This window comes from Sciurus vulgaris (genome assembly GCF_902686455.1).
Source record: "Sciurus vulgaris genome assembly, chromosome: 11".
NCBI classification, from domain to species: domain Eukaryota; kingdom Metazoa; phylum Chordata; class Mammalia; order Rodentia; family Sciuridae; genus Sciurus; species Sciurus vulgaris.
The window spans coordinates 7,554,145-7,609,762 of record NC_136472.1 but is presented as its reverse complement, the minus strand read 5'-3'; the positions used below and the strand labels follow the sequence as shown (position 1 = coordinate 7,609,762).

The 55,618-nt window shown below is 56.1% G+C and overlaps 6 protein-coding genes across 12 annotated transcripts; 4 read left to right on the top strand and 2 right to left on the bottom strand.

Moving 5' to 3' along the window:
* The first annotated feature begins 4,548 nt into the window (after window positions 1–4,548).
* On the top strand, window positions 4,549–16,960 carry KLC2 (kinesin light chain 2). 4 transcript variants are annotated; one of them, XM_079103312.1, is made up of 19 exons: window positions 4,549–4,681; window positions 5,412–5,650; window positions 7,987–8,217; window positions 8,320–8,389; window positions 9,041–9,263; window positions 9,768–9,855; window positions 9,965–10,066; window positions 10,154–10,327; window positions 10,442–10,541; window positions 11,163–11,212; window positions 11,309–11,376; window positions 11,823–11,931; window positions 12,024–12,182; window positions 12,257–12,381; window positions 12,597–12,654; window positions 13,067–14,987; window positions 15,335–15,434; window positions 16,570–16,642; window positions 16,909–16,960. In XM_079103312.1, exons 2-16 carry the CDS (start codon window positions 5,423–5,425, stop codon window positions 13,148–13,150), a joined length of 1,869 nt encoding a protein of 622 aa, XP_078959438.1. In that variant the 5' UTR covers window positions 4,549–4,681; window positions 5,412–5,422; the 3' UTR covers window positions 13,151–14,987; window positions 15,335–15,434; window positions 16,570–16,642; window positions 16,909–16,960. The 4 variants fall into 4 exon arrangements, with proteins under 4 accessions (XP_078959438.1, XP_078959437.1, XP_078959440.1 ...); XM_079103311.1 differs by having other exon boundaries at window positions 4,569–4,713; XM_079103314.1 differs by lacking the exon at window positions 12,597–12,654 and having other exon boundaries at window positions 4,569–4,713.
* RAB1B (RAB1B, member RAS oncogene family) lies at window positions 14,810–22,158 on the top strand. Its single transcript, XM_079103322.1, has 6 exons — window positions 14,810–14,942; window positions 16,570–16,642; window positions 16,909–17,004; window positions 17,100–17,195; window positions 20,504–20,635; window positions 20,728–22,158. The coding sequence occupies exons 1-6, from the start codon at window positions 14,929–14,931 to the stop codon at window positions 20,920–20,922; spliced, it is 606 nt and encodes a 201-aa protein (XP_078959448.1). The 5' UTR covers window positions 14,810–14,928; the 3' UTR covers window positions 20,923–22,158.
* A 105-nt stretch (window positions 22,159–22,263) lies between these two features.
* CNIH2 (cornichon family AMPA receptor auxiliary protein 2) lies at window positions 22,264–28,829 on the top strand. 3 transcript variants are annotated; one of them, XM_079103327.1, is made up of 6 exons: window positions 22,264–23,245; window positions 26,684–26,778; window positions 27,170–27,217; window positions 27,461–27,573; window positions 27,665–27,808; window positions 27,981–28,829. In XM_079103327.1, exons 2-6 carry the CDS (start codon window positions 26,764–26,766, stop codon window positions 28,006–28,008), a joined length of 348 nt encoding a protein of 115 aa, XP_078959453.1. In that variant the 5' UTR covers window positions 22,264–23,245; window positions 26,684–26,763; the 3' UTR covers window positions 28,009–28,829. The 3 variants fall into 3 exon arrangements, with proteins under 3 accessions (XP_078959453.1, XP_078959451.1, XP_078959452.1); XM_079103325.1 differs by having other exon boundaries at window positions 22,268–23,249; window positions 26,684–26,752; XM_079103326.1 differs by having other exon boundaries at window positions 23,221–23,249.
* Window positions 28,830–28,977: 148 nt separating this feature from the next.
* YIF1A (Yip1 interacting factor homolog A, membrane trafficking protein) lies at window positions 28,978–33,410 on the bottom strand. Of its 2 annotated transcripts, XM_079103320.1 has the most exons (8): window positions 33,157–33,405; window positions 32,296–32,507; window positions 32,038–32,142; window positions 31,828–31,906; window positions 30,117–30,174; window positions 29,802–29,957; window positions 29,276–29,369; window positions 28,978–29,180 (listed from the first exon to the last, which is right to left on the bottom strand). In XM_079103320.1, the coding sequence occupies exons 1-8, from the start codon at window positions 33,185–33,187 to the stop codon at window positions 29,034–29,036; spliced, it is 882 nt and encodes a 293-aa protein (XP_078959446.1). In that variant the 5' UTR covers window positions 33,188–33,405; the 3' UTR covers window positions 28,978–29,033. The 2 variants fall into 2 exon arrangements, with proteins under 2 accessions (XP_078959446.1, XP_078959447.1); XM_079103321.1 differs by lacking the exon at window positions 29,276–29,369 and having other exon boundaries at window positions 33,157–33,410.
* Window positions 33,411–35,509: 2,099 nt separating this feature from the next.
* TMEM151A (transmembrane protein 151A) lies at window positions 35,510–42,468 on the top strand. The gene is made up of 2 exons (XM_079105659.1): window positions 35,510–35,730; window positions 37,895–42,468. Exons 1-2 carry the CDS (start codon window positions 35,656–35,658, stop codon window positions 39,224–39,226), a joined length of 1,407 nt encoding a protein of 468 aa, XP_078961785.1. The 5' UTR covers window positions 35,510–35,655; the 3' UTR covers window positions 39,227–42,468.
* Window positions 42,469–52,640: 10,172 nt separating this feature from the next.
* On the bottom strand, window positions 52,641–55,215 carry CD248 (CD248 molecule). The gene has a single exon (XM_079104169.1). It carries the CDS (start codon window positions 55,175–55,177, stop codon window positions 52,859–52,861), a length of 2,319 nt encoding a protein of 772 aa, XP_078960295.1. The 5' UTR covers window positions 55,178–55,215; the 3' UTR covers window positions 52,641–52,858.
* Window positions 55,216–55,618: the final 403 nt, after the last annotated feature.

Genomic DNA, 55,618 nt, shown 5'->3' with positions numbered 1-55,618 from the left:
CTTGATACAGGGTCTGTCGAATAGTAAGCTTGGTGGGGGGTGGGAATAAATAACTACAAGAAATAGTGTCTGTTATGTACAAGGCTTTGTGCAAAACCTTTGTGCCTTTTTTTATTTTTTCATCTAACAAGTGGAGAAACACAGTTTTGATCTTGGCTGAGCCTGACCCCCGTATGGCCGCCCACTAAGCAGAGCAGGGACCTTTCTATCCTGGCTGGGAGGGGACTGATTTGCTGTATGGCTGCTGGGACAGGAACCAGGGACTGACTCTAAGGAAACCCATGGGCAGACTTGATCTTGGCTCAGTGGTGGAAAGAACCAACAACTCTGGAAGGGGGGAGGCGCCTCAAGAAGAGGGGGACATAGCCGTCTTTACTGAGCAACCAATCTTGAGCACTCATGGGTGAATCCACAAGGGTTTCAAAGAGGATGAGATTCTTGAAGAAACTGCCCTCAGTTGCTCAAAGGACGGGAGGGAAGCTACCAGAGGAAAAAAGCAAGAAAGAAAATTTCAGTCGGATGTGTGCTTCTGCAGATCTGAAGGGACAAGGTAGAAGCAGTGGGAATGATCTTCAGGGAGAGCACTGAATATCAAAAGTAGCAGGAGTGTCCCAGGCATGGACAGGGGCAGGGGGCTGCTGAATACTGCAGAAAATGGCAGAAGGAGCTGAATCACCATCAGGCACTGGTTCCCTCCTCCTATTCTCCATTTACTGAGCACCCAGCAGCAACCTGGCAGGAGACCAGCAGCTGCAGAAATGCAGGACTGAGCAGGGTGAACTAACAGTCCTTCCCTCTGCAGATGCACAGTGTAATCCTCAGAACCAGATGAAAAGCAAGTGACTGAAAATGTCGAACACATACAAGGTTAAGTGCTGAAAGAAGATAAGGGCATGAGAACTGGCAGGGGAAGGCCCAGCCCAGGGATGCTAAGGAGAGGCACAGCAGATCCACAGAAAGCTAGCCGTCAAGGGAGACTGGAAATGGCTCTACCTACCCGAGAAAAGGTGATAAAAGGAATGTGCTTCATCAATAGGCAGAAAGAAAGCACAGGTAAGGAGGCCGAGGTAGCAGTGTGCATACCCAGAGTGCCAAGCAGCACATGGGCCTGTAGACGCAGGCCAAGTGCCCATGGGCACCGAGTGCCTCTGCCCCCAGGTGAAAATGCCTCAGGCTGTGTGGAGGTGTGCACCTGTATTTCTGCATGGGTGTGAACATGCAATTTGGTCCCAGTTCTCTTGATCTCCACTCTGTGTTCAGTCTCCCTTACACACTCTGGGACAAAACTATCTGCACTCTAGATTTGAGAGGGTTATAATAGTCATTGAGAACAGCAGGATAAAAAATCAGCCCCTGCTCTCTCACTTGGAGCAGATGTTTCCCCTCCCTGGGCCTCAGTTTCCTCACCAGTAGAACAAAAGCATTCAGACAGCAGCTTTCAACCCAGGGAGCACATCACAGGAACCAACGAAAGGTTTTAAAGAAGTTACCTGGGGACCATCAAATCTCAGTCTCAGAGACAAAGTTCCAACAAAGTTCCTTCCCAAGGGCTTCTGAACCCCAGGCTTGCTAAGGAAAATAAAGGTGCCCTGGCTCCACATTCTCCTCTCCCTGTGAACTGGATATGCTGGCAAGTTTGGGGCACAGTCATGAATGGAGTGCACAAATGGGCTTCTCAAACTACAGCCAGGGCACCCCTTGAAGACAGGGCCAATGTAGGGGCTGAAGGACAACAGTCCCCAGGTTCCTCAGGGACTCTGCAGGAAAACGGACCAGCTGAAATCGGCAGGGACAAATGAGCTGAGCCCTGATGCAAGTAGCATAATCAATGGAAATAGTAAACTTGTAACAGAGGTTCTTCTCTGGAGTGGGCTCTTGATGACCGAGAACTGCATTTCCCGGCAACTTGTGTGTATGCCTTTTGAATGCTACATCATGTGATGTGAAAGTATAAACTAGCTGGGAAGAAAAATCATTGGCAGAAGTACAAGACTGAGAACAAGCTCAATGTGATGGGGTGGATATATCAAGGGTCTTAGCCAACCACAAGCTTCACCTGTGATGGCTGTCATTGTTAGCCTGAATTTCAGTTTCATGGGTAGAAAGGTGGCATGGTGTTTTATGTTTTGTTTTGTGGTGCTAGAGATCAAATCCAGGACCTCACACATGCTAGGTAAGTGCTCTGTCACTGAGTTACAACCCCAGCCCCAGGGGTGGCATGCTTTTTCAAAGGAGGACTGTCTCTCTGTAGTCAGTACAATTCATTCCTTGTCTGAATCATTGGACCCTGGATACAGCACCACTATTTTAGCAAGGTCTGGATTGATAGAAAGGAGAAATGAGGATGGGGAAGGATTGGGAGACCACAGTAGGGCTGGGGGAAGGGAAAGATTCCAGCCCAGTCAGAGAAAAGACTGGGTGAGACAGCATCCTGACTCCAAGTCTCTTCATTGGCTAGAGGAAGAAGACAAGCTGTGGGCACTACAGGAAGGCACTTTGGGGGTTAAGGAAAAACTTTCTAACAGAAGACCACTCCTCTGTCAAAGATTGTGCCATTGGAATTCCAACACCCCCACAATGCTGAACCTAACAAACTCTAGGAAGGGAACACTCCTAATTCATAGGAATACCCCAGATCTCCTTTACGCACCAGGCCTCATTGTAAAGCTTTTGTCCCTTGGGGAGGTCATCCTGCTATCACCTCCTAGTGCTCTCCACCTAGAAGTGGTGGGGACAGTGCTGGGTGGGGAGGGAAAGCTAATAAACCAGGTTACAGAGAATCAGATCAGAACTTGGGCTTGGAGGGAGTCAGCAAGCCCAGCAGGTATATCCTTCTAACTTTTTTTTTCCCATCCAAGTACTATCCAGGCCCGACTCTGCTTAGCTTCCAAGATCAGATGAGACTGGGGTACCACCTGTAGACCTTCTGACTTTCTAAACCAATTTTTACTGAGCCCTGCTGTGTTTCCACCAGGAGCTGCACTGGAGTGAATAAGAGGGCAGCTTCTGGCCTATATTGTAGTGGGGGAAGCAACCTACAAGAAAAATGTTAGAAAGGTTGATTCTAGACAGTTAGGTGGATGCACTGCAGGGAGTGGGGAAATTGAGGAAGTGACTTCTAATCTAAGACCCAAATTATAACATCACCAACCAAAGATGCTCACTTCATCTTGATCATTGGTCAACAGCATGTGCTATGGAGTTCATCTGAGACAGTCAGGGGACCCCCATGAACAGCAACATCCCTTAAGATTAAGAGAGAAAAACTTTGAGGGGGGGGTTAGACAGTCAGGCTTTTCTCAAAAGGGCAAATGCACTCCACAGCCCTTAACTCATAGTTTGTGAACAAGGAAGACCTCTGCTTTCCCCACCCTCTCACTCTCAGTCTTATCCACCAAGAAATACAGGCACATAGTTAAGGTCGGGACACTCTCACCATGACAAGGACAGATGACATAAGGATAAAACTGATGAGTCAAGGAAACAGCAAATTCCTAGGACCCTCAATTTGTTACTTCACCATGTATGCCCCACCCATGTGTCTCTCAATGGTCACAGCTACTCATCCTTATCAGAGGCAAAGACGTTCATGCAGGACGCAGCATCATATGATATATGAGATGTGACATTTGGTGCCAGGACGGCTGGCTGACTACCCCTCCCACAAAATTGAAGTGTTCCGCTCAGAAAAAGAAAAAAACACCTTTTGAAATGCACTATTAACATTCCTAACTCCAGCCCACCCCTACCACCCTTTCACATGAATAACACTAGCTCTGTGTTCTGAGAGCCACTTCTAGGTTGACACTCTTGATCAGCGCTGCGTCTCCCTTCTGCTGAAGCAAGACGTCCCAATAGTCTCGCTCCACTTGCAGCTGTGCCTTTACCCACCCACCAGGCCGGTAACACACCCAAAGGGGCACCGACGCCCGCCAGTCCCTTACCACACACACCTGTCTCCCTTAGGGCAAGAAGCGGACCTTCCGTTACCTATAGGGCCATGTCCAGTTCCCCTGTGGGGATCGGGGCACATCTCTAGGTATAAATGATCATCTCAGACCTGTGAGATGTGGATCACAGCAGCACCCGCTACAACGGGTCTTTATGAACGTCAGGGTCATGCACTTAAGGTACCGCCGCGCCCAAGAAGTGGCAACTGCTTCAGTAAATGTGGACTGTCTCGCTTTGGACTCCTAGGGGTCCGGGTCTTCTCCCTGTGCCTCAGTTTCTCCCTCAGTCTCTCAGGCCGCCGTGATGAGTGCGTCCGGGTTCACAATTTCCCGAGTCCCTCACCCGAGCACCCCCGCGTCCTCGGGCGTTTCACAGCCTCGCAGCGACGGAACCTCAGGCTAGGGCAGCAGCTGCCAACCTGCGCGGCAAGCGAGCCCCGCCCCGCCCCGCCCCGCCCCGCCCCGCCCCCGGGCGGCCGAGCTCCGGGAGCCCGCCCGGCCCGCATGCTCCTTTAAGGCAACTCGCCCGCGGAGGAGTGTGTTTCGCCCCCTCCGACCGCGGCGAGGTAGCTGCTTCACCTTTAAGGCAGCGCGAGGACTGCTGGGAAGGCCGGCGGGATGGAGGCAACGGGACCGGCTCACGGCCGCGGATCCCGGTGAAGCGGAGCGGGAGCCGGAGCCGGAGCCGGAGCGGGAGCCGGAGCCGGAGCCGGGCGGAGCCGGAGACGCAGGTCGGCGCGGGCCGATCGAGCCAGGAAACCGGGTCAGGCCCTAAAGGGGAGGGGCTGCGGACGGCCTAGGGGAGGGGTCGTCGTGGGCGCGGCCTCCTGGAGGACCAGGCCAGCCCGCGGGGAGGGGCGCGGTCCTGGGGCCCGGGGGCGGGAGCTGGGCCTTTCCTCCGGAGGGTCTGCAGGGCGTCGCGCCAGCCTATGGGAGGGGTCGTCGTGGGCGCGGCCTGGAGGAGCCGGTCCGAAACCTGAGGTCTCGCTACCCGGAGGGTCGCAGTGGGAACCGCCTGCCCTGGGGGAGGGGCTCTGCAGTTCGGCCTGCCTGTGGGGGAGGGGGCGTCGCAGGGGCTGGGGCCGGATCTCTCGCAGGGGCCGGGGTCCCCCGCACCCGGGTGAACCCCTACGGTCTGCGAGCGGCCCCCTGATCCGTGTCTTGATTGGAGAAGTTCCGGGAATGCCCCGAGACAGGGCGGCCTAAGCCAGCCAGAGCTGGTGGTCTGAGTCGGAATCAGGGTCCAGCCTCACCGGCCGCACCGCATTGCGTCTCCCTGGACGAGACAAGCCTGGCGCGCCCCCTGTAGGCCGAGCGCGGGCACGGTGCAGGCGGCCGGCCCGGGGACCCCGACACCCCAGGGACCCAGGCGTCCGGGGACCGCCGGTGTTTACCGAATCTGGGGTGGACGGCGGTGTGGCCGTAGGCCCAGTGTCCTCCTGCCCACCCTCGCCTTCACAGGCGGCACAACCATGGCCACGATGGTGCTTCCGCGAGAGGAGAAGCTGAGCCAGGATGAGATCGTGCTGGGCACCAAAGCTGTCATCCAGGGACTAGAGACCCTGCGTGGGGAGCATCGTGCCCTGCTCGCTCCCCTGGCTTCTCATGAGGCCAACGAGGCCGAGCCAGGCTCTCAGGAGCGCTGCCTCCTCCTTCGCCGCTCCCTGGAGGCCATAGAGCTGGGACTCGGGGAGGCCCAGGTAGGTCATTCTGGGATGCTGAGGTGGGAGGTCATGGGAGGGACTGAGCTTTCCAGAGGAATTCCGGTAATGTAGGAACACAATATGAGCAAGAAACCGAACCACCTGTCCCCTTGAGCCCCGTGTTAGGACTGCAGTAAGTATTTTTTGAAGACACGAAGTTCAGTTTGGAGACCTCAGCCTGCCCCAGGAGACCTTGAGCACCTTCACTCCCACCCAGAGTCCTATTCCTGGTACTCCTCTACCTAACAGAGACTGGGTAGGAGAACAGAAAAGAAATCCTTAAGAAAATACCAACCCCCCCCCCCCCCCCCCTCCGCCACCGCCGCCGCCGCCATTCATTCTTCCATTAATTCTCTGATTTACTATGTGCAAGGCAACAAGTCAGTGCCAGGGATACAGGGTTCAACAAGGCAGACAAGATTCCTACCCTAGTCTAGTAGAAAAAGAGAAACAGATAATGGTAACAATTGTGATAAATTCTCTAAAGAATTGAAAGCAAGATCTTGTGATAGCTTATAGTCAATGGTCTCGTCTAATGGTCAGGCAAAATTCCTCTGAGGAAAGGACATTTAAACCAAGACCCGAAGGAAGAAAAGAACCAACCTCCAGAAATAGGAGTTGGGGGAGAAGTTGCATGCATAAAGGTCCTAAGGTAGGAAAGATCTTGTGAGGGAAGTGAGAAATGAACTGTGTGACCAGAGCTTCATGGGAAAAGAGAAAGGGAGACGGCAGGAGACAGTCATGGTCATGTTAGTTTGGGTTTTATTCTCAGGAAATCAGGAAACGTTTGGAGGGCTCTAAGCAAGCTGGAAACATATCTTAGGTTTTAAAAACTCCCTCTGATATGGAGAACAAACCTTGTGGGGTCAAGTAGCATGTTGCTAGGAAGCCACTGCTAGAATTCAAAAGAGGGAAGACACTTGGACTTAAGGGATGGCCATTAGGGTGGAGAGAACAAGCCTGGTTCTAGATGCTCTAGAGGTAGGTTCAGCAGGATGTGGGGATGAAGTAAGGCAGAAAGAAGAGGGGGCAGCATAACTCAGATTTGTGGTAGAAGCAAGTTCAGGGACAAGAGAGCCTGGGTGGGTCAGGAGTTCTCTTTTTTCCCTTGTAAATTGGGCTGCCAAGACCATTTGCAGACAGAGTTACAGGAGGCATTGAGACTCACAAGGAGTTAGACTCTCTGGGAAGGCCCCACTCCTGTACTGGGGATTGAACCCAGGGTGCTTTACCACTGAGCTACATCCCAAGCCCTTAGTTATTTTTTTATTTTGAGACAGGGTATTGCTAAGTTTTGCCAAGGTTAGTCTTAAACTTGAAGTTCTTTTGCCTCAGCCTCTCAAGTTGTTGGGATTTACAGGTGTGCACCATCATACCTGGCTCTGGAAAAGGTTTTGTTTCCCTCAGATATTGACCAAGCCACTGCCTAGCTGTGTGAATCCTGGGCAGATTGAATCATCTTGTTTTCTGGACTTTAAAATACAGATCATGGCCTCTGCTGTATGTACTTCCAGGCTATTTAGGGAATTTTTTAAAAGCTAGTGGTTATGAAAACACCTGTCACTTAAACATTCACTAACCTACTAGAAAGAGCAGGATCTCACACTGCCTGGCCTTCTGCAAGGGCAACATATCACCTCCTTAGTTGACTGTTAGGTGCAGAGATGGCCATACGGGTCCACGCCCAGTGGCTTATAAGCCTCACACAGATGGGGAACAGGAGGGCACAGCAGTGAGGCCACGTGTGGAGCTGAGGCAGAAGGGAAAGTGGTACCAGGAAGAGGCACACCATGGGTAGAGAAAGGAGGATGGAGCCCATGCTAGGTCCCAAGGCAAGAAGAGCCTGGAAGCTCAGGAATGAAATAGAGATTGGGGAGAGGGTTAGGGAGTAGGGCTAAGGTTTCTGGATTTCCTTACCTGCCCCTGTGGTTCCCCAGACTCTCTGGGGTGTGAGGGATCCTCAGCAGAACTTGGGATGAGGCCTTTCCGTCACCTTTCAGCCACGTGTCTGGGTTCTTTGGGCAGGCACCAGTCCTGGGGCCGGAAGCAGTGGGACAGTGGCTGTGTTTGCAGAGGGTGAAGTACAATCCTCACTAGAGACAAAGGAGAGTCTGGTATCTCAGGGATTCCCAAAGGAATCATTCAGAGACCCCCTCCTGGGTTTAAGCTTTGGACTATGGGACCTAGGGGAGAAACTTCCTTGAGTAGGGGGAGGACTCCCAGTCCCAAGGCCCTGCAGCTCTTCACAGGCAGAACCAGGCCTAGCTCTTCACAAGCCCTGGAGTCCCAGGAGGCCCAGGCTAGTGCTCTGATGCGCATCTGGCTGACCACAGGTGATCCTGGCACTCTCCAGCCACCTGGGTGCCGTGGAGTCAGAGAAGCAGAAGCTTCGGGCTCAGGTGCGACGGCTGGTACAGGAGAACCAATGGCTGCGTGAGGAGCTGGCAGGGACGCAGCAGAAACTGCAGCGAAGCGAGCAGGCAGTGGCCCAGCTGGAGGAGGAAAAGCAACACCTGCTGTTCATGAGCCAGATTCGAAAGCTGGATGAGGATACCTCCCCCAATGTGAGCCCTAACCAGCCAGGAGACTGGGGCAAGTGAGGCAGCTGGGGACATCTGGCTGCCTATGTCTCCCTCCCTGACACTTTGTCCCATTTTCCTTCCCAGGAGGAGAAGGGGGATGTTCCCAAAGACTCTCTGGATGACTTATTCCCCAATGAGGATGAGCAGAACCCAGGTACAGATGGGCAGTTGGCTGTGGGCTGGGGAAAGGAAGGGTTAGGCTAATTCCTGGACCTTGGGACCCAGAAGTCACAGGAAATGGGGAGGGGTGGCAGCTGTGTTCTTTCTTGCTTTATTTTTTTTTAATCACATCCCAGCACATTAGTGCTTTAAATGCAGGTCTTCCCTGTTGCATCTTGTACCCTCTAAGTTCTGCCAGGAGCGGACATCAAAGTTAAGAGCTCTGGAGCCACCAGGCTTGATTTCACCTGCTCTGCCACTAACTCTTCTGAGGCCACGGGAGAGTTCCTTTTCTTCTCAGAGCTTGCTCGGAGGGTTAGAGGAGAGGTGGGAAAGATAGTGCCCAGCCAGAGCTGTGCTTGTCTCTCTCAGGATGTTGAGTACCCAGTGAAGCCTAACTTTGCAGATGCAAAAGTTGAGGCTCAGAGGTTAGGGAACTTGCTCCAGGACACACAGCTTGAAGTGTTGGAACTGGGACTCTACCCACGTCCTCTGGGGTAACTAGGCCTATTCTACATATGGAGAAACTGAGGCAGAGGTGAATGACTTGCCCAGGGCCACATGTTAGGTGAGTCAGTGCACAGCCAGCATGTGCTAACCCAGCCTAAGGGCAGATGGCACATCTGACCTGCCTGTGGCCCTGCAGCCCCTAGCCCTGGAGGAGGGGATGTGGCTGCTCAGCATGGAGGCTATGAAATACCGGCACGACTCCGTACCCTACACAACCTGGTGATCCAGTATGCTGCCCAGGGCCGCTACGAGGTGGCTGTGCCACTCTGCAAGCAGGCGCTGGAGGACTTGGAGAAGACATCAGGCCATGACCACCCTGATGTGGCCACCATGCTGAACATCCTGGCGCTGGTCTATCGGTGAGGGCCCTTTTAGCCAGTCATCCATGGAAGCACCTGCATCCTTCCTGACAGCCCCAGCTCTGGGTCACTAACCCTCAGTGCTTGCTGGGACCAGGACTTGGGCCCCAGGGGCAGCTGGGCAGTTTAGAGAGAAGGTCTTCATGGAGTGGGGCTCTCAGTCTAGTGGAGAAGAGAGGTTTGGGCATAAGCAGGGAGTTGGACCAGCTTAGGTGCCCAGCCTTGAGTAGGGGCTTTGTGAAAAGTGAGTTGGCCCAGAACACAAGAATAGACAGCAGTGTGCACCTGAAGGTTGGGGCCCTGGGCACCAGGCAAGGCCATGGTGAGTTGTGAGTGAATCACCAAAGTACCCAAGTGACTAGAGGGTTGGGGCTGCCCAGGCTTCCCAACGCTTTGAGTCACAATCCCATCACATCACACGTCAGTGACCACAGGGATCATGGGCCCCTGGGGACAGGCCTTGGGCTGGAGAAGAACGCTAAGCATGTTCCTGCTTGCTACCAGGGACCAGAACAAGTACAAGGAGGCTGCCCACCTGCTCAATGACGCCCTGGCCATTAGGGAGAAGACATTGGGGAAGGACCACCCAGCTGTGAGTGAAGGGCACGGGCAGTGGGGAGTGTCCTCTGCTCCCTGCAAGTCCCAGAGTCCTTGCCATGTGGGGCCCTGGGTCAGGTCCCTCCATGTTCCCACCCCCACAGGTGGCTGCAACACTGAACAACCTGGCAGTTCTTTATGGCAAGCGGGGCAAGTACAAGGAGGCCGAGCCACTATGCAAGCGGGCCCTGGAGATCCGGGAAAAGGTGGGAGCCAGCAGGGTTGGGGCTGGGCAGGTAGGAGACTGGCCCAACAGCCCTCAGCCCAGGCACTGGCCCCTTCTCTCATCTCAGGTCCTGGGGAAGTTTCACCCAGATGTAGCCAAGCAGCTCAGCAATCTGGCCTTGCTGTGCCAGAACCAGGGCAAAGCAGAGGAGGTGGAATACTACTACCGGAGGGCACTGGAGATCTATGCCACCCGCCTTGGGCCTGATGACCCCAACGTGGCCAAGACCAAGAACAACCTGGTACTCTGGGGCTGGAGTGTGAGCCTGAGAGATGGAGGGTTGGGGACAAGGTGGAAGAAGAGGGAAAGCCAGGCTCCCTACCTTCTCTCATTCCCTGGGTCCCTGCCTCTCCAGGCTTCCTGTTACCTGAAACAGGGCAAATACCAGGATGCAGAGACTTTGTACAAGGAGATCCTCACCCGTGCTCATGAAAAGGAGTTTGGTTCTGTCAACGGTGAGTCCATGGCCACCATGTGCCTCCAGCTCATCCAGCACATGCACAGTCAACCATGAGCACTTTGGATTCTGCCTCTGCTGGGCAGGCCCTTACACCTGGGGTCTGACTGGTAGCCCAGCCTCACCGGTGGATGGTGCCCACACACCTAGCTGACAGCCACAGCTGTGAATCTTGTGGCAAGCCTGGTGCTGTTGGCTCAGTCTTCCCTTTCTCCAGCAGGCAACTCCTACCCATCTTTAGGGCCTGGCCCAAGTGTTCCCCCTTCTAAGAAATCACCTTCTGGCCCCCAGTCGTCAGTCATTTCCTGCTCCCAGGTCTCTGGAAACCTGGTGCATCTTTTAGGCCTACCACGTGCCTTGGGCTGTGGTCCTAGTTGTATAAAGGTCAGTCCTCTATCCTTGCTTTGTCCCAGTCACAAGCCTCTGGATGCAAGCCTGTGTCCTGCTCATCTCTGTCCAGAGGAGAGTCAGTGATGATTTGGGTCTGATTTTGTTCATTTATTCAACAAAGCCAAACCCTTGTTCTTCCCGGGTACCCGTTTTCCCCAGAACCCCCAGTCCAGCCCCTTCTAGAGAAGCCTGTGCAGCAGGCTGGTGATAATCCCTTTTCTCCCCCCAGGGGACAACAAGCCCATCTGGATGCATGCAGAGGAACGGGAGGAGAGCAAGGTAGCTCTGTGAGCAGGACTGGGGAAGGCCCAAGGCTGGGATATTTGGAGGGGAGGGCCTCCTCCCACCTCCCCAACTGATTGGACTTTCCCCCAGGATAAACGTCGGGACAGCGCCCCCTATGGGGAGTATGGCAGCTGGTACAAGGCCTGTAAGGTTGACAGGTGAGGGCAGGAGTATTAGGCTGGGCTTAGAGCAGGTAGCGGGAAAACTGCATCCAGGGTGGGATGAGGCCCAGGCTCCACACTCTATCCTCTCAACCCCTAGGACACACACCTCCTCTGCCAGCTCACCTTTCAAGTACCAGGTCACAGGCCACCTGTCTCAAGGAGGCTTTCTGCACCAAGACAGTCTAATTGTCTTGTTCCTCCGCCTCCAGCTTTTGGTCTTGGTGGCAACATCCCTTGAAGGCCTTGGACCAGGTTCCCAATCCTGGGGTGATTCTCCCAGGACAGGAGACACCAGTGGACCTAGCACAGGACTGGACACATGGGAGGGGCTACATTCTCATTGACTGTGTGGTTCCTCAGTGCTCAATGTGGGCTAGGTGCCAGAGAGGCCCTGGGTCAGGGGGATCATGGAGTTTGAGACTTCTGTTGTCTGTCCACAGCCCCACAGTCAATACCACCCTGCGTAGCTTGGGGGCCCTGTACCGGCGCCAGGGTAAGCTAGAAGCCGCACACACCCTGGAGGACTGTGCCAGCCGCAGCCGCAAGCAGGTGGGGCTCCATACAGGAGGAGGGCGGATGGGGACCTGTGCGGTCCTGTGTAAGTTCCAACCAGGGCCTTGTGCTCCCTACCCCCTTCTCAGGGCCTGGATCCTGCAAGCCAGACCAAGGTAGTAGAACTGCTGAAAGATGGCAGTGGTGGGCGGGGAGACCGCCGTAGCAGCAGAGATGTGGCTGGAAGTGCTGGACCCCGGTCTGAGTCTGACCTTGAGGAGACTGGGCCTACAGCTGAGTGGAGCGGAGTGAGTGTGGGGACTGGGATGGGCTGGGAGTCTGTGTAGCCATCGCAGCCTAGAGACTGACCTGTCACCCTCAGGATGGTAGTGGCTCATTGCGGCGCAGTGGCTCCTTTGGGAAGCTCCGTGATGCCCTGAGGCGCAGCAGTGAGATGCTGGTGAAGAAGCTGCAAGGGGGCAGCCCTCAGGAGACCCCTAACCCCAGGTGAACCCCCACCCAGGGTGAGCCTCTCCATAACTACCCAACAACCCCAGTTAAGCTCATGATCTGAATGCATCCTGCTGGTCTATGGTGACCTTCCCATCCCTCTCAGGTGCTACCACTACCAAATGTGCTCCCCCTCCCCCTTCCCAGCCCCAACCTGACTTCTCCCCCACCAATCCCACCATGGGCAAATCCCGGTCATCTTTTACCCTCAGAATGAAGCGGGCCAGTTCCCTCAACTTCCTCAACAAGAGCGTGGAAGAGCCAGTCCAGGTAGGGGCAGAGGGTCTTTGGCACTGGGGAGCTGAGGCCCAGGCCCCTGCCCTGGGTCCCAGGTCTGCAAGTGCTCCTGCCCAGCTTCTCTTGAAGCATGTCTCTTGATCAAAAAATGGTTCTGTCCCTGACCCCAGGCCTGCTTTGGACTGGACAGCAGGGAGACAGATGAGAACACAGCCCCTGCCCTAGGGTGGACATGTAGACATGTACAGGGCCAGTACCATCGCAGTAACTGTGGAGGCAACAGGAGTGTCCGGCATTGGGGTGTGGCCTTGGGCCAAACCTGCCTCTCCCCAGCTTGTGGAAACAGGCTGTGTCTGCTATGAAGGACTGGCTGGGTCAGGCCCTTGGGGCCTGGAAGCACAGTCCCAGCAGCATAAGGCTAAGTGACCTACCCCTCTGCCCACAGCCTGGAGGAACAGGTCTCTCTGACAGCCGCACCCTCAGCTCCAGCTCCATGGACCTCTCCCGACGAAGCTCCTTGGTGGGCTAATCCTGAAGGGGGAGCCAGTCATCAGAGCCTCCACCGGGCATAGCCCCTACCCCAAGCCCTGCGCATGGGCCTGCTGCTTGTCCTGCCTGTCTCTCCCAAGAACCCCCGTCTTTTCTGTTCAATCTCAGGGTAATCTCTCCCCTTGTCATCTCAGCCTGAGCCCTGGAGGCCGGGCCTGCCCGTCCCAGCTCTTCCCTTATTTATTCCTTCCAGCAGGGCCCCCTCTTCCATAGGTCCCAGGCCAGCGGGAAGGGCTGGCCGGAGTCTCCAAAATAGACTCGGTGGCCCGCCCTCCCCAGATCCCGTAACCGAGAACACTAAGCACCTGCCAACCCTTCAGCACCCCTGTTCTCCACCTCGACCCCCGACCCTCCAGCCCCCGGCCGTCGCTTCTGTATATAGAGAAATAAGTTATTGGCCGCGCCCCGCCCCCTCAGTCCACGGTAGTCCCTGGGTTTCCCTTCGCCCCGCCCTTCTCCAGTGGTACCGCCCAGGCCTTAATCACCCCCATTCCGCGCGGTGGTATCTCCCATGCTCCGTGTTCTCAGGAGCGGCGCCTCCCCGAAGGGTTGCGTGGACCTCCTCGCGTTTCTGGCCTCCGAGGGATGCGCCCCATCGCGCCTTGCCCGGTGCCCAGGACTGAGGGCTTGAGCCCGAATCCGTCCCCTATCCGCCGGGATCCCGGCCTTATGCACTGCCCCTCCTGCCCGGCCCAGACCAGGCCCCGCCGGTTGAGCCATTCTGCCACGCCTCCTCCCGCGCCCGCAGCTTCTCGGGAGGGCCGGTGACAGCCCCCGGTGGCAGGAGAGACTGCCCCAATTGAGGGGTGAGGCGGTCGCTCTCTATTTTCAGATGTTGCTGTAGAAATAAAGACGGTTTGAATCTGAACCAGGCTTGTTTTAAGGGGGAAGCCCAGAGCCTCACAGCGTATCCAGGTTGTGGGGGGCGGGGCCGGAGAGGCCGCGCGTGAGTGAAGTGTGTTTACGTGTCGCATACCTCCTACGAGGCGGGAGCCCAGATACTCTGCCCCTATCCCGGAGCTGTATGGGGCAGGATTTCTAAAACCTTCACCTCAGGGGTTCTGAAGAGCTCAGGGCTTTGATAAGTTTTGCACCTCAAGACGTTTAGTCTTAAGTGAGTTTTCGAGGACTCGATCTCCTATGTACCGATGCGTGAGTTATGGGGCTGGGGATGTAGCTTAAGGGTAGAGTGCTTGCAGTCAGGCACAAGACCCCGGGTTCCTTCCCCAGCACTGCATGAAAGAAATGGTGGTGACATCCTGCTGGGCCTCGGTACGGCTAGCAATGCACAGCACACGAAGAACCCTGGAAAAATAAAATTTTACTGCTCCTCTGCAAACACGCGCCTTCTCATTTAATGCTCACATCCTGCAAGATAGGAGGGTGAGGAGGGCTGCCTCCCTCATTACGTGAAAAGTGCAAAATTGAGTTTGCACCAGCGAGTCGCCGCCGGGCGCGGAACTTGCTTCTCCCGCAAGGTCCGTACAGGGAGCGGACTACCAGCCCCAGAAGGCAGTGCGCCGGCGGCGACGGGAGCACTCGACCGCTGGGTCGCTCGGGATTAGGCCTGCGCAGCGGCGGTGAGTCGCACACTCGGAGAGACTACAGGTTCCGGGAAGCAGTGCGGCGCGGCCCAAAAAAGAAAAGTTTGCGCCTGCGCGGAGCGGGCGGGGCCTCTGGGGCGGAGCGGCCACCATCTTGGAACGGGAGGCGGAGCAGAGCTGACTGGGAGCGACCGAGCGGGCCGCCGCCGCCGCCATGAACCCCGAATAGTGAGTGAGCCCCGCCCGCGCCGCCCAGCGCAGCCTCGATTCCGAGTACGGGGCTTATACGCTTACCGGATTGTCTGGCCTGGGTCAGGACGGCGCAGCGCCCCCACATCCGGGTCCCTCTTCCGCTGACCCCCCCCCACATCCGGGTCCTGCCCCTCCCCCCGTGGGCCCCAGGACCCCGGCTCCACACCCCGAGTCCTGGCACCTGGAACCTAGGGGCGGCGGCACCGAGGGGCAGCACCTGGGGCCGGGGGCTCCGGTCCTACCGGGCCTTTTCCGTCAGGTGACTTCCGCAGCTCCAGTCTCCCCAGGCCTCAGTTTCCCCACCTGCTGCTTGACTACAGTCCCGGTGGTTTGCAGCCGGTCAAAATAATTCCAGATCCCTGGTTCAGACTAGGGTGCTGTAGGTCCGGCCGTGAATCCTTCTGCCCTTCGTTTTCTCCTGGAGTCGGGCTCCCCGGGCTGAGCTGACGCGGGAGGCCCGGAGCGCCGGTTGGTTCGCGTCCCCTAGAGGTGCTCCCCTCCGGGGCTGCCGCCTTGCCCTTGCCTGGGTCCCACTGTCCTGTTGCTCCTGGCAGTTCGTCCTTTCCTGCCCTCTCACCTTTGCTCAGCCCTCCAGCGCCACCGTCACACCTTTTCCTCCGTTGTCAGACTATGGAGAAGTTTAGGGGAATGTGGAATTTGTTTTTCCCTTTGCAGTGGGATTCTGTAGTCCTTAGACTAACTGCTCACTTCTTGGTCACCTCCCCTACGGATGGGTGGACCACATCTCATGCCCTACACTTCTAGTTTTCCCTAAATATCAGTTATTTTCTTCCTCTTTTGCCACTTCCTTTTTCTCCTCCAGCTCCACGCCTCAAATTTCCTTGGGGAAAGGTGAAGCTCTGAGCCGGATTAGGAGGGGGAACAGAGAAGGGAACCTGCAGGCCCTCACAGAGACTGGAGTATGACAGGCCTGGTTTCAAGTCTCAGAGTTGTCAGCTGTGTAATTTAGGGCAAGTCACTTCCCTTCTTCCACCTCTGATTTCCCCATTAGTTGGAAATAAGGACATCACTTCTTGGACTCTCAGGGTTCTAGCAAGAGATGCACTTGAAGTACTGTGCACAGAGCCAGTCACAGCTCAGTAAGTCCTAAGTGCTGTTGTCATTGCCACTTGTTGACCAACTCTTGTCGGTGACTTCAAATCAGGCTCTTTACATTGCTTTTTCGCTTATTTGGTTCTGGGTTAGGCCCTAGCTTTCACTTCTGGGGCCTTCACTGCCTAGCTGGGCACACCACAGGGCACAGTGGGGGTTTCCTTAATAGCTACTAGTGAACAGAACCACAGTTTGTCAGGAATCAGGGTAGGACACCCAGCTTTGTCATCTGATAGCAATTCTTGACAAGTCATGTTCCTCTTTGTCTCAGTTTTCTTTAAAGTGGGATTTCAGACTTAGCAAGCTGAGGATGCTATGGGTTAGCTTATTTTGGGCGGTGGGGTGTTCAAATCCTCAGAACTGGTGAGCACCATAGTATTCCAAATCAAGTCATGCCTTATGGTGTGGGGGGATGCTGTAATAGTGACTTGAGGATGATGGCAGCTGGGCTTCCTGCCTTCCTTCACATCTTCCTGTCTTTTCTCTCCAGTGACTACCTGTTTAAGCTACTTTTGATTGGTGACTCGGGCGTGGGCAAGTCATGCCTGCTCCTGCGGTTTGCTGTGAGTAAGAAGCCTCCCATACCATCTATCTGGGGTCCTGGCTGAGGACTGGGGCAAGGAGAAACAGGGACCCAAGGATGAGGTTGCAGGACCTGCCAGCAGTGCAGTGCATCTGACTGAACAAGAGCACGGGGTTGGCAAGTCGGGGTGCTCAGAATAGGGGCTTGGCAGCTAGGAGCCCAGCCAGGGCAGAGAGCTGGAGGGAGGATCTCCAAATGGGAAAAGGCCCATTCACCAAGGCCTTTTCACTGGCCCCAACCTTCCAGGATGACACATACACAGAGAGCTACATCAGCACCATCGGCGTGGACTTCAAGATTCGAACCATTGAGCTGGATGGCAAAACCATCAAACTTCAGATTGTGAGTGTGACTCCTTCCCAGTCCCTGGGACAGAGGCATGTGTCTTGGAAGGGGAGGACTCAGACTGACCTGCCCCTCTTCCTACTGTGTCGTAGTGGGACACGGCGGGTCAGGAACGATTCCGGACTATCACTTCCAGCTACTATCGGGGGGCTCATGGCATCATCGTGGTGTATGACGTCACCGACCAGGTACTCCTGGACCTACCCTCCCCAGCTTTGCCTCCTTGGCTTTAGATTTGGCAGGGGAGGATGGGGTTGGGGGGAGGTACCAGGGATTGAACTCAGGAGCCCTTAGCCACTGAGCCACATCCCCAGCCCTATTTTGTATTTTATTTAGAGACAGGGTCTCATTGAGTTGCTTAGCGCCTTGCTGTTGCTGAGGCTGGCTTTGAACCCACAGTCCTCATGACTTAGCCTTCAGAGCCACTGGGATTACAGGTGTGCGCCATAGTGCCCAGCTTGGCTTTCGAGTTTGACTCTTGCTTTTTACTCTTCTGCCTTCTCTTTGCTGATGCTTCCTGGAAAGGGGAAGCATTTATATTCAGACTCATTTCACAAAGAGAGAAATGGCTACAAAAATGATTCTCTCGAGGCCCTGCTGCAGGGTCTTGGCAGAACCAAGTCTCACACTTACCTTCCCCGCCGCCTCATTCTAGACCTTCCAGTCACCTGTGTTTTATAGGGGTTTAGTCTGCTGGTTGGCCACTGTGCTGGGCTCATGGCTTCCTGTGTGAAGATGCTGTGGGGGAACAATTGAAGGACCTGAGATGAGGAAGTAAGGGAGCTCTAAGCTCAGGGTCCAGAGTAAACAGAGGACCAATAGCCCTGTGTCTGCTATAGTGACTTCAGTCACTTGTCACTAGCAGTCAGAATCAGTCCTACTATATCTTCTACCTTACAGAATGGGTCACAGCCTTAGAGTTGCTTTTTTTAAAAATTTATTTATTTATTTTGGAGAAGGAGTCTTGCTATGTTACCCAGTCTGGTCTCAAACTCTTGGGTTCAAATGATCCTCCTGCCTCAGCCTTCTGAATAGCTGGAACTATAGACTATAGGAATGCACAACTGTCTGGCTTCAAATTGCCTTTTAATGCAAATAAGAGATCTGTGTCATGTTCCCATCTTACAAATGAGGACCTGGGTTCAGGATGGTGAGGTGACTCACTTAGGGCTCTTCAGCTAGTTCGTGGCAGAAGCAGAAAGCCTGGTCTCTGGATCCCACCTGCTTTATTTTTTCTACCAAACCTTGTTTAATAGGGGCCGGGCCCTGGAGACATGGGAGCGTGCATCAGCTCTGGCCTGGGAGGGTTCCTGCTCTCAGGAGCAGTAGGGCCCCTCAGCTCACCAAGGATTCATGCTCCAGCCCACCACTTATTGTGGACAAAAAACTGGGGGTAAGCTGGATGGACCCAGGCCCTCCTGACTGACTGCCAAACGTAGTGGCCTTGTTTCACTTCTCACCCTCATTGACCTCTTGTGACTTCAGGCTCGATTTTCGTCTCTCTTCTTAGAAAGCGTACTATTGATAGTGTCCCCATCTTTTGCTGAGCACACACTCATACCACTGAATTCCATCTCCAGCCCCTTCAGCATTTTCTGTGGTTTATCCTGTCTTGTCCCCTAATTCCTTTTTTCTGCTTTCTGACTCTGGCCATCACTGCCTCCTTACTGTTCCACAGGGTTCTGGCCAATTCTTTGATTTGACTTCTGTCTTCTGTGGTTTTTACGTCTATTCAGCTTCCACTGTGGATGCCCTCCTTTGTGCCTGTGCTTGTGCTGGCACTTGGTGTCTGTGTTAATTCATATCTTCACAATTTTACCTAGTTAACTGAAGGGTGAGGTCTGTTTCCAGATGAGGAAATGTACTTGGAGAGGTGTTGAATAACTTGACCCCGATCTCCCAGTGAGGAAGGGCAAAGCTAGGGTTGACACCCAGCATTCCTGGCTTTAAGCGTGACCTTTCCTGCCCTTGATACCTCTCCTTAGCCTCTGACATCTGCAGAACTCGTATGTCCAATCTTGGCCTCATCTTCTCTCACTGCATCCTCATCTTTGTAACAGAATCCCTGTCAGAAAACTCTTCCTTCCCCCATCCAGTCAGTCTCAAGGCCCCTCTTCTCTCACCATCATGTCTTTCAAATTTGTCCCCTCATAATAATAGCAGTGATGAGGATAATAGCCTCTCTTGCTAATTAAGCACTTGTTATAAGACAGGCCTGTATTCATTCTTTCATGCAAACAACAGCCCTGCTGCGAGATACTGTTTTATTCAAAAAAAAGAAACTGAGGCTCACAGAGGTCAAGTGACATATCTAAAGTCACCCAGCAAATTTCGAAGCCAGGGCTTCACCCAGGATGGTCTGATGCTAGGCCTCTGTGCTCCCCTGCGGCACTCCACATCTCATCATCTCTGGATTATTGCAACCACCTTCCAGTTGGTCTTCATCTTCTTGCTGATTTTCTGTCCTCCACAATCCTCCCTGGACCATTTTTTCCCAGAACTCGGGGGTGATCCTGCTGCTTCTGTGAGAGAACCCCCACTGGCTCCTGGTGTTCCCAGTCTTAGCCAAGAAAAGACCCTTTGAGCTCTGTCCTGCCTGCCCCTCTCCTCCCCCACTTACGGACTGCATCCTGGTAACATCACACTTCTCCCCACTCCCTAAAGACACCATGCCTTCCTGTTCTGTGACTTGGCACATGCTGTCTCCACAGCTGGCATCTGTCCTGCAGACGGCCATTTGGTACCTACAGGCTGAGGTCAGAGACAATCCTGGGGCCCCCCAGCTCCTGCCTTCCATCCTATCTTGCCATTGTGTGTGTCCTGTTCTGTTCCTCTTTTGTCCTCTGAATGCCTTAGGGAAGGCCTAGGGATGAGTTCTCTCTTTGTCCCCAGTGCCCAGCAGGGCCTAGCTTGGAACATGGCAGGAAGTATACAAGAGAGTCCAGTGTGAGAGCATCAAGACTTTGTCCCCTAAGAAGGGAAGCAGTTCTAGCTTAAGCACTTACCTAGAAGTTCTGTCTTTTGTCTGACTGGAGATGGGTCTCAAGCTGCTGGGGGAGTCTGAGGCCCAGTGATGACGATCTTAGTGCCAGAAGTAGGAAAAGAGTTCAGCTCTGCATCCTCAAAGGCCAGGGCTTCCCCTTCAAGGACCTCCACCTTCCACTAGGGTCCAAGCCTTCAAACTGTACAGGGATTTTAAGACTTACCTGCCTTCTCACTCTGACCTGCCTCTGTCCTGCTGCCCTTGGCTCTCACATGTGGTTAGGCCGGGGAGTGGCTCAGAGAGAAAGCTGGGAGAAGCAGAGCTGGCTGGCTGGCAACCAGGCTGTGCTGGGCCTGGCTTTTGGGGCCCCAGATGGAGAAGGGCAGGAGAGGGGGCTTCTTTCTGGATTCCTGAGCCCAGGGCTCCTGTCTTTCCCTGAAAGGATCCTTGTTTACAGGCTTGGGGAGGGGTGGGAGCTGGGAGCTCAATAACTTTGGACCCTGGGCCCTCTAGGAATCCTATGCCAACGTGAAGCAGTGGCTACAGGAGATTGACCGCTACGCCAGTGAGAATGTCAATAAACTCCTTGTGGGCAACAAGAGCGACCTCACCACCAAAAAGGTGGTGGACAACACCACAGCCAAGGTGAGCAGGCCCAGGCCAGGCCGCCCAGGGGTTTGGGGTCTGCTGCCTCTCACCCCTCTCTCCTCTCCTCCTCTTTCCTCTCCCCTTGTCAGGAGTTTGCAGACTCCCTGGGCATCCCCTTCCTGGAGACGAGTGCCAAGAATGCCACCAATGTGGAGCAGGCGTTCATGACCATGGCTGCTGAGATCAAAAAGCGGATGGGGCCAGGCGCAGCCTCAGGGGGTGAAAGGCCCAACCTCAAGATTGACAGCACCCCTGTGAAGCCAGCTGGTGGTGGCTGTTGCTAGGAAGGGCACTTGGGGTGGAACAGGAGGGGGCACCTTCTCCAGATGATGCCCCTGGAGGGAGCAAGAGGCACCTCCCTCTGCCTCTCTGGGGGCACTTGAGTCTGTGGCTTTGGGGTGTCCTGGGCTCCCCATCTCCCTCTGGCCCATCTGCCTGCTGCCCTGAGCCCCAGTTCTGTCAGGGCCCCCAAGGGAGGACATGCAGGACCTGTGGCTTGGGTGGGGGCAGGGGCAGGGGCTGCTCTGCTGCTGCCTCTAGGTACCTTGAAAAGATGCCCCAACCATGCACCTTCCTTTGGAACGAGGGCTCTGTCTGTCTCCCCACCCCCATGTATGCTGCACTGGGTTTCTCTTCTCTTCCTTCTCTCCCCACCTTTACAAGAGCTAAGGGCCCCCCTGGCCTTCGCTGCCCATGGCTGTAGTCAGTGCCTGGGGCCAGGAGTGTCGCCAAGGAATCCAGGACCTGGGATCCAGGGCCCTGGGCTCGACCTCAGGATGAACACTGGGGTCACAGGGGCCAAGCAGCCCACTCTTTCCCTGTCTCCCTCCACCCCTCCCACACTCAGCTCCAGCCGTCTAGCTGCAGTGGGGATACAGCACGGCTAGGGCAGGTGGGCGGGTGGCTGCGCTGGGCCTATGTCTTGAGCCCATAGGGAGCCTGCTCCTGCCTCCCTCTGCCCTGCCAGAGGCAGGCCCGTGTGCTGCCTGCCCACCGTGCCCCTTTGTCCCTGTGGCAGGCGGAGGCGGAAGGCCCACCGAGCCCAAGGCCAGGCACCAGCCTTAACCCTCACTCTGCCAGCACCTCTTCCCTATCCCTGAGGCAGCACATCAGGCTTATTCTCCCATCCTCAGAGCCTAACAGGGCAGAGCCTCATCCTGTGTTGCTACTTCTCTGGGAAATATGGGTGCAACCCAGAGTTGGGGGTCTCTCTGTTCACCCCCTCCAAACCCAGGATCCTGATCCCCCTGCCCTCTGGCACAGCTTCTTCCTGCAGAAAACAAATCTGGTCTCTTCCTGAGAAGCCATGTCCCTTGTGCTGTCTCTTGCCTGTCCCACCCACGCTGTGCCCTCCCCTCCACTCCAGCTTGTATTTAAATCCCTGGGCTGCCCCTTGGGTGGGGAGGCCCTCTCCCAGGTTCCCCTCTGGTGTCATGTCAGGCATTTTGCAAGGAAAAGCCACTTGGGGAAAGATGGAAAAGGACAAAAAAAAAAAAAAAAAAAAAAAAAAAACCAATAAATTTCCACTGGCCCTCAGGTGAGCTGAGGGTTTTTGCAAGGAAGTTGTGGTGACTGTGTGTGGTCTGTGGTGGGAGACGTCTTGGGGTAGGAAGTGGAACTGGATCTCTGGTGGGGTTCACAGGGGTCTTGGCTTGAATTCTTTGTCCTAGGGTTGCTGTCAAAAGACCTTGACCCACATACTGGGGCCAGGAGAGCTGCCTGCTTTTGCTGCTGTGGGCTGTCCCCAAGGGCCCAGCACGGATCTGGGAGGCAGGCAGGCGGCCATCAGCGAATACCTGGTTAGCCACCACCAACACCCACGCGGGCACTCGTCCAAGACGTGGAGTTGGGCAGAGCCAGAGTCAGGGGGGCCTCCGTGAACTCCAGACATACCCTATCGCACCTGACCGGTACCGCTACCAGCCCCGGGGTTCAGCCCCCTTTTGGGTGCCTCTACCCTCTCGGACAGTGTGAGTGCTTCGCACTTTGGACCTCAAGTCTGGCTCCCGCGCTGAGCGAGTGCGCTGTGTAAGGGTAGGGGAGCGTGCTGGCCCGAGTGGACCGAGGGTGGCCGTGGTGGGTTGATTGTGTGACGGTGGCAGTGATGTACGTCCAGGTCTAGGTCTGCGTGTTCCCGGGGGTACGTGGTGGTGGGCTCTTCCGGGCGGGGAAGCGGGCCCGGCGGGCTCGGCGCACAGAGCCGCGGCCCCGCCCGAAGCCGCTGCACGGCGGCCCCGCCCCCGGCTCCGCCCCGCCGGCTTCGCGGGCTGGAGAGCGAGGGAGCCGCGGGCGAGGGATCGCAGGATGAGCGATCGCGGCCCGGGCAGCCGGCAGCGGACGCGCCCCCCGAGCCCACCGGCCCGCGCCCCGCGCCCCCCACGGCCCCGCGGCCCGGGTCCCGGCCGCGCCGCCCTCGTCCTCCAAGCCCCTCGGGCCATGCCCGGTCGGCCCTAAGCGCGGGCCGGGGGGCGTCCCCTTGCGCCCAGACCCCGCGCTGGCGCCCCCCGGGCCACCGCCCGGCGCGGGGGCCATGGCGTTCACCTTCGCCGCGTTCTGCTACATGCTCACCCTGGTGCTGTGCGCCTCCCTCATCTTCTTTGTCATCTGGCACGTAAGGCTGGTCTGGGGCTGGGGGCGGGGTGGGGGGCAGGGGGCACACGGAGCGGGAGGGGGCTGGGGTGGATGGCCTCAGAACCCCGGGGAAACTTGGAGCCTCTTCTACGCTATCCCCCATCCGTCGGCTCCTGTTCGCCCCCATTAACACCCCCCAGCGTCGGCTTCCTTCCCCATGGGGCCCCCTTTCTCCGCCGCCCCCGCCTGTCTGTGGATATGGCAGTCGGTCTCTGACCCCCGCTCCTCTGACCTATCCAGTGGTGGGGTGGGGAACGGAATTCTGGAATTCTTGCTCCTTATCCTCCTGCCCCCTCAATCTAGCCACCCCCGTTTGTCTGTCAGGCAGTTTGTCTGTCTGTTGCTCCCCCCACCCTTTGGGTTTTTCCAGCGGGAGTGATGAAGCCGGTTGCTATGGCAACTGCATCTGTTTACAGGACCCACATATCTCGGAGCCAATTAACCCTTTCCCTTCCCAGCCCCCTCCCTGACCAAGGAGCAAAGGGCTCTAAGTAGATCCAGAAACCTGGTTCCCACCGCAGTTCATTTTGGGTACCCCCCAGTCCAGATTTCCTCTCCACTTCCCAGCTTCCTTCCTGTTTCTGCTCCCACATCCCCTTTGTCTTGTGCTTACCTCCCTGGTCTGCCCCTCACCCTGGCCTAGCTTCACACCTGGTTTTTCAGAATGTCCCTGTCTCCTCTCTCATCCTGCTTTCTGAGAGGGTCCCTCTAGCTTATCCTCTCTGGGGCCCTCTCCTCAAGGGCCTTCTCTTCTGGGCCCCCTTCCCCTCACTTCAGAACTATTGATCAACCTCCAGCTTATTGTTGGTGTCCGGGTCCCCCTTTTCAGCCCTCCCTCCCCTGCCTCCTGAGGTTTCTGTCCCACCAGGATCCCCTCCAGGCCTGTCTGTTGCAGCCATTGGCACCTTCTGCTCTCCTTCAGCACACACAGCCCTGATCTTCATTCCTTTCGGGGGTTCTCTTACCCCTCTCCAAGCCTTCTCCCTGTACCCCTTCCTGTCTTCCTCTCTCCCTCCCCTGCCTCTTTCCTGCTCTTCCTACTTCCTCTCCTTTCTTTTTCTGGGACCTGCTGCCTGCTCCATGGTTCTCCTGTACTCTCCTCCCAGCTCTCCCTTTGCCATCTGCCTTTCTCTTTTACTCGACTCTGCTGAACCCCTACTGTAAGAGGAATGAGCCCCCACAGGCACGTCCAAACCTTGCACCCCCTCTCCAGCGCTCTCTCTCCCTGTACCCCCTCTCCAGTGCTCTCTCGCTTTTGCTCCTCTTTCATTCTCTGGGTCTCCCGGTGGCTATTTCTTTTTTCTCCCTCCTTCCTTCCCTGCAGGGCCATGGACAGTCTTGTGGGATGGTAGGAGGAGGACTTGGGTCGTAAGGAATGGGAGGAATTGGGGACCACAGCCTGGGGAACACAAGGCTAGCCAGCTGCTGGAATTCAAGAAGCCTCCTTTCAACCCCCTGCCCCAAGGGATTCTCAGAGTCCCTTCATCCTACACACCTGTATCAATTCAGGCTCTGGGTGGCTCTGAGGGAATCAAGGATACCTAAGAATGACTTTGCCCTTGTGGAGTGCCCTGGCTGAGAGGAATATCCTGAGTTTTGAAGTAACATCTTTGTTTATTCAAGAAATATTTATAGAGCACCTACTATGTGTGAAGCAGTGTTTGCTCAGCCATTTAACTGGGTGATCTTAGCAAGTCATTCGTCTGGAGTCAGTTTCCTTGCCAGTGAAGTGCTTTAGACATCAGTGCCCAGAGTGAAGTCTGTTAAGGGGTGGAGGGGGCAGGAGGTATGGTCCTTGATCCAAAGCTGGTAAGAACTAGAACCTTTCAGGGCAGGACCCCAGATCCCACCCCAGCCCTTGAACCTAGGTCCCACTGGTTACTAGGCAACCCTGGTGGTGAGTGACGCGTGTCAGCTGTCACCGTGGGGGATTGTTTGTTCCGGGGGGGCTGAGTCAGCGCCAGGCAGCCTGGGGGGTGGGAGGTGCGACACCGGCTGCCTGCTGGTGGTGCCAGCTTGAGGGCAGACAGACGGCACCCTTCCGCTCCCTGCTGGACCCTGTTGCTGTGCCTATCAGGCGGGCTGCTGCCCAGAGTCAACAAGGGGCTGGGGGAGGAGCTCCAGATGGCCCCAGCTCCCTCCAGGAAGCCCATGTTCTTTCCCTCTGAGCTGTCTCAGGTCTGGGATGCTTGGGGGTGGTGGGCCTGCTGCCTAATCCTAGGCCTGGAGCTGAAGGGAAGGGACCCCAGCAGCTCCTCTGTCAACTTCTCCTAGGTCTGGACTATCATCCTCTCAAACACCTGCTCCCCTCAGGAATTTCCCACCAATGAGGACATTGCCATCAGCCAGACACCCCAACAGAAGACACCTTGGGCCCCTCTGTCTTACTTCCCCCCTGTGTGCGCTCTTTAGAGTCTGGCTTCTGGAGAGCTCTAGAATCTGTCTGCACCTCTCCATCTTCACTGCCACTCTCCTCAGACCAGCAAGAACCCCTCCTCAGACACTCAACAGTCCCTACACTGGTCTGGCCTGAGTATGACAAAGTGATCCAGACTTATAACTCTAGAGACAGAGTGGCCTTGGACAAGATACTTGACTTCTGTCTTAGCTTCCTCATCTGCAAAACAAATGAAAATAATACTAGCACTTAAGTCATTAAGGTTGTGGCAAACTGTGAGCTAATAAATGAAGGCCAAGGGATGGGAGTCTTGGTTAGCCACCTGTGCCCACCCCCAAGACCTCAGCCTGACCACCCTATTCTGCTGCTTTATAGCCACCAAGGACTCCTCTTACTCTTGTGGTGAAGGCCAAACTCCTGGGTCTGGCCTCAGGGGATCCATGTCCAGCTCTGGCCATCTCTCCAGCCCCATCTCGAACCATTCCCTCCTTTCTTCCCACTCCTCACACTTTCACCCCAGCATCTCAAATGCAGCTTCTTGAATGTTCTTTCAACCCTGTGCCTTTGTACCTGCTATTCCTGCCACTTGGTCTGCTTTCTCCCATTTGTTCACCAAACGCCTACTTAAGAGTTAGCCTGAACCCCCATCACTCCCACATGGGGTCCTCCTGTACCCCAGGGCCTGGATCACTTGCAATGTATTTCAGACTTCTCCCCCCAAGCAGGGGCTGTGTCCCTTGTGCTGAGCACAAGACCTGGAGAAAAGAGGCCATGTCTTGGGATGTCTGGGAAGAGGCCGTAGTGAACTCCACCAAATTGGGCATCAAGACACTAGGATTCCATTCCAGACGGTTGTGTGACCAGGCCCTGCCCCTACCTGGGCCTTAGTCTCTCCATGTTGCGATAACCTCTATCTGGCCCAATCCTCGTGTACAAATTCCAGTCTCAGGGAAGGACTAGTGTGGGAGGCCATCAGTTGCTGCCCTATCCCTGACGGGCACACGCCCCTCCCCCAGATCATAGCCTTTGACGAGCTGCGGACCGACTTCAAGAACCCCATCGACCAGGGGAACCCAGCGCGGGCAGTAAGTGATACATGTGCTGTGCCGAGGTGTGTCCGTCCGTCTGTCTTTCATTTGTCACGGGCGGCTTGCGGGTGGGAGTGGGGGTCGGGAAGGTGGGGGTGTGGTGTGGGGGGCCTGTGGCCATGCCCCTTCCTTGCTGTCTCCGCTCCCAGCAGACACCTGGCGCGGGTTTTGGGCTCGGGTTCCTCCTGGCGGGGCAGCAGTTGCCAGGCTCTGAGCTGTTGCCGTGGCGACGTGGGTGAAGGCCCCTCCATGGTGACGGTCGCCATGGGGACCGCGCGGCCGCTTCCGTGCGGTGCCGAGGATGCAGTAGAGACTGCTCTGCCGCCTCCTGGCGGCCGCGTGCGACACGGGAGGGAAGCGCTCCAGAGCCTGCTCTGCTGCCTTCCCCATGGCGGCCTTTTCCTTCCTCCACAGCGCGAGCGCTTAAAAAACATCGAACGCATCTGCTGCCTCCTGAGGAAGGTCAGTGTCAGGGATGGGGCAGGAGGCTCCCAGCGCAGCACTGCCCCCGCTCTGGCCCGGAGCCAGGCCCTCCTCTTTGGACCTATTTGATTCACTTTACCACCTGAACGGGTGTGGGCGGCCAGAGGCCTCTTATCCTTGAGTTCGTGGTGGGTCGGCACCTCCCAAACCCCAGCCCCCTTCTGCCTTGAAGCTTGGGTCTGTCCTGGCATCAAACTCGACTTTTCACCCTCGCTTCCCCAGCTGGTGGTCCCGGAATACTCCATCCATGGCCTCTTCTGTCTGATGTTTCTGTGTGCAGCAGAGTGGGTGACCCTGGGCCTCAACATCCCCCTCCTCTTCTACCACCTCTGGAGGTGAGGGCAGCAGCTGCCTGGGGGAGACAGAGGGCTGGGTGCAGGAGGCTGGATGGCGGTGGGCAGGCACTCAGGCCTCTCTGGGCCCCAGGTATTTCCACCGTCCTGCGGATGGCTCTGAGGTCATGTATGATGCGGTCTCCATCATGAATGCTGACATCCTCAACTACTGCCAGAAGGAGTCCTGGTGCAAACTCGCCTTCTACCTGCTCTCCTTCTTCTATTACCTGTACAGGTGAGGCCCTGCCCGTGGCAGTCAGAATCCAGGGAAGACATGTTCTAGGCATCATGCTTCCAATCCCAAGATCCTGCCCCTTGAACTAGAGGACTGAGGGCAACCCAGGGTGTGACCGGGTGGGTGGCTGAACTTGCTCAGGATTCAGGCTCACTGCCTCATCTTCCCACAGTATGGTTTATACGCTGGTGAGTTTCTAAGGGGGAAGCCGGCCAGGGAGCGAGCCCAGAATGGACCGGACGCCTGTGCACCCCCAGTCCTGCCTCTCGGCCGCAGAGGCCTCAGTCCTGGGGAGGGAGGGGGCACTGGTGCCCCCAGCCTCTCCAACCCCCAAACTGCTGCTGCGGGGACCCCCGCCTTTAGAGCCCTCCCCCTTGGACTAGGGCCAGGCAGAGCTCTAAACAGGGGCAGGGGCTCCTCTGCCAGCCTGTAGTCAGGCATGGCAGTCAGTCCTGGAAGGGGCGGGACTTCGGCCTTGTCCATTTCAGGGGGGAAAACTTGGGCCCTGCCATCAGGCAGAGCTTGACCCTGGAAATTCTGGGCCGCCCCCCTCTACCCTTACCCTGAGGCTCCCCCTGCAGGTGGGGGCACCCGCACCGGGAATGAGCAGGCTCAGCAGGGGGGCAGCCCCACTCCTAGTCTGCCCTCCCCCAACCCCAGGCTCTCTCTCCAGCCCCATCTCCACTTGCCCTGACCCCAGCCCACCTGTCTCTTGGACCTATTTTCTATGTCGCCTGGAGGAGTCCAGCACCCCCTCCCCGGCCATTTGTGACAAAATATGAATAAACTACTGCAAACACATGGGCCCCAGTCTGCTCCTGAAAGACCTGAAGAAAAGGTGGGGGGCTATGGAGGGGGTGCCTCAGAGCAAATTCCCCAGCACAGCTAATCTTGCCCCACTAGCCCAGGCCCCACTGGCAGCCCAGTCAGGTGGATCAGAGGCCTTCCAGGCCTCCTGGGCAGCTGCCATTTCTGTCCTCACTTTCCCATCTATGTATACTGAAACCCTTCCATCTGCCTTTCACTGCAGTATCAATGCCACAACTTCCAGGAAGCCCTCCTTGGGTCCACCCTCTTCCTAGACAGCCCTAAGTTGGGTCCCCTGGACAGTGCAGAGGCCCAGAGGTTGTAGCTCTCCCTCAGGCCCCAGAAATGAGGATCACACCAAGTCAAGGAAACCAAATTTTCAATGTATGGAAAAATCAGTGCCATCTGGGGCTAGGAGTCATCGGACCAGGTGGAAGGTCAACCAGTATATGATGAGGGGCTGGAAGGCTGCAGCTCCCAGAGTCAGGTAGAGCTGGAGACGCTGCCGAGGGGCTGGGCCCCCCACACTGTCAGGGCCCAGGGCTGCTGTCCGCAAAGAGCGCACCTGGAAGAAAGGAGTGCTGAGATTGGGTCAGGAGGGGAAGCTTGTCCCCAGCTCTGACCCAGGTGAGGAGGCAGGAAGGGCAGCCCCAGACTCACGATGAAGTACATAAGTGCAGATGAGGTCCAGGCCAGAGCCACATAGTAGCCATCACTGCCAAACAGCAGCCCTGTGAGCACACTGAGGATCATCCTGGGGGAGGCAGGCATGCTGGTGACCCCCGGTCCAGGCCTGAGATTGGCCCTGCTAGCCAAGGCCCTGGGTCCAGTCTAGACCCCACCCACCACCATAGCCCTTTACTCCCAAGCTGTCCCCACAGGGACTCAGAATCAAAATGGATTTGCAAGGCCCAAGACCTGGATATGAGACTCCCTCTCTCCTCTGTGCTCCCAAGGTGACTCCCACATATCTCCAACATCTAAAAGGTCACTCACTTCCTGGGATGACTGCTGGGAACAGCAGTCCCTCTAAGAGTGGAGCTAGTGGCTGAGGTAGGGGAAGGACATGTACAGGGTCATTCTTCAGGGCTGTAGCTATACAGACCTAGAACCCAGGGCTGAAGGCCCCTCCTCCATGCCCCCTCCACCCAAACCCCTCCCCACCCTCCAGCCCAAAGATGCTCACCCCACGTATTTGTAGCCGCTGTAGGCCAGTAGGTGGAAAGTGCTCAGTTCACTGCGCACGGTGGCCAGGTAGAGGCCCAGGAGCAGAGCTAGTACCTCCATCACCACCCACACCAGTGCTGTGCTTGCACACAGGCCCAGCACCTCTGGAGAGAACCTGTGGCCATGGGAGGGGACAGGTCACAACAGTCATCCTGTGGCAGGTAAGGGTGAGATGAGCGGCTAGGGCAGCAACGGATGGGCTGGGACATGGCACAAATGCTCTAGGGAGGTGGGGAGATGAGCCAGGAGGGAGGAGAGGGGGGTTGGCACAGACCTTTTCTGAATGCCCAGTGCCATCCCAGCCAGCAGCACGTAGGTGATGAAGGCCATCGCTGCCAAGAGTCAGAGGGAGGTCATCAGCCTGCCTTCCTCATCCAGAGCTTCCTTGTGAGGCATTCAAGGCCACTGACCCTCCAGCTGCCTCCACAGTTTTCCCTGTCTACATATCCCAACAAGGCCCAACCTCCCCTTTTGGCTCCCCAGTACCCTGCCTAGGTTCCCCTTCTCCAACAAGCCCTCTCCTTGAGTAAATGCCACCTGCATCTTCTCCCAGAACCACAAACCCCTCCTTCTCCCCTGCCCCTGTGCTAGGAAGCTTGTCAGAGTTTCCTGCTGTATCTCAGAAACTACATCATGGTCTAGGCACAGTGGTGCACGCCTGTAAATCCCACCTGAGGACCCAAACGCAGGAGGAGCACAAGTTTGAGGCCAGCCTCAGCAACTTAGCAAAACCCTGTCTCAAAATAAAAAGGGCTGGGGCTGTAGCTTGGTGGTAAAGCACCCCTGGGTTCATCCCTAGTACCCACCCCCTAAAACACATCATAAGCCAAGGCCATTGCACAGCCCAGACAGGACCAGCCTAATTTCTTGCAAGACTGAAATACAGGTTCAGTGAGACACCCAGGCTGTCCCTCGAGTCCAGGGCCACAGGGATGACCTCATCTTAGCCACTGGATGAGCTCTGGCCACCCTCACAACCAAGAACTCCAAGTTTAACCTTAAGCAGTTTTCATAAGACCTCAGAGCCAGTGGGAATGGGGTTCAGCACCAATTTAAATTCCTGTCTCCCTTGAGGCAGCAGACTGATGTGCCTCCCCAAAGGCAGTACCTGATGTCAGGAAATCAACTCTGCCACCTATACCATGTGGTCTCAAAGATACTGAAGTCCCTCTGAGTCTTGGCTTCAACATGTAATTTGGGGATGCCAGTGCCAGCTTTAATACAGTGGCCATGAGTGGCACATAGAATGAAGGACAGGAGAACCTTTGTCCTTCCTGGGGCAACTGGGTGGGCTGCCCTCCCTAGCAGCTCCTCTGGGGACTGGCCCCTCTGGAAATATCCTTCCCAGTGTGTCCACTCTGGACCTTGTCCTCTGCAGTTAACAGGACAGAGAAATCAGCAGCAGAGCTGCCCAGCCACAGCACAGTGTATTTGGCCTGAAAAATGTCATGTGAATAGGCAGTTGTAGGGACCCAAAAGGGAACAATTGCTTGCTCAAGGGGTCAAGGCAACCTTACTGGAGGAGGGGATGCTGGAGTAGGCCTTGGAGGACAAGTACTAACAATAATAACAGCTAGCATTTACTGTGGGCTCCTGTGTGCCAGGTGAGATGCTGAGCACACATCTCTGAATCTCTACAACAATCTTTTGAGGTAGGGGCTGCTACCATTCCTGCTTTACTAAAGAGTGCAAGAACCAGGCTAAAGTCCACAGCTGGAAATGGCAGGGCAAAGTGTAAGCCCAGAGCTCCAAGCTAAAGAGGGACATGGTCCAGATTAAGAAGTAGAAAGGTCACAAAAGGGTGCTGTGGGGACACTGAAGGCATATTCAGGAAGTTTCTTACTGGTCATTTCACCCCATCTACCTGGGTTGTAGCAACCACAACACAAAAAAGCACCAAAAACAGACACTGGATCAAGTTAAGCCTCTCTCTTCTTGCTCATGCCTCAAGGTACTGTGTCTCCCTGTCCAGGTCAGAGACTCACTAGGGATGTAGAGGTCAGGGGCGTTGAGGTCTTGCCGTGGAGGCAGAGGCACATCACGACTGTACTTCACTTCCCAGTTCTGGCAATGGTGGCAGTGGCCAGGTCAGAAGGAGAGAGGGAAAGAGAGAAGGGGGTTGAGGTCTGTTCACCAGATTCCTGGGGTGGGGTATGGGGAGGGGGCACTGCCAGCTCACCTGGTAGGAAGCTCACCTGGTGTGTGTAGGGGAAGATGAGCAGCCCTAGTTTCTTGGCCACATAGGCTGTGTCCACAGCGAAAAAATACTTGAGTTTGTTCACAGACACAAAACGGTGTAGCTGGGAGGGAAGAGAGGAAGCTGTGGAGGAGCCACATCCAGAGCCTGAGGGTACTCCTGTGTGCTCCTTCCCTGAGGACCACTATGAGGATCAGGTGGGATCCCAGCCCTACTCGGAAATCCTGCCACCCCTTTCCCTGGGGGCAGACCACACCTCCTTGTGCACTATGTCCTTTCCATGAGATGCGATGGAGCTGCCATAGGCCATAGCCACGTTGGCCATTGGGTCTCCAAGCAAATGGTTGACACTGAAGGCCACTTCGGCTCCTGGGGCTGGGTATCCCCCAGGTTGGCAGGGATAACCACCGCTTGTATCATCAAAGAGGGGAGGGGAATCAGGAGCTGCCCGGGCCCTGTGCTTGGAACCTGCAAATTTGGAAGTACTAGAATGGGTGAAAGGAATACCATACCACAACCCAAAACCCTTCCCTTTCCTCTGGCTGAAGAGCCCCATGTGGGACCTGGGTGCACAAGGCAATCTGAGAGAAAACCACGCTGTGTGAAGGCTAATTCAGAAAGAACTCTGATGAGGAATCCTTTGCGGAAAGTCCTTTACGATACATAGGCAAAGGAAGAGAGCCTGGAAGTAGCTGTCCACCTGGGGTTTCTTAAAGGGCTCTCAATCGAGTGGTGGAGAGTGAGTAGAAGTTGCTGGGTGAAGATAAATGGAAAGACATCCCTGCATGAACAAGGGTAAAAAAAGCGACAGCTGGCTATCCGGAGGGACTGAGCAGTGATCAGGGACCTTGCCAGGGTCATGACAGGGAAAGGAAGTTCTGGAGAACCCCGGGTCTGACGTGGAGATCCCAGCTGTGCTATCACCGCCCCATCTCAGGATTGGCCAAAAGGGCGAAGTCTGGGACGCGTTGAAGTCTTGCAGGGCAGAAACCCAAGTGACATCCCATGCCCTGGGCAGCGGGCACGACCGCCCCTCTCCCTCAGGGTGAGCGGGCCACGCCACTGACTTTCCTCGGGTCGGCCAGGCCGCGCCCCGCCCGTCCCACACCCCACGCACCGTGGGCTCCGTAGCCCGAGTGATAAGCCATTGCTGCGACGCTCGCTCTCCCTGAGGGACGGCTGCGCTGCCTCGTGGGTACGGTTACTAATAGAGCCGCTGCTTCTCTCCCGGGCCACCGACTGAGGTTACCCAGCGGCCAGACACGTCCCGGGGCTGGCCGACTGCGGCCGCCATGTCCGTAGCGTCATCCTCCGCCTCCTGCCATTGGTTCTTAGGGGGCTTCGGTTCTCCTCTCCCTTCTCTCAATTGGCTACTGGCGAGCCTTCGCTAAAGCAGATTCGGCCGTCGCCAACTTCCGGTCGGGGGATAGGCGGAGTGATTGGAGGCGCTCTCGGATTGGATAGTGGGTTTGCTAATTCACTGCGGGAGTAGCCAGTAGGTAGACGGGTGTCGTGAGTTATTTCCGCGTCTGCGCAGTGGAGCACTGGCCACTCGCTCTGCCACGACTGCACCAGGAGGAAGACTCAGCAGCAGACTGGCGGCTGAAGTCAGGCACCGAAGCTTCATTAGTGGGACGTATTCCAGGAGGGAATTGGGTAGTCGGGTTCAGACCAATCCCCGCCCCTGGGGACGCCTGCTCTTCCCTCTCCCTATTCGCTTTCCTCCTTGTCCCTCATCTTTCACCCAATTCTGTAGCGGAGCCCCAGCCGACCAGGCGGTGTTGGTAGGAGGCCGAGAGTCCCAGAATTCTGACTCCTCCTCCCTCCTCCCACTCCTCCTTTCTGTGAGGGTGCTGTCCACCGTCCAGTGCTGAAAATGCTCTCCGGCCTCCTTCGCCATCCTGCGGACCCACAAGAGCCTCTGCTGGGAGGGCTTGGGATTTGGAGCCATACGCTGCGCGCGCATATTAAAAAAGTCCCAGAAGTTGAGTAGTGTAGGTGGTGCAGGATCCTGCACTGGGTCTGTCACATCGACTCTCCAGTGGTCCAGCCGATTTGGGGCAGAGGCATGCTGATCTATTATCTCCTGAAGCTACAGCTGAAACTCCTGAGTCATTGTTGGTCCTGTATTCTCAAAGTGAGCCCCCCAAACCTCGCTGGTCCCGGGGAATTCCTTCTGTTCACTCAGGTTCTGACCACTCCCACCCTCCCTGGAGATAGTCTTCAAGGGCCTCCTTCTCTTCAGGCATTCCTTTCTAGAGAGTATGATCAGATTGAGACCTGCCCCTAATTAGCTATCTAGTGACCAGTTACACTAGATGAATTCCCTGTCCCCAGACTCAACCCACAATAGTCCAACCACTTTGCCTTTGACTAGAGGTCCCCTCCACTTGGGATGCCCTTCCCCCTCATATCCATTTTTCCAAAGCCTTTAGGAGTCAGCCCAGCTCTTGGCTCGGAGAGACAAAGAGAACAGAGGTTTGGAGGCCAAAGCCCGGGATGTAGGTGCCCTCTGGATACTTCCAATTTGCCCTGGATGTAGATGCTGTGAGGACAGAGCCTTCATCACTCTCCACTCCTACCATTGTCTCCCCAGGCCCAGTAGTTTCATATAGAAGACACCCAATAAACATCAGTGCCCCATAAATAAATAAATCATAAATAAATGGATGAAACCCTGGACCAATCCTTTCTCCTCTCTCTGTCTCTTATTCTCTGTTATGTCACCTTTAAATGGGTGGCCCTTTGCTTAAACACCGTCCCCCCCCCCCAAAAAAAAAAAAAAGAACTCACCCAGTATTGCAGCTTCCTATATTCCATGCACTGATCTAAGCTTGGGGACAAGACCCAGCCCGAAGCACAACTGTGAAGCTCTGAGGCCCTTAGGGGTCAAGGAGCAGTACTGGGGCCTCTTGTAGGTGGGAGTTAAACCACCAAGGGCAAATCCCACAGGGCTTGATGAATGCTTGTGAATTGACTCCAACACCTTTCCATCCCCATTTCTGAGATGGAAAAATTGAGTTTGGGGGTGGAGCATGCTACCCCAAGGTCTTGCAACCTAGGGTCCCCTCCTAAGAGGGGCCTAGCGCCACTGCCCAGCGGATGAGGCTCACGATGCCTTTCTGGATAGTAAATGCCCCAACAAGTGAGGCTTCCAGGATGGGTTCTGGGTGGGCTTAGCTCTAGGCTTACCCCTTAAAGATGGGATCCTGTGGGAGCCCGCACACCTTCAAGATTTACCTTCCTGGTTTTACAGCCCTGGGAAACTCAGGCGCCATAGAGCAAGGACTTGCTCAAGGTCGCAAGCGCTAGAGCGACGGGAGGAGAACCCAGGAGTCCGGCAGCCCAGTCGGCTTCTGGGGGGCTGGGGAGCGCCCGCGGTGCCAGGCGCTGCCAGCGGCGCTGCCGGTGCCGCGGGGGCGGGGTCAACGGAGGGCGGGGCGCCGGGCACCGCCAACGCCGCCGCCGCCGCCGCCGCGCTCGGGCTGGGGCTGGGCGCACTCCCTCCGCGGCCGCCGAGCCGAGCGGACGCCCCTCGGGGCCGCGCCGCAGCCCTCCGCGCCCCCCCTATCATGCCCCGGGCCCGGGCCGGGGCCGCCGGAGCAGCCAGAACACCATGCCCGAGGGCGGCTGTGGCGATGGTGGGGAGGTGCCTGCGCTCATCCCTGACGGCGAGCCGCTGCGGGAGGAGGTACCGGCGCTGTGTGGTGGGGACCCGAGCCGGGGCTGGAGCGCGTGAAGGGGACTAGCAGAGGGGGTACCCGCAGGAAGGGGGTTGAGGAGCGAAGTCCTGGGGCCCCTATGGCCAATGACGTCATTGGGGAGCCGGCATTCCGGCTGGGGTCCCAGACCGAAGGGCCGGCGAGGGGTAGAGGTGGGGCGGCTTGGCAGGAAAGAGGGGAGGCGACTCCCGCCCTTGGCGCCCCCTCAACCGTCCTCGCCCGTCCTGTGACGTCAGCGCCTGGCCCCCACGCCTTCCCCTTCCGCAGCACAGCCAGGGATGCTGACTCCCACCCCCAGGGCCACAGGGCCAGGCCCCCAGCCCAGCCAGCCGCTCACGAGGTGCCAGGCGGTGCCTGCAATGCAGCAGCAGTGACAGGGACTGGGAGTGGGGGAGGGAAAAGGGCAAAGAGAAGGGAGGCGGCCTCGGTACCCCTTCTCCTTCCTTCTGGTGGCCTAAGGGCCACCCTGCTGGAATCCCAGGAAGACCCTCCTCTGCCCTAGCCAGGAAGATCTGCAGGGGCCCTGTGCCGCTGGGAGAGGGCTGTGGTGGCCAGTGTCCGTTTGTCTGAGTGAACGTAGCATGCCCATGTGTGGGGTGTGGGAGAACAGTGGCGAGTATGTTCCCTACACCTGGGTGGGTGGGACACGCGTGCCCTGGGGTCAGGTGAGGGTCTGCTGGGTCCCTTGGCTTGGGTCTTTTCCCAGCAGTGTGTGTGCGTGTCCTGTCACTAGCGGGCCTGAGGTGTGGCATGGAATGCCCGTGTGGGTGTCGGGTTACTGCAGAGGTGGGGCATGTGCAGTGTGGTCAGGTGAAGGTCTGGTGTGTCTCTAGGGTTTGGAGAGTATGTGAGGCACAGGTGCATGCGTACGTGCTGTGGTGGTAGTGGTGGTGTGCGTGCACCTTGATGTGGTTGTAGGGATTTGTGCTTTAGGGACAGGGAAGGACCTGGCATTTCTTTGATGACAGGCCACATGTTCCTCCTGGGGATGGGTCCGTGATGAACACTGGTTGGGGGCATGGATGAGTGGTGTGTGTCCTGATTGTGGGGCTGGGTGGTGGTGTGTACCTGTAGTGAAGGAGCAGGCTACCCTGGGTGGTGCTGGGGACAGTGCTTCTGTCCTTAAGGCTCTTTTTCTTAAAGCCCTACATACTTCTGCTTTTTAGCCTTCTCCATGCTCCCCATCCTCTTGTCTCTCCGTTGGCACCAAGGATGAGGTGGCCAGGCTGGCTGCCCTGCCCAGGAGGTGGGCCAAGCCCTAGGGCCAGGGAGTGGCCCTGCTGTCCAGCAGCTGTGTCCCTCCCTCTCCCTCAGCACAGATGGGGAGTGGAGGGCGGCCCTCCATCTACTCCCCACCCCAAGACTCACACCTCCTCCGCTGCCAGCTCTCCCTCTTTCTCACTGTCTTAAAAGCCTCTCCAAGTCTCTTGCTGTCCCTAGTGGAATAAGGACCTGAGGGAGTCTCAGAGTAACAGTAATAACGTTTATTCCCATGGTCAGACTCTATGGTAAGATCTTCACTCTTATGATCTCCTTCAACCCTCACAACCCCAGGTTTCAGGTGAGGATATTGAGGTCCAGAGAGGATGAGGGACTGGCCCAAGTTATACTGTAAGTGGCAGAACCCGCGTCAGATCCTGGGCTGTTAAACTCCAAAGTTCATCCTGCTGAACCCTTGGGCCCCTGTGAGGCTGACCTCCCAGACCACAGGGCCAGGAGTCAAGGCCCAGAGAGGGCAGGGATGTGACCAAGTCCACACAGCAAATCAGGGCAGAGCTGGAGCCACCAGCACTCAATTTTCTCAGTAGCCAACATGGGAGGTTCTTTCCTCCCTGGCAGGAATTGGTCTGTTGTTCCTAGTGCTTGTGATTGAGAGGTAGCAGGGCACAGTAGAGGACAGGCTCAAAGCTGGTGGCCTGGGTCTGGACCCTGTAGCAGCACTGAGCTGGCTAGAAGCAAGGCCTGAAGCAGTTGGCTTAATCCCTTGAAGCCTCAAGTTCTGCTTCTATATATATAGTGGGTCCTGGGCACCACCTCCTTCACCGCCTAAGCAGGGTGGGTTTAAGCAGGGTGACTGGCCCAACCGTGGGCTCCATCCTGACTTCAGCCTCCCCGTCTCTGCCTGCCTTGCAGCAGCGGCCCCTGAAGCAGTCCTTGGGAAGCTCCCTGTGCCGAGAGTCGCACTGGAAGTGCCTGCTCCTCACACTGCTCATCCATGCTTGCGGGGCTGTGGTGGCTTGGTGTCGCCTGGCCACTGTGCCACGTCTGGTCCTGGGGCCCGAGGCAGCCTTGGCACGTGGGGCAGGGGGTCCGCCACCCACCTACCCGGCCAGCCCCTGCTCGGATGGCTACCTGTACATCCCACTGGCCTTTGTCTCCCTCCTCTACCTCCTCTACCTGGCTGAGTGCTGGCACTGTCACGTGCGGTCATGCCAGGCACCTCGCACGGACGCCAACACCGTGCTTGCTCTGATCCACCGGCTGCAGCAGGCACCACCCTGTGTCTGGTGGAAGGCCACCAGCTACCACTACGTGCGACGCACGCGCCAGATCACCCGCTACCGCAACGGCGATGCCTACACCACCACGCAGGTCTACCACGAGAGGGCCGACAGTCGCACTGCGCGCGGTGAGTTTGACTACTCGGCCCACGGTGTCCGCGACGTCTCCAAGGAGCTGGTGGGCCTGGCCGACCACGCGGCCACGCGGCTGCGCTTCACCAAGTGCTTCAGCTTCGGCAGCGCCGAGGCCGAGGCCTCGTACCTCACGCAGCGCGCGCGCTTCTTCAGCGCCAACGAGGGCCTGGACGACTACCTGGAGGCCCGCGAGGGCATGCACCTGAAGGACGTGGACTTCCGCGAGTCCCTCATGGTCTTCGCTGACCCCCGCAGCCCGCCCTGGTATGCGCGCGCCTGGGTCTTCTGGCTGGTGTCAGCGGCCACGCTGTCCTGGCCGCTGCGCGTGGTGGCAGCCTACGGCACGGCCCACGTGCACTACCAGGTGGAGAAGCTGTTTGGCGCCAGCTCGCCCCCTCCAGGGGCCATGCCCAGCGGGCCGCCTCTCTCCCGTGTGGCCACGGTGGACTTCACCGAGCTCGAGTGGCACATCTGCTCCAACCGACAGCTGGTGCCCAGCTACTCAGAGGCTGTGGTCATGGGCGCCAGCTCTGGCGCCTACCTGCGCGGCTGTCAGCGCTGCCGCCGCTCTGTCAGCAGCAACTCGCTGCCCCCTGCCCGGCCCAGTGGGCCCCGCCTGCCCTTCAGCCGCAGCCGTCTTTCCCTGGGCGCAGGAGGCCGGGCCACGCCAGGGGTCTTCCGGAGCCTGAGCGGGGGGCCACTGGGGCGCCGTGGAGAGGACACGGAGCCCCTGGAAAGCCCACCATGCTACGAGGATGCCCTTTACTTCCCAGTGCTCATTGTCCACGGGGACAGTGGCTGCCGGGGGGATGGGCAGGGTGCACTCTGAGAGTCCCAGAGCCACACCCCTCCTCACCATGGGCAGAGAAACCTGAGTAATTGTCCAAAACACGAGGGAGAACAGACCAGCCACACACGAGGGGTGGGATGGGGTGGGGTGGGGGTTCCCTAAACTACAGCAGTGACCTGTGTCATTCAGGGGAAATGGACGCCACCTATGTTGAGTCTATATTCATCCCCAGCATGGTTTCCCTCACTACCACCTTCCACTCCCTGAAATGGCAGATGATCAGGCTTGGGGGTTCCTGGCACATTGGGTAGGGAAGGAAGGTTCCAGAAAGGCTGCAATGGAATGGGGAGCAGTCCTGGAGACAGCAGTAGCCTACAACAAAGGGCTGCCGGCTGGCTCCTTCCTGCCCTGGCTGAGGCCACGCTGGGAGCCCTCCAGCAACACAGAAGCACAAAGTGGTAGTTTGGGGCTATGCCCAGCTGGGTTGGCCTCCCCAAAGACAAAGAGCTGGAGGTGGCAGCACTGTGGCCTTGGCCCCACTGCCCACCCAAGTTCACACCGCCTTCACATGCTAGATCTCTCCCTGCCTGCCCTGTCCCCTCTGCTCAGGGGCAGTTCCTGATCCGACCCTGTAGTGCAGCCTCCTCTGGGAGCCGGTTCTGGGAGCACAGCCTCGCCCACCGCACCCTGCTCTTCTCCCTAGTGTCCACACACCCTTTTCCCACCCAGACCCCTCCCCTGTGACCCGGGGCTCCACTCCTGCCTCCTGAAGTTCATGACTGCCTCTGTTGGCCATGCCCACGCCCCTCCTGTCATCTCTCCCCAGGCTTCTCTCTTCACCTTCCTGATGATCCACCGGACACATGGGGATACGGGGCATCCGAGGGGCCCTGGCCCTGGCCACTGCCTCTTGGACGATGCCCTTGCCTTGCCCTTCGTGGCTCTGCTTTTCCCACAGTGGAGCCTGGCCCAGGGGACATCGTCCCTCCCCTAGGGAGGAGAGAGTAGTCCCTTCCCTTCCAACTGGGGCTTCCACCCCCTCTCAGGGGCTGGTGGGGGAGGGAGGAGGCAGAGAAGGTGCAGATTAAATAAAGATATGAAATGGAAGGGCTTCTGTGCATTCCTGAGTGATGGGTTCAAGGTCACCACTGCAAACATGATGGGTCACCCACCCTGGGTCAGGGTGTGATGTCGGGTTCTGGGAGGGGATCAAGATTTGGACTGTAGCATTCTCAGGGGCAGGATGAAAGGGACCCACACTGCCCAGCCCTGAGGATTCTGAGACTCGGTGATTTCTTGTTTGTTTGTAGTGCTGGGGCTGGAATCCAGGGCCCCTGCTGCTGGGCTCCTGCCCCAGCCCTGAGGATCAGCTTTGAGTTACTCTGAGCAGATGACTCCATACTGCCCTGGGGTCTGGAGTCCCTTCTGCTACTGGGGCACTCTGCCACTGAGATGCACCCTCAGCCCTTAAATTTTTTATTTTAGGATAAGGTCTTGCTAAAATGTCCAGACTGGCCTCGAACTTGTGATCTTCCTGCTTCAGCCTCCCAACTCACTGTAATACAAATGACCGCTGTTCACCCAGCACCTGGATCATTTGTAAGGCACTGTCCAAGGTGGCCCCTCCTCCAGCTCAATGGAAGATTCCATTCTGCTGCTGGGCATGCTGAGGACAACAGGAAGAGCCGTGACCTGTGTCTCTAGTTCAGTTCCCCTGGTGGCTCCTGAAGTTATTACCAGTCTTGGGGATGGGCGCTGAACAGGTTGGAGGACGCCACGCTCGAAGCCGTCAGCCCCAAATTGGGACGGGCCAGCATTCGATCCAAAAAAAGAGAATAAGGGGCAAGGGAAGGGCCTCACTGACTGAGCAAGCTCAGAAAGGAGCTGGAAATGGCATCTTCACATGTACGGCTCTTCGGGGCGTTTCCTGGGCAAGGCCACTGGGCTAAGGGGCAGGCGTGAAGAATCCAACCAAACCAGCATGGCGCTGTCCCTCCTTGAAGAAAGGCACCCTCTTCTAATTTATATAAAAGCACACAAGGGCTGGAATTGGCCCCAGAAGGGCACTGAGAAGGGGTGGGATCTCCCCAAGCAGAGGTAGGGCAGAAGGTGTTCTGGGCCAGGCCAGTGCCTGAACAGAGTCCTGGGAAAGGGCACAAAGCAGCGTGCGCCGAGAAAGTAGTAGAGAGCCTTGGAAGAGTTGGCTGTGGATTCCCTACCAAACCCCAGAACTTGTCTTCAAAGTGGGGCAAACTAGTGGAAGGTAGTTGGGAAAGGGAAGTGATAAGGTCAGGGCTGCATGTTCATGTTTGGGTGTTTAGCCAAAGTCTCGCTGCCTGATGGCCCCGTGAGAGGACGGAGTTAGAAATCCGAGCCTGCCCTGTGCCGGCCCACTCCCTCACTGTGGGTGTGAAACCACCTCTTTGTTCAGAAGTAACTTAGGTGGTGTCCACACACTCAAGAAGGTGTGTTGGGAGCCAGGTGCAGTGTGCACCTCCATAATCCCAGCCATTTGGGAGGTCGGGGAAGGAGATGGCAAGCGTGAGGCTAGCCTGGACAACTTAGCAAGACCCTGCCTCAAAATAAAAAGGGCTGGGGATGAAGCTCAGTGGCAAAGTGCCCTTGGGTTCAATTCCCACTATCAATTAATCAATCAACAAAATATTTTTTTAAAGGTGCAGAGGGCAGGGAAGCAGATGTGCTGGCTCACCTCCTTCCTGCAGGGAAGGTCTCCCTCTTCCATCATTTTGCTCTAACCCCATAATACTGACTGCTTTTTGGCCACTGTCTGTTCTCCTCCCATCCTCAGCAATAGAACCCCAGATTTACTTAAGATGGTGTGACTGTGTGACTTAAATCTAGGATATGAGATAAAAACAGACAGTGTTGGAAGGGATTGCCAACAATGCTCCTTGAATTAGAGACAGTATTGGTGAAAACTATTTTTGTCCTCTCTCCATCTTGCATGAAGTCTGGAATGCATATGTGATAGCTGGAACTCCAGCAACTGTCTTGGATCAGAAGGTAACCTTGAAAATTGTAGCCATGTGCTGAGAATAGCAGAACAAGAAGATAAAAGATCCTGGTTTCTGATGACACCACGGGAGCTTCCATATTTTATCTGGGTTGCTTATTTCAAGATGCCATCGAGAAAGAGAAGTCAAATTTTTGTTTGCTTAAGTCACAGTTGTTTTTTGTCTATAATTACCAGCAGACTTTATTAATTATCTGTGCTGCATAACAAATTATCCTAAGTATAGTGACTTAAAACAGCAGTAATCGTCATGGTCTCCCCTGGTTTCTGTGGGTCAAGAATTCAGACAAGGCACAAGGATTGCTTATCTCTGCTCCCCAATGTCTAGAGCCTCCGCTGGGAGACTGGGGGGTTGGGACTGGGATCATATGAAGGCGTATCCACTCATGTCTGGCAGTTGGGACCAGCTGATGGCTGAGGGCTAACCAGGCTGGACACTGGTCAAGCACACAGGGCCTCCCTATGGGGTTGGCTTCCTCATAAGCATGGTGGCTGAGTTCTCAGGACAAGTACTGAAAGAATGAAACTATTGTTCCTTCTAATCAGAAGCCACACAGCAGATTTTGCCCCTTTCCATTGGTCAGTCATTACAAAGTTCCACCCAGTTTTAAGAGGACAGAACCTATGATCCAACATTTTTTGTTTTTTTTTTTTGGTGGTGGTGGTACTAGAAATTGAACCCAGGGTCTTGTGCTTGCAAGGCAAGCACTATACCAACTGAACTATATCCCCAGCCCCTGATCCAACCTCTTGATGGAGGTTTGTCAATGTCACATTGTAAGAATAGGATGTGGATGGGAGATGTTAGTACCATCTTTAAAAATGCAGGCAGTTGGGCTGGGGTTGTGGCTCAGTGGTAGAGCACTTGCCTAGCATGTGTGAGGCACTGGGTTCAATTCCCAGCACCACATATAAATAAATAAAATAAAAAGGTTCATCAACAGAAGAATGAATTTTAAAAAATGCAGGCAGTCAATTGCCAAGCCAATTGTCGTTCTTAACTGATGGACATCTATACAGTAGTCTGCATTTTAACTTGGTAGTACTGGGCGTTGGACCCAGGGGTACTCTACCACTGAGGTAAATTCTCAGCAATTTTTATTTTCTATTTTGAGATAGCATCTTCCCAAGTCCCCCAGGCTGACCTTGAACTTGTGATCCTCCTGCCTTAGCTACCCAGGTAGCTGGGATTACAGGTGTGTGCCACCACCAACTTCTTCATGATGCTGGTTTGAAGGAGGAAGGCAGTGGCATGTTAGATGTGGGCCAATTGGGGGCAGAGTGACCTGCTCAGGTCATTTACTTGGGCCTTCAGGCCTGCAGTAGGTTTAAGGTGGCCACAAATTCTTTGTAAGTCCAACCTAGCCTCCTGGCAGATTCAAAGCCAGGTGGAGAACTGAGGCCCCCAGCCAAGAGCCACAGAGGCCTGCAGCCTCAGGAGCCGCCCCAAGTGAAAACAACAGATCCCAGCCAAGCTGACCTCCAGAATGGCGAGAAATAAGACATCCCTGTTGTTTTAAATCATTACATTTTGGGATGATTTGTTACTTGCTATAGTCACTGACAGAGGCCCTGGACCCTCATGAGGGAGAGCGTTGGGTCGCACAGTGGGAGAGGGAGAAGGGATCGAAACCTCCCTTGTTTGGAGGACAGCTGCCATCTCAAGTCTCCTGATGTTTCCTGTTCACATTTTGGGCCTCTTTGGGAACCAACCTCAAGCCAGGATGCTCCATTTAAAACTGTTCTCAAGAGCAGGGTGCAGTGGGCAGGACCGTACTGAATTCAGGACTGAATCAGGAGAGTAAGGCAGGAGGATCACAAGTTTGGGGCCAGTCCGGACATCAAGGCAAGACCCTGTCTCAAAATAAAAAATAAAAAGGTCTGGGGTAGCTCAGTGGTAGAGTACCACTGGGCTCAATGTCCAGCACCACACCCGTAAAAATAAACGAACCCATTCTCAAGAGGAAAGCTTCCTCCTGAGCACAGGCGCAGGTCCTGGCTCCCAAATCCCAGAGGCCTGGCCTCTGCTGACTGAGGCTTGGCCTGGGCTGCATGCAGCATGCCCAGAACAGAGCCCTGGGTCCCAACTCCCACCCGTGCCCATGCCACTTCTGTCCTCTGTCTCAGTAAATGGCACCAACCGGTCAGCTGCTTCGACCAGACGCCTGCATGGCAACCATTCCTTCCTCTTCCTCCTCCTGCTTCTTTTTCAGCTGTTTGGTTTGGTTTGGTTTTGAGGTACTAGGGATTGAACCCAGGGGCACTCTTCCACTGAGCTATATACTCAGCCTCAGCCCTTTTTCAAATTTTTGTTTTGAGACAAGGTCTCAAACTGGCCTCAAATTTGCAATCCTCCTGCCTCAGCCTCCTGAGTAGCTGGGATTATGGGCATGCACCCAGTGCTAAGGCCACCACCCACCTGCGACCACTCCAACTTCCCCTTCTCACCGCCACTTGCCTCACAGTCCACTCTCCCAACTCTAACTAGATTATTATTTTTTTAATTTTAATTTTTTTTTTTTTTAATTTTGAGACAGGGTCTCACTAGGTTGCTTACAGCCTTGCTAAGTTGCTGAGACTGGCTTTGAACTTGTGATCCTCCTGCCTCAGCCTCCCGGGGCACTGGAATTACAGATGTGTACCACCATACCCAGCCCAACTAGATTATTTTGAAGATCTAGAAGTTGTCACATTTCAGGCATGATCATCTCCTTCACCACCCCTCATGAAATCAGTCACCCAGGATTCTACCCACAAAACACTGCTGTAGACTCCCACCTCCTGGCCAGCCCAAGTCCCCACCCAGCTTGCTCCAGACCCCTGGGGCCCCTCCCCCATTATTCAGAGTAGTAGTGACTTAGAAATGAAATTCCATCTCCAGGACTCCAAGAGACGGTCTCAAGTGACTGCTGGTTGGTCACCCCCACTGTGTCTTTCACTCAGTTCCTTTCACTTCCTTTCTGCTGCTCACCATAAATTATGATTATTTGGGACTTTTTTGTTTGCTACTAGGGATTGAACCCATGGATGTTTAACCACTGAGCTACATCCCCAGTCCTTTTTATTTTTTATTTCGGGGTGGGGGGTCTCATTAAATTCGTTGAGGCTGGCTTTGAACCTGTGATCCAGCAGCCTCGCTCTCCCAATTTGCTGGGATTACAGGTGTGCACCACCAAGCATGAGGTTTTGTTTTTTTTTTTTAATGTTTCTTTTATGAGAATTAAAGTCATGGGAGGCAAATGGCTACCAGTGGAGATCCTTGAGTTAGAGGGAACCTGACTCTGCCACTACAACCCCTTAGTGACCTGGGCAAGTCACTTATCTTCTTTGTGCCTCAGACTTGTCATCTGCAAAATGGGAGATAACCATAGAATCTACTTCAGAGGGCTGTCACAGGGTTAAATAAGATACTACACCACCATGCTTAAATCAGGGTCTGCACAGGAAATTCATTTACGTTTCATATATACTCTTTACATCTAGCCTGCAGGTAATTTGATAGGTGCAGAATTTTCCACTTGTACATCAGGTGGGCACACAAAAGCTTTGGGTTTTGCAGCATCTTGGAGTTTGGATTATTGGATGAGGAATGCTCAACCTGTAATAGAGAAAAGGCTTTCTCTCTCTCTCTCTCTCTCTCTCTCTCTCTCTCACACACACACACACACACACACACACACACACACACACACACACACCAGCAGCCACAGCACAATCTCTGGCACACAACCGGTGTCCAGTGGGTATGCGTTGAGTGAGTTCTGAGAGCTTCCCTGGGGTTAGCTGGGCTCAGGGGTAGAGTAGTGGAGCTGCTCTTGTCCTGCAGCCCAGACCAGCAGAGGGGGCAGTCCTTGCTCCCCCATCTGAAGGGCAGCGCTTCTGATCTTCAGTTCGTGGGCCTGAGAAGGGCTCCCAGGCGTGAGGTGCCTCCCAAATCCTGCAAACCATGGAGCTCTGTGTTCCTCCCCGGATCCAGGTGCCAGGCCCCCAGATGCTGGGAGCTTCTCTGGGTGGCAGGCCCTGGCAATTTTTACAGATTTCACCTTTCCTCTTAGGTCACACCCCCTGCCTTTCGTTCCCCAGGGCCCATCAGAATGCAGTACTTGCTGAGGGGCTCGGTGTGTCGGGAAAGGGAAGGAGGATTAGAAGGAACCAAGCTAAAAGTGGGCTGTGTCCTGAGGATGGGAAGGAGACTGCCGCCCCTGCTGGGCACAGGCCAAAGCGCCCGGAAGTCAGACTCAACTCAAAGCTGGAAACACAGATGGGATAAGTTGGTAACTGCACATCAAGCGACAGCTCTACTGCATCTGCTCCACGGACCCATTTCTGTCCAGAACATCAGCTGAGACGAAAATCAGCTCATTTTCAGTAGCCAAGGTCACACTTCAAAAGACAGATGTAGTTTTCCTTTCTTTGACTGCTTTTTGTGTGCCTGTGTGTGGGTATGGTACTGAGAATTGATCCCAGAGGAGTTTTACCACTGAGCACATCCCCAATCCTTATTTATTGATTTATTATTTTGAGACAGTGTCTCACTAAACTGCTTAGGGCCTCACTAAGTCACTGACGTTGGCCTCGAACTTGCAATCCTCCTGCTTCACCCTCCCAAATCTCTGCAATTTCGGGTGTGCACCACCACACCCAACCTCTTTGCCTTTAAAAAAATGTTTTTTAAACTGACCAAAACAAAAATACTTCTTTTTTTTTTTTTTTTGGTCAGGCATAGCAAACATACTCACAAGTAGAGAACATTTCACAACAAAACCCTATCGACCACAGGTTCTAACATTATCTATGTCATGCTCATTTTGATTCATTTTCTTTTTAAAAAAAATCCCTGATATTATTTCATGCCTACATTCTTCAGGATGCAGCCTTTAAGAAAGATGAGGGAAAGCCCAGTGCAGTCGTGCACACCTGTAATCCCAGCAACTTAGGAGGCTGAGGCGGAAGGATTGCAAGTTCAAGGCCAGTCTCAGCAACTTAAAAAGACCCTGTCTTGAATGAAAATTTAAAAAGGGGCTGGGGATGTAGCTCAGTGTTAGAGCACTTGGCTACTATGTGTCAGGTTCAATCCCCAATACCAAAACAAAACCAAAAATTTTCAGTACAATAGTTTCAATTTATGTGTTTTGAAAGCACCACATATCATAAGACAATTATGTCTATAAAAATTACAAAAGTATAAAGACTAAATATTTTAATAAAGATCAAATTGAAACCTTTAAAAATTATGAAATGAATACATGATCATTTAGAAACTCAAACATATACAGTCATACATGGACTGCCCTCCTCTACTGCCTGCTTCACTTGGTACTGGGGATTGAACCCAGGGGAGTTTCAACACTGAGCCAAATCCCCAGTCCTTTGTGATATGGTTTGAGTGGGTGACCCCCAAGTTCGTGTGTTAAAGGTTAATCTACAAATTCATATGCTGATGGTATTGGAGGTAGGGCCTTTGGGAAGTAATTAGGGTTGTGGGAAGTCATGAGGTTGGGGGTCCCATGGTGGCTTTATAGGAAAATAAAGAGAGACTCAGGCAAGCAGCTTACTGTCTCCCCATGCGACACCCTCCACCATGTTAAGCTGCAGCAAGAAGGCCCTCCCCTGATGCCGGCACCTTGATTTTGGACTTCCTGTCCTCCAGAACTCTGAGCAGAATGAACTTCTAATGTTCATAAATACCCGAGCTATGGTGTTCTGTAATAGCAACGGAAAGCAGACCAAGAAAGTCTGTTTCCCCAGTCAAGCTGGAAAACCAAGGGTGGGTGTGTTAGGCCTCACTGTTTGAGGTGGCAGTGCTGGTGGTTTCTGGGACTCCTGGCATTGTGCATTTTCAACCTTGACTCTGTTTTGAGCTCCTGATTCAGGTATGGGAGTTTTGGGACAGTCCACCTGGATGACCTCCTACCTATCCCAAACTCTACCTATCCCAAAGCAACTCCCTCAGCCCACCCTCTTGATCCCAGTACCTCCTGCTGGGCCTCACCACCTCTCAACCTCATTACATTAGGAATCAAATTTCAGCGTGAGATTTAGCAGGGACAAAGCACGTCCCAGCCACAGTACTGACCGTATCATGCTGTCTCCCCAAAGCGGCCTCTCCTGCGTCTCCTCCTCTGTGAATGGAGCCACCCAGGAGACAAGTAGAGCCCCACAGTCACTGTTGGCCTCTTGTCCACACTCAGTGAGCCACTGGGTCCTGTTCATGCCTTTTCTCAGTTTTGCTCTCTCCTCCCACTCCAATGCCTCAGCTGCCAATGCTCAGGTCTCCATTCTCCCTTGCCAGGGCAGTGCCCTAAGTGAACTCACTGTGCGTGATTGCTGCTCTCCTCCTGGTCACTTTTGTATCCTGGTCCCTAGTGGAGTCTCACTAAATACTGGATAAATGACTGGACAGATGGATGAATGACAAATTACTGTGGCTATAATAGCTACTAGAGTATCCCCATTTTTCATATAAGAAGGCAAACACAGAGCCATTAGGGAATTTGATGAAGTTTCCTCAGTCATTAAGTAGTGGCACTGGAAGCCATCCGAGGCCACAAGATGCAGACTGCTGGCTCTCCCCAGTGCGCTGGTAGGCCTCCGGGTGAATCCTCCCTGAACCCATGGAAACCACACCAAGCCGTGGGCTGCCAGGTGCCCTGAAGTCGCAGCTCACCGGGGCTCATCATCCAGACCCCAAGTTCATGTCTTATCATCCACCCAAACCACATGTGACTAACTTCCTAGGAGAGGAAGGCTGAGTCCAGCGTCATCAGCCTCCCTGAGAGTCCAGGCTTGGAGCCTCACTCCTAAGAGCCAGCTGCTAGGAGGAGGGCACTTTGATTAGAGACATGGCTGACAGGTCTGGCCTGGCTCTGACAGCCAGGAGCGAAGATTCCAGCATCCGCCTGGGTTCAGCCTCTGCTTCCTCATCGGGTCAGCCAGGGTAGATGGCTTGACTCAGGCAAGTACCTTCAGCTCCATGTCTGTAAATCGTGACAAGAATGGCATTTACTAAGAATGGAGAATGTTATGGATTTTAGATGGATTAAGACATGTAGGGCGGGGGTTGTGGCTCAGTGGTAGAGCACTTGCCTAGCATGTGTGAAGCACTAGATTCCATCCTCAGCACCACATACAAATAAATAAATAAATAAATAAATAAATAAATGTCAATCAACATCTAAAAACTATTTTTAAGAAAAGATGTAAAACCCTTAGAATAGGATTGGACGAATTAAGTACTTCAAGTATTTGCAGTTATTTTCATTTCTTTGGCACCAAATCCTACTGCCATTTATAATGGGAAGAACTCCACTCTCCAGGCCTGAGGTCGTCCAGAGGCAGCTGTGGGCAAGGTTGGCAGGCACACTCCACTTGGTACTTAGCAGGTGACAATCCCCACTCTAACCCAATCTGTCCCAGTAATGCTCCTAGCACTGAACCTGTCTCCTGCCCTCCTGAGCCCCCTCTACAGTGAAGGAGTGACCCAGAGAGAACTTTCAGATGTGAGTATGAGCACTGAAAGAGAGGTCTGAAGCGCTGCTTGATGTCAACGTCCCTTGAAGGGAAGCCATGACCTTTGGCTTTCACACAGGGCCTCTGACCCAAACCCACACAGCCAAACCAGCAGCCTAGGGAAGGTACCCATGCTGTGGAGCGGTGGCTGGGGAGCAGGGAAAACCAGCCCTAGGAGTGCTGCGTCTCCAGGTGAGAAGCTGTGCTTTCACCCTGAGAACAGGGATTCCTGGGACAGAGTCAGCCAGAGTCCCACCAGCCACTTTAAAGACCGTGTCAGCCCATGTGAAGACCCCTTGGGGACGGACTTCCAAAAATGCCTATGCCACCAGGGGAGGAGAGGGAGTCGGCGGAGTTTTAAGTAACACAAACATTTAACAAATCAAGCAGCTAATTCCTGAGCATTTAGTATGCTCTAGGAAAAAGGCCGGAGTAAGGCCTCTCCCAGTGGCTGTAAGTCCGCGGTGCCAAAGACAGGTGGCGCTAAAGATTCATTCACCGACGCCATCTGCCAGGCTCTCCTCCGTCCAGAGAACACGGAATCTGACGGAGCCGGTGAGTATAGGAAGGAGAGGGCTCCAGGACCGAGTTTGGGGCATCCTGGTCAAAGACTAGCGGGTCTCGGCATACCCTGAAGCGGGTAAGCGAAGCAAGCCCCCGAGTGGGCGGGGCTCTCCTCCCAAGAAGGTGGAGCCTAAGCATGGGTGGGGTCGTGCATTAGCAAGAAGCGGGGCCTGAGAGAGAGGCTGGGCCTCGCTCTCTACCTGGACGGTATGTGTGTGCAGTTTGTGGAGACTTTAAGGGGCTGTGGGAGGCGGGACTTGTGGGCATCTTCAGTGGGCGGGCCCCAGAGGAGGGGCTCTGCTAGGTGAGCTGTCACCTGTGTGAGGGCGGTAGCTGTACCTGGCGGGAATTCTCTGGATCCACTGGGTGGAGGGGCGTGGCTTGTAGCTGGGGGCGGAACCTGCGGGAGAGTTGAAGGGAATTTCACACATTTCCTTGGAGGGCGGAGTTTGCGTCGGTCTCTCCTGGGCAGAGTTAATATCTCTGCAGCAGAGTCCCAGGTTCTGTGAAGGCCGGAGCTTGCTGTCGTGTTAGGGCAGATAATTGCGTGAGACCTCCGGGAAGCCAAGACAGGCAACTGCGGTCTGCCGATCAAGCGAAGGAGGCGGGGCCTATGGTGTTAGTAGGCGGGACCGATACAGTTGAGGGGAGGGGCAATAACTGCGGAATCTCTGAGCTGGCGGGGGGACAAGCCACGAGGCTTTGGGGGCGGGGCTCTGGACCGCTCCCTAAGGGGTCTCTAGACAGCAGAGGTGGGCGTGGTTCATGGCTTCAAGGGGCGGGGCTGATAGTGCTGGAGTCTGGCACTCCGGGTTGGGCGGGGCCTGAGAGTCAGTGGGCGGAGCCTGAGACACAGCTCTCGATCTGGGAGGAGCCGGGACTCGGAGCTAGCGGGGGCTCTGCCCTGGGAGGCTGTCTGTTTAGGCCCGCACGCAGCTCCGCATCTGGTGCTCATTACCGGATGACAAAGAGCCGGCTCTGGGCCCCCTTCCCTGTTCCCATCCCCCCTTCGACTGCAGTACATTTAACTCCCTCGTGCCCTCGGGGCGTTCTGGAACCCTTGCCCTGGGTCACCTGAGGGAGCTCCAGTCCTTTGCGTCCCGGGAGATCTTGTCATTCCCCAGTCTGCGCCCGCACCTCCTTCCCAGACCCAGGTGTCTGAGCAGCCCTGCGGCCCCCGGCCCCATACAGCAAACCTCCCTGGCGGCGTCTTGGAGGTTAAAAGCTGGGCAGGATCTGGCGGGGGCGTCTGGTTTGAGTTAGGGGAACGTGAGAGCGGCGACGAGGGGCGGTGCGTAGCCTTCCCTCCGCCCCCTCTACGACCCCCCGGTTAGTCCACAGCTCGGACCCCCCCTCTCCGGGTCGCCTGGGGCCCAGTCCCTGAGCCAGAGGGTGTTATAGCGCTCCAGGTGGAGAAGGGGCATTGGACCACCCCTCCTCGCCCGCCCCGGTGGTGGTGGTGGCTCTGCCCCTTCCTAATTAGAGGCCCCAGAGACTGAAACTAAAAAAATTATAGAGGCAATGGGAACCGGCGCCACCCCGGCCCCAGGTCCCGCCCCCTCCCCCCAAGGCTGTGAGCCCAGGATGAGGGAGGTTACCCCACACGCTGTGATCTTTGACCTGCCCATGCTCCAGTTCCTGGGACACTGCATCCCTGATCAGCCTGCGCCCTCGCTCAAGCTGGGCCCTGCTGAGTTCTCTCAGACCTGGCACCAACCCCATTCCACATGTGAGAAGAGGAAAGTGGGTCCCTAGCGGCCCTCTTACTTCTCAGGCTGCCTGCGGAGCTGATCTGGGATCTCTCTTGGGTTGGGCTCTCTTCCCCATCCTAGCTTCCCCAGAGCAGAAAGGAGGAGGAGACTCCAAAAGCACCCACAAGTCCAGGGCAGCAGCATACGTGGGTGACCCCCTGAGTACCAGCCCCCAACTCTAGGCAGACTTCGGGGATGGGGAAAGTTACTAGAAACTCATCCCCTAAATGTCTCCTCACTTCCCTGAATGACCAGCCCGGGAGGCTACTTTTCCCCCTAAATCCCAGTTTGGTTCCAGTTCAACAGAAGCTCTCATCTCAGGATGCCCTGAGGGATTCAGTCCCACCTTCCTGGAGTTTTGGTAAGAAGAGGAACAATTATAGAATTCTCTCTGTGCCAAACCTCAGACTCCTGGGCTTGCTGTGCAACTGTGGGCAAGGCTTTGCCCTCTCTGGATTCCTCTTTCCCCGAGAATCCCAAAGCATACTCTCCCTTAAGGGGGTCTTACCTTACCTAGACAAACTGAAGGAAGAGCCGTTCCTTTTTGTCCTGAGTCCTCCCAGACCCCCCTCAGGCATCAATGGGGGCCAAGAGCTTTGAGTGAGGTTGGCACCCCATTTATTGGAGAAGAACCCAGCACCCACCCCCTGAGGTCCTGAGGGCCTTGGTGTGTCCTCTACCATGAGTGCTGGACCCGGTGAGCAAGAAGCCTTCTGTCCAGGTGGTAGCCCCCCGTGGGTCTCTGGTGCAGCCTCAGCCATGTGTCCAGCGCATGTCCCTTCCCCCTACCCTGCAGGGGACATCTGTGCCCCATCACACGCTGGTTCTGCAGGTCTGTACCCCTGTGAGGCTGCCTCTGGGGGCCATGGGTTCTGTTGGGCCTTTGCTCCCGGCATGGGTGACCCAGCGATAGCAGTCAGTAATACGCTTGTTGGGCGCATGGGGGCCACAGCGGGTGCAGTACACAATGCCCAGTGCAAGCAGGACAACCAAGAAGACACATGTGGGCACGAGGAGTGCCACCAGCAGCCACCGGTCATCCCTTTGGCTTCGACCTGCCAGACCAGCCTCTGCCAAGGCTGTTGGGGCTGCCGTAGGTGCCACTGAGGGCAGCCACAGGGCCAACTTGGGACTGGAGCCACCTTCCCTTGGGACTTGGGGGGCTTTGGAATGGACATGTGTAGGGATGATGGGTGAGGTCTGGTTAGTAGGGATCTGAGGAGGGAGGGGAGTGGGGAGAGCTGGGGGTTGGGTGACAGCAGGCACAGGGATTTGATGGGCAGGGGTCACAGGGGACCTGGAGGTGGGGGGCAGAGAAGGCTGGACAGTAGGGATGATGGACAGCTGTGGGGCCTGGGTTCTGAGGACTAGGACATCTGGGGCCAGAGGAGATTGATGGGCACTGGGGGTGGTGTCAAGAGGGGCAGGGTTAGGTGGGATTCTAGGAAAGTGAGTGGTGGTCTGGGTATCCGCTACCTGGGTGTTGGGAAACATAGGGGAGTGATGGCCAGGGAACAGTTTGGGATATTTGGCTGAGATCATGGGAGGTTGGTGGGCGGGGGGCCGTGCTGGGTAAGTGACAGAGCTAATACGGGGCTGGTGGGAAGAGGGCAGATCTGGATAGTTGGTTTCAAGCATGGGGAGCTGGTGGTCAGGAGGCACAGCTGGGTGTGTGGCAGGGACCAAGGGGGGCTGAAGGGCAGGGCTCAGGGGTGGGTAAGCGGCAGAGATAACAGGGGTGTGGCGGGCAGAAGGCAGTGTGGGGCGTGTAGCAGAGACTACCATGGGCCGGGTGGCAGAGAGCACTGAGGAATGGTAGGGGACCCTAGGGGCACTGAGCGGGGGTGGCCAGGTGGGCTCCGGGTAGGGTCTCCTGGGCTCTAGGTTCTCTGGGAAGCTGGGTCTATAGGCCAGGCCAAAATCTGGTGGCTGTGTAGGCTCCATCCACAGGATCCCAGGCACCTCTGTCCAGCCACCATCGAAGACCTCCCAGGCCTCATCTTCATCCTCTTCCTCCCCATCATCCAGCAATTCATCTCCAAGGTCCTGGGAAGCCCTGGCGCCCATGGCCCCTGCGGGACTGCAGCTGATGCCATCTGCCTCAAGCTCGTGACCCTCACTGCAATAGCACTCGAAGCCACCAACGTAGTTGACACACATCTGCTGGCACACACCGGCGATCTGGCACTCATCCGTGTCCACACAGCGGTGGGGCTCATCCTCCGCGGGCCGGAAGCCCAGGCGACAGTGGCAGCTGTAGCCTTGTGGCCCCCCAGGCTCACACTGCTGCTCACAAGGGGCCTGAGCACAGGGGTCCTCGCAACTGCGCCCATCTGCTGCCAGCCGGAAACCCTCTGAGCAGCGGCAGGACACATGACCATCTACCTCCTCCACACACTCGTGATCGCAGCCCCCGTTGTCCGGGCCACAGCCAGTCCCTGGGCAGAGGGGCCCCGTCTGGGACCAGCCCACACCACCCTCAGGCTGATTCACGCACAGCAAAGAGGCTCCCCTGCCAGCCTGGCACTGCACGGCAGCCACGGAGCCGAAGGGCAGCCACTCGAACTCCGTGGAGACCAGGTGGAAGGGCGTGGTGTAGACGGCCGGGCCCGCCTGGCCAGCTTCCTCTGGCAACGCGGGGCAGGCACCCTCGAAGCCAAACTGGCATAGGTAGCCGTCCACCGGCAGCGTGCACGAGCCCTCTTTCCAGCGATGCTCACCACTGGCCTCAAGGGCCACACAGCGCTGGGCCGGGCAGGGCCCTAACTGGGCTGACTGGCCCCAGTTGGTGAAGGCCGTGTCCTGGTCTCCCGTGGTCCACGTGAAGCCACGCAGTGGCCGCTGCTGCTGGCACTGCCGGGCCTGTCGCTGCAGCCCGATCCACAGCAGCTTGTTGGCGGGGCCGGCGCCCACCAGGCTGTCCACGCGCCGGGCCTCCTCGGGCGTCCGCGGCGTGGCCAGGTCGCCCCCCAGCTCGCGGCAGGCCCGCCAGGCCTCCAGGAAGGTGCGGCGTTGCGGGAAGAGCGCGTAGCAGCTGCCGGGACCGCAGGCGGCGCGGGGCTCGACGTCCCAGGAGTCCTGGCCCAGCGCGGGCACCGCGGCCGCCCAGGCCAGCAGCAGGCGCAGCAGCATCGCGACGCCCCCCGACTGGCCCGGCTCGGGCTTGGGGCGGCTCTTGACAGGGGGCGGGCCTGGGGCCTCCGGCGGGCGGGCCGGGGGCGGGCCCCGCCGGGCTCAGCCCTTGTAAGGAGCGGGCTGGGGCGGCTGCCAGCTCCCTGCTCCCGCTCCCCCGGGGCCGCGGGAGCAGGAAGCAGTGGGGTGGGGGTGCTGGGGTGGGGGCGGAGGAGGGGAAGAGGCACAGTTAGCCGGCGCCCCAGGGCCCCCAGGCGGGGAGTCCGGGAGAGGGGGACCGCCTGCCCAGAGGCGGCCGAGCCTCCGAGAAACCCCAGCGAGCGCCAGCTCAGTCCGGGGGCTCCGGGCCGTGGGGTGAGGTCGCTTCCCAGACACTCGCAGAGACCCGAAGCAGGACACACCGGGCTCAACACACCCCTGAACGATCTCACAGCTCACATG

Coding starts and splice junctions, on each gene's coding strand:
- KLC2 (XM_079103312.1), top strand. CDS start 5,423: ATGGCCACGATGGTGCTTCCGCGAGAGGAGAAGCTGAGCCAGGATGAG. Junction 9,856..9,964: donor TGGGGAAGGACCACCCAGCT/GTGAGTGAAGGG, acceptor CCACCCCCACAG/GTGGCTGCAACACTGAACAA. Junction 10,328..10,441: donor CCAAGACCAAGAACAACCTG/GTACTCTGGGGC, acceptor CTGCCTCTCCAG/GCTTCCTGTTACCTGAAACA.
- RAB1B (XM_079103322.1), top strand. Junction 16,643..16,908: donor GCCTGCTCCTGCGGTTTGCT/GTGAGTAAGAAG, acceptor CCAACCTTCCAG/GATGACACATACACAGAGAG. Junction 20,636..20,727: donor TGGACAACACCACAGCCAAG/GTGAGCAGGCCC, acceptor TCCCCTTGTCAG/GAGTTTGCAGACTCCCTGGG.
- CNIH2 (XM_079103325.1), top strand. CDS start 23,169: ATGGCGTTCACCTTCGCCGCGTTCTGCTACATGCTCACCCTGGTGCTG. Junction 23,250..26,683: donor TCTTCTTTGTCATCTGGCAC/GTAAGGCTGGTC, acceptor CCCCTCCCCCAG/ATCATAGCCTTTGACGAGCT. Junction 26,753..27,169: donor AGGGGAACCCAGCGCGGGCA/GTAAGTGATACA, acceptor CTTCCTCCACAG/CGCGAGCGCTTAAAAAACAT.
- YIF1A (XM_079103320.1), bottom strand. CDS start 33,187: ATGGCTTATCACTCGGGCTACGGAGCCCACG. Junction 29,958..30,116: donor GCACTGGGCATTCAGAAAAG/GTCTGTGCCAAC, acceptor CCATGGCCACAG/GTTCTCTCCAGAGGTGCTGG. Junction 29,370..29,801: donor AGCGGCTACAAATACGTGGG/GTGAGCATCTTT, acceptor TGCCTCCCCCAG/GATGATCCTCAGTGTGCTCA.
- TMEM151A (XM_079105659.1), top strand. CDS start 35,656: ATGCCCGAGGGCGGCTGTGGCGATGGTGGGGAGGTGCCTGCGCTCATC. Junction 35,731..37,894: donor GCGAGCCGCTGCGGGAGGAG/GTACCGGCGCTG, acceptor CCTGCCTTGCAG/CAGCGGCCCCTGAAGCAGTC.
- CD248 (XM_079104169.1), bottom strand. CDS start 55,177: ATGCTGCTGCGCCTGCTGCTGGCCTGGGCGGCCGCGGTGCCCGCGCTG.